This window comes from Chiloscyllium punctatum, chromosome 26 (assembly GCF_047496795.1).
Source record: "Chiloscyllium punctatum isolate Juve2018m chromosome 26, sChiPun1.3, whole genome shotgun sequence".
NCBI lineage: Eukaryota > Metazoa > Chordata > Chondrichthyes > Orectolobiformes > Hemiscylliidae > Chiloscyllium > Chiloscyllium punctatum.
The window spans coordinates 82,931,874-82,992,821 of NC_092764.1; the positions used below are offsets into that span (position 1 = coordinate 82,931,874).

The 60,948-nt window shown below is 44.6% G+C and overlaps 1 long non-coding RNA gene across 3 annotated transcripts; it reads right to left on the reverse strand.

Annotated features, from left to right (window-relative positions):
• Window positions 1-5,628: 5,628 nt before the first annotated feature.
• LOC140496204 (uncharacterized) lies at window positions 5,629-59,790 on the reverse strand. Of its 3 annotated transcripts, none has more exons than XR_011964216.1 (5): window positions 59,697-59,790; window positions 47,024-47,130; window positions 35,602-35,684; window positions 33,765-33,862; window positions 5,629-6,333 (listed from the first exon to the last, which is right to left on the reverse strand). It is a non-coding gene; the product is annotated as an uncharacterized lncRNA (long non-coding RNA). The 3 variants fall into 3 exon arrangements; XR_011964215.1 differs by lacking the exon at window positions 59,697-59,790 and adding an exon at window positions 48,648-48,756; XR_011964214.1 differs by lacking the exon at window positions 59,697-59,790 and adding an exon at window positions 48,641-48,753.
• Between the last annotated feature and the right edge of the window lie 1,158 nt (window positions 59,791-60,948).

Consider the following 60,948-nt stretch of genomic DNA (forward strand, 5'->3'; position numbering starts at 1 on the left):
ATCAAGATGCTGCCTGGACTGGAAGGCATGTCTTATGAAGGAAGGTTGAGGGAGCTGGGGCTTTGGTCATTGCAGTGACAAAGGATGAGAGCTTACTTGATAGATTTGTATAAAATGTTGAGAGGCATAGATAGAGTGGATAATGAAAGACTTTTCCCACAAAGTGGCATAATTTTAAGGTGAATGGGTGAAGTTGTGGGGAGATGTCAGAGATAGTTAGTTTATAGATAGTGGTGGGTGTGTGGAATGCACTGCCAGTGGTCGTAGTAGATTCAGATCCATCAGGGACATCTAAGCAACTCTTGGATAGGCACATGGATGATAGTAAATGAAGGGCATGTTGGTTAGTTTGATCTTAAAGTAGGATAAAAGGTCGGAACAACATTGTGGCCAAAAGGCCTGTACTGTGCTGTACTGCTCTATATTCTATGGACTGAAATGAACAATTATTACATATTAGCAACATATAAATTTTCAAAACTCTATGAGCATATTTAAGAATAATGATAAATTTGATCTTGCTATTTGACTGTGCTATCTACAAAAATGAACAGGAATTGTTGCAGGGAAAAGTAATTAGGTTTTTCTAAATTTAGAAGGCTAGGATTACACAGATCATTCAAATGAATAAAACTCACATTTTTAACAGTGCGTGTTGCATTAGAAATAATTGATTCTTTTGTACATGTGTTGATTGGAAATAAAATGGATTTTTGTATTACTGTAAAGATGCTAGGGAAGATTGGATTAAATTCAAATATAATCTTCACTGTAGTTGTTAGCAAGTCTAAGCTAAAGCATACTATAATTATTGTCATGCAAATGCCTTAACAATTACTGTTAGAATCCTGAATAAAAGATATATTGTACCATTTTTCAAACAGTCAATAAATTAAATTGTGAACCTCAGTATACTTGTTACCCAGACCAATTATTATGCAATTATTGTAATGGTAATGATTTGATAACTAATGTTAAAACCTAAATAGATAAATTGGTTCAATACTTTGTCAGCATGTTGCTCTGAAATTGATTGGATATTTATTAAGATTGGTAAACTGAGGGACAAAATATAATAGCTCGCTTGATAGAATTGAAGGAAAAAATGAGACAGTGTTTATTGAACAGGATTGTTTTTGTTTAAAAATGCAGTTGATGCAAGAATAATATATTTTCCTCCATTGGTTTTCTTGTAGAGACATGTTTTTTCAAAATTTGGTCATGATTCAATGTTGAGAAACTTGTGTCAGAGTCTGCAAAGGGGAGAGTGAGAGAGAAAGAAATTTTAAAAAAGCAGAAAGGAAAGGAACTGGCGAGCAGAGGAGCTCCAACTGTAGTGTCTCACCCTGCTAACATCTTATAGGGTGAGCTGGAATGCAGACTAGTCAAGCAACAAGCTGACACAGTCATACGCACAGAATCATAGCTTACAATGTCCTCGACACCACCGTCACCATCCCTGTATGTCCTGTCCCTCCGGCAGGACATGGATGTAACTGAAATGCTGGAACATGCAGGTTTATGGACTAAGGTCTGCAGAATGTGATCAATGTGATTTATTTGACATTTGTCCAGAATAATAAACTCCAGTTCAATTTGAAAAGTTATTAGCATCATCAGACTTGAACTACAAATGTCAGAAAAGTAATTATCAGAAAGTTACAGCACACATGGAGGCCACTTGGCCCATCCTGTATGTGTTGGCTGTAATAGAACTCCCCAGGCTTTAAAGCTTTTTGTACTCTCCATTGTAAGCAACAATTTCAGACTGTGAACTCTGCCCAATATGCTTTTATAATCTGTTTTTAAAATGTATTTCTTGTTTCCTTGTTTCTTTCCCAGCCCTAACTCCATTCCCCGTGGCCTTGAGGAAGTACCATTTCTGCTGTTTAATCTCTCCTGCCTTCCCCCGTGTGACATACTGTCTTTTTGTCCTTATCTCACCCCCACCTTGCTCACAACCTGTTACATTTCTGATGGTTCTCAGACTTCTGAAACATTCACTGCGCCCCCTTGGTCAATGGCGCGAGTTTTCAATTCTCTTCCTCCTCAGATAATCAGAAATCTTTCTGGTTGCAGTTTTCCCCAGATTTTATTTTGAAAAGCAGCGCATTTGTGTCAGAGTCAAGTATTTGTGAGCCTTCATCCACAATCACGAGCATTTGGATGTAATTTGTGACCCTCCCAAAGATGTGTGACGTTACTGTATTGGCCATGCTAACATGGCCTGCAGTGTGCAATTTAGGTGGGTTGGACTAGCCATGATTAATGTGGGGTTATGGGGATAGGGTGGGAGACCAGGTCATTGCAGACTCGATGGGCCGAATAGACTCTTTCTGCACCCACTGGATTCTGTGATTCTAACTAGTTGTGATTGTTGTCATGTTTTCTTCATACCAGGTTCATTCAACGCAGATACATATGATTCTGTGGGGGCTCACTCACTCCTTTCCTTAAGTTTTACATCAATTTCACACTGAATGTGAGGGTGGGAATGGATTTGTAAATATAAATACTCCAAACGAAACGCCTCACAGGTCAGGAACTGTTTCTGCTACTTTCATCACTCACAAGGAACAGGAAAATAAAGGTTCAGTCACAAATCTTACAGGAACATAGCAGTTATAATCACCAGGAAAGGCTGAACAGCTCAAAGTGCTTTTCTCAAGAAAAGAGGAGGCTCAGAGACAACCTGGAACAAGTAGAAAACTTTGTGATGGTATTTTCAGAGATTTGTGGTTGAAATCATTGGGTTGGAAGCATGTTTCATTGCCCCAGATCATCAAAGGTGCGATCTAAATGTGCATCTTTCTTTCTATCTGTCTGAGTTAACAATCAGATGGACAGGTCAATGTCTGAGTGTCTTACCAAATCCCCGATTGAATCTGCCTCCTCCCACAAACTCAGGTGCCTCACCACTCACTGGGTCACGGAGAAACTCTGCTGTTACCATGAGAGCTTTCTTTGTTGTCACCTCTCCTCATACTTCTGCCTAATCCCCACTTCCCTTCATTAAATCCCAGCTGCCTCTAGTCCACCCACATGGACAAGTTGAAGAGCATGACAGGAGAATGGATTGAAACTGAGAGTTCAATAGCCAGAATGAATGAGGAAGAAGGAAACAAATGGGTTTTTTTGGATCCCAGGGGATACAGACTCCAGGATGAGTCCTTGTGGGCATTCCCGCAGTTATTAGGAGACAGCATTCCATGTTGAGAGTTAAACCCGGGTGGCAGGAGAGGGAGCCACTGAACATTAGCAGGTTTAGTTCAAACACAGGAGGTTTGTTCAGTCAGTGACAGTGTGTTAGACATGGAGGTGAAGTGAGCAGTGAGGGGAAATGTTGCCACAAGCTGCAGATGGATAACTTTCATTGGAACAGGAGGAGGCCATTGAATCCCTCAGCTCTGCTCTGCCATTCATGATGATCATAGCTGATGTGTGACCGAACGTACAACTTTCAAACCTCTCTAATTTCATCAATTAACTCCTCTGCAACAGACAAGATGAGTATTGAAAAGCTAAACATCTGCAAATGCTGGGAAATCTGAAATAAAAACAGAAATTGCTTGAAAAATTCAGCAGATCTGGCAGCATCTGTGGAGAGTGAACCGTTCGTGTCCAGTGACCAGTCAGGTGACCAGCTGCAGCTGACCATTTTGCCTTTTCTGGAACACTCTCTGGAACAGATTCTGGTGCGAGGGGAATGAGATTGTCAATACCAGCTGAGAAAACAGGAGGACGTGTTCAATTAGAATTAAGAATTAACTTACCCCTTCCAGCGGGACACTTAACCGACACAGTCTCACTGTAGAGAGGCCATTCACCTGCCTCACATATGGGAAGGGATCAACTCAATCTTACAATCTGCTGAGGCACCAGAGATGGCACAGTGGATTTAGACCCTTCACCTGCTCCATGTGTGAGAAAGGATTCAATCAAATCTCTCACAAGCGGAGACATTGGTGCATTCCCATCGGGGAGAGGCCATTCACCTGCTCAGTGTGTGGGAAAGGATTCACTCAGTCCTCTGACCTGCTGAAACACCAGCGAGCTCACTCTGGGGAAAGGTCATCCACTTGTTCCCAATGTGGGGGGGAGATTCACTCAAGTGCAGCACCTGCTGAGACCCTAGTGAGCCCACACAGGGGAGAGGCCATTCAGATGCTCAGTGTGGGAGAAGGGATTCAGTGATTCAGCCCGCCCCCGAGACCCCAACGGGTTCACACTGGGTAGAAGCTATTCACCCCTCTGTGTGACAAGGGATTTGCTGCGTCCTTAACACGATTGAGAGCCCAGTGAGTGCTCACAGGGAAGTGGTCATCCCCCTGCTCCATGTGGACTGCAGGACTATGATTCTGATGTTACTGTCCATCAGAGTCAGGAGTGGACCTTGTACATGATGACACTGTTGGAGTATTGATGTTGTTGTTAACCACATTAACTGGGCTGGAGGTGACTGAACTTACATTGCCACTTTCTGAACCTCAGGATGTCTCTCTGGGCAGTAAGTCTCCACAAACAGCAATGTGACAAGGAGCAGGGATCATCTTTTTTGATTTAAATTGTGATGGTAGCACTGCTGCTTCACAGCACCAGGTACGAGATTAGTGTCCATCCTTGGTCAACAGCTTGTGTGGAGTTCCCACATTCTCCCCATGATAGTGTGGGTCCCCTCCAGGTGCTCTGGTTTCCTCCCACAGTCCAAGGATGTGCAGGTTAGGTGGATCAGTTGTGCTAAATTGTCCACAGTATCCAGGATTGTGCAGACTAGGTGGATCAGCCATGGGAAATGCAGTGTTACAGGGATAGAGTGTTCTTCAGATGGTCGGTGGGGTTTGATGGGCCAATGCTCTCCTTCCACACTGTATGGATTCTAGTCTATGATTGAGGATAAAGGCTACACAGCAGGGTGTCCTTGGAGAAGGAGCATGTGGTGTGTATCAATGCTCTCGGTGCCTTTTGATAGAGGTGGGCACCGCAGGGGAGAAAGTGCTTTATCTCCACTGCTGCCCACCTCCCCAGAACTCTACTTTGATTTAGTCCCTTCGCACTCTGTCACTTGTAATGGTTTGCTTGGCCCATAATGGTCTTTGTTTGGAAATATTCAATTGGCTACACAAATGGTTTACTGCTGGTGATTATATGTCCAGATTAGAGTGGTGCTGGAAAAGCACAGCAGGTCAGGCAGGATCCGAGGAGCCAGAAAATCAAAGCCCTTTTCCAGCACCACTCTAATCTAGGCTCTGGTTTCCAGCATCTTTGGTCCTCACTTTTGTACTGCTGGTGATTGTATGTTAACCAAAAGCAAAATGATGTAATGATGATTTTGTGGGTGGGAAGGTTGCTGTGATAACACTTCTGGGTCAGAGAAATAGGGAAAAAGAATGCTTCACAGCTCACAGAACGAGAACTGAAAAGCAGTTAAATCAAATCAAAGGTTCGGAGAGGGAGGGAATATTTCCCTGGAATTTGATTAGCTGGAAAGTGATGGTGTCTGGGAATAGACAGGATTTTGTTTTACAGGAGGTTGAAAGTTTTAAAACTGTTATATTCAGACAGTTTAATTTATTTTCTTTAATTTTATTTGCTGTGCAAAAAGCTTTTACAACATTTTAAAACCAAAATATACAAACCTTGCATTAAAGATAAATGTTAAATAAAATCCATCAAACCATCCCTCACTGAAAACTGTTGTGGAAGTGCAATCTCCTGGAGAATCCCTGCTCACTTCTTCCTACCCGGGCTCCATGGCTATATTCATACCTGGGAGATAGCAGCAGGAGGAGCCCATTCAGCTTTTTGATCTTGCTCCACCATTCAAAGGGAAACAGCTGACCATCCAGCTCAGTCTCCTGTTCCTGCTGTGTTCAAATCCCCTTTCATGACTTTACCACGAAGAACTATATCTAAGTCCTCCTTTAGCTTCTCTGCCTTTTGTTCCAGTGGCGTTGCGGTGTTACTGTGTGGGTGTAGGCGGGGGTAATGTGATGGTGCTGCATCCTGGAGGATGCACTCAGCGTCCCTCATCATCCTGCAGTAACATCAATTGGGTTTCAGCAACTAGAGATAGAACCCGTTTCCAGGATATGGGCATCACTGGCTCAGCCAGCATTTATTCCCCATCTCTAGTTACCCTTGAGAAGATGGTAGTGAGCTGCTTGAACCATTCACAGTCCATTTGGCACAGACAGACCGACAATGCTGGGAGGAGTGTGTTGCAGGATTTTGGCTGATTGATTCTCTATCTTTGCTTCTTCAAATGCTGGTTAACTTTATCACAATCTGCACATGATTGAGATTTCAGTCTGCAAATCTTCACCATCTAGCACTCTGTATAAAGGAATATGTACAGATTAGAAATTCAGAACAGACAATTCTAGTTTCTCGAATATGTTTTTCTCCTTTCTTCCCCCAGAGCTGTAACCCTCCAGCCCACTTACTGTCTCCCACCATTCTGACTCTGCTGCCCCTAATGTACACCCTCCCCATTCTCATGGAGTTACTGATAAACAGATTCATGCCACCACTTCCCGTCCCTGGTTAGACTCTGCACCCTTTCTGGGTTCACTTCCTTTCCCTTCAGTTGCTGCAAGTCAATAATGTAACAGCAGAATGAAACAAAAGGAAACAAAGGGAGGTGGCAGATCCTGGACAGAAGAGGAACCTTCAGTCTGGGAGAATGGGTCAGATCCTTCTTTGTTTCCCATTAGTTGATTCCCAGCATTACAATGAATTGGGGACAGAGAGTGGTCCTACATGGGTGTGGTGACACTTTGACCCCCCAACTGATCAATACTATAAGCAGATGCATTCCTCCTCTGGCCAATCACAGTGTGAAATACTTTCCGCAAAGTATACTTACCCAAAGCACATGCTCCAAAACCCGCCCACATTCTGTACATGTACAGTGCCAGGTTTCCCCACACACGTGTGGGCCCTGCCTCAGGGATTGTGGGAGTCCCCATGAAGCCACTGGAGCCCCGTCTCTGGAAACTGAATGAAAAGTATAGGCTGGAGGGCGTTGTGTATAGGATCCCCATTCAGACTATCAGAACATATGGACTGTCACTGGGTTTTACTGAAACACCTGCTTCCACAACCTGATTTTCTGATGTAAGGAATATATATTGAGCCAACCGGGGCATGGGGTGGTTAATAGGAGGAGCAGATTTTAAGCAGAGGTGGCTCAATGGTTAGCATTGTTGACTCACAGCGTCAGGGACCTGGATTTGATTCTAGCCTTCGGCGACTGTGTGGAGTTTACACGTTCTCCCAGTGTCTGTGCGGGTTTCCTCTGGGTGCTCCAGTTTCATCCCAACAGTCCAAAGATATGCAGGTTAAGTGGATTGGCTATGCTACATTGCCCAGTGTCCATGCATGTGCAGGTTAAGCCATTAACTATGGGAAATACAGGGAATGGGCGAGTCTGAATGGGACGTTCATTGTAGGGTTGGTGTGGACTCCATGGACGAATACCCTGTTTCTGCACTGTAGGGATTCTATTCTATTCTCATGAAGAAGAATGTACTTATCTCGATGTGTTGTGGATCTGTGGAATTCCCTATTCAAAATGCAGTGGATGCCAGGACAATGAGCAAATTTAGTGAAGAGATAGAGATGTTGAATTTGCAATGAGATGAAGGGTGAGAGAGAGCAGGCAGGAAAATCCAGCTGAGACCGAAGTGAGCTCAATCATCTCTGTATTAAATGGTGGAGCTGGTTCGAAGAGCTGCATTGCATCTCCTGTGCCCAGGGCTTATCTTCTTACAGTAATAACTGGAAAGCTGAATCCAAAACTCACCACCTACACCAAAGGAGGTTTTTGGAAACAGGATAGTCAGGTGGATTAGCGTTCCAAACCTAGATAGCGAGGAAGTGTGTGGGAGATATTGATTTTGCAATTTTAAACAGAGGTGAGTTAAAAATCACACAACAACAGGTTATAGTCCAACAGGTTTAATTGGATCATGATGAAGGAGCAACGCTCCGAAATCTAGCGTGTTTCCAATTAAACCTGTTGGACTATAACCTGGTGTTGTGTGATTTTTAACTTTGTACACCCAGTCCAACATCGGATTCTCCAAATCATGTAAACTGAGGGGAGACAGTGATTTATGGTTTTAGACTGTGTAGTACATTCACATCATCCAGAATACTCTGTTGTGAATATCCATCCTGTACTTTATTACAAAGCCATGATCTCTGACAATGTAAAACAAAAAACCCAAGTAACATCGCCTCACCTCGTAATCTGATAAAAGACTTGTGATAAGTATGGTTGAATTTAGAATACAGTTGGAAAGCGGGAAGATTGAATCCAATCCAGATCCTGTGCTTAGATAAAGGAGATAACAATACGATGAGGAAGAGTTGGCTAATGTAGACTGGAAACAAAGACTTTAGGGTGGGACAGTTGACAGACAGTGGAGGAATAACAAAGGCTTTTTCAAACTGCTCAGCAAAAGTATATGTCAGGGAAAAGGAAGGCATGACAGAAAAGGAGTAATCTGCCTTGGGTGGCTAAGGAAATAAGGGAGTCTATCAAATTGAAATCGAAAACATACAAATTGACAAAGACCAAGGAGAAATTAGAAGATTATAAAAAAAGCTAGATGGGATTGGGGGAGAAAAGTGATGAGTAGCTATCCTGAGGGCCAGAACAGCAGTTTACACTGCTTGAGGGGAACCTATTGTGTGGGGAACATATGGCCTCTGTAATTGTTGAAGCACTTAACTGTTACCATAGAGACAATCCTGGTCAAGTAAAAATCACAGCACACTCCAAAAGCTTGTACTTTCAAATGAACCTGTTGGACTAGATCACCTGGTGATGTGTGGTTTTTAACTTTGCCCACCCCACTCCAACACCAGTTCTTCCACATCAGAATCCTGACAGACAGCCCCACGGAAACTGAAAGCGCGCAGCTGAAGTTTTTTGTTTAAAATAAAGGTTAGCTTTAGAGGGATGGCAGTGAAGGCAGTGCAATGTTCCTCCTGCAACATGTATGAGGTGAGGGATGCCATGGACGTCCCTGCTGATTACACTTGCAGGAAGTGCACCCATCTCCAGCTCCTCCAAGACCGTGTTAGGGAACTGGAGCTGGAGTTGGATGAACTTCGGATCATTCGGGAGGCAGAGGGGGTCATAGATCGGAGTTATAGGGAAGTAATAACTCCAAAGATGGCAGATAGATGGGTGACAGTGAGGGGGACTGGGAGGAAGCAGCCAGTGCAGGGACCCCCTGTGGTCGTTCCCCTCAAGAACAAGTATACCGTTTTGGATACTTGTGGGGGGGACGACTTACCAGGGGTAAGTAACGGGGCTCAGGCCTCTGGCACGGAGCCTGTCCCCGCTACTCAGAAGGGAAGGGTGGAGAAGAGCAGAGCAATAATAATTGGGGACTCGATAGTTCGGGGCACAGATTGGCGGTTTTGTGGGAACGAGAGAGACTCACGTTTGGTATGTTGCCTCCCAGGTGCAAGGGTACGTGATGTCTCTGATCGTGTTTTCCGTGTCCTTAAGGGGGAGGGGGAGCAGCCTGAAGTCGTGGTCCATATTGGCACCAATGACATAGGTAGGAGGAGTGCTGAGGATGTTAGACAGGCTTTTAGGGAGCTAGGTTGGAAGCTCAGAGTTAGAACGAACAGAGTTGTTGTCTCTGGTTTGTTACCCGTGCCACGTGATAGAGAGTCGAGGAATAGGGAGAGAGAAGAGTTAAATGCGTGGCTACAGGGATGGTGCAGAAGGGAGGGATTTCGGTACTTGGATAACTGGGGTTCTTTCTGGGGAAGGTGGGACCTCTATAAACAGGATGGTCTGCACCTGAACCTGAGGGGCACCAGTATCCTTGGGGGGAGGTTTGCTAGTGCTCTTGGGGGGGGTTTAAACTAACTCTGCAGGGGCATGGGAACCCAGACTGTAGCTTTAGGGTGCAGGACCTGGAGTGTAGGGAGGTTAGGAATATGGCATCAATCTTAAAGGAGGGTGCCTGTAAACAGAAGAGTGGCTTGAAGTGTGTGTACTTTAATGCCAGAAGTATACGAAATAAGGTAGGTGAACTCGCAGCGTGGGTTGGTACCTGGGACTTCGATGTTGTGGCTATTACGGAGACATGGCTAGATCAGGGACAGGATTGGCTGTTGCAGGTTCCAGGGTTTAAATGTTTTAGTAGGGTCAGAGGTGGGGGCAAAAGAGGGGGGGGTGTGGCTTTGCTTGTCAAAGATAGTATTACAGCGGTGGAAAGGAAGATGGACGAAGATTTGCCATCTGAGGTAGTTTGGGTGGAGGTTAGGAATAGGAGAGGTGAGGTCACCCTGTTAGGAGTCTTTTACAGGCCTCCTAATAGTCCTAGAATCGTTGAAGAAAGGATTGTGAAGATGATTCAGGAGAAGAGCGACAGTAATAGGGTGATTGTTATGGGAGACTTTAACTTTCCTGATATTGATTGGGAAAGCTATAGCTCAAGTTCGTTAGATGGGTCAGTGTTTGTGCAATGTGTGCAGGAGAGTTTCCTGACACAATATGTAGATAAGCCTACAAGAGGTGAGGCCATACTGGATTTGGTTCTGGGTAATGAACCAGGCCAGGTATTAGAACTAGAGGTAGGTGAGCACTTTGGGGACAGTGACCACAATTCGGTGATTTTTACTCTCGTGATGGAGAGGGATAAGTGTGTACTACAGGGCAAGAGTTATAGCTGGGGGCAGGGAAATTATGATGCGTTGAGGCATGACTTAGGATGTGTGGATTGGAAAAGTAGATTCCAAGGCAAGAGCGTAATTGATATGTGGAACTTGTTCAAGGAGCGACTATTGAGTGTCCTTGATAAGTACGTACCTATCAGGCAGGGAGGAAAGGGTCGTGTGAGGGAGCCGTGGTTTAATAAGGAGTTGGAATCCCTTGTTAAACGGAAGAGGGCGGCCTTTGTAAAGATGAGGCGTGAAGGTTCAATAGGGGCAATTGAGAGTTATAAGGTAGCCCGGAAGGACCTGAAGAGAGAGCTAAGAGCAGCAAGGAGGGGACATGAAAGGTCCTTAGTTGGTAGGATTAGGGAAAACCCTAAGGCTTTCTATAGGTATGTTAGGAATAAAAGAATGACTAGGGAAGGAATAGGTCCAATCAAGGATAGTAATGGGAAGTTGCGTGTGGAGGCTGAAGAGATTGGGGAGGCGCTGAATGAATACTTTTCGTCAGTATTCACTCAGGAACAGGACATTGTTGTCAATATAAATACTGAGGCACGAATAAGTAGAATGGATGGCTTTGAGATATGTAGAGAAGAGGTGTTGGAAATTCTGGCAAGGGTGAAAATAGATAAGTCCCCTGGGCCTGATGGTATTTATCCTAGGATTCTCTGGGAAGCAAGGGAGGAGATTGCAGAGCCATTGGCCTTGATTTTTGTGTCCTCTTTGTCGACAGGAGTAGTGCCAGAGGACTGGAGGCTAGCAAACGTGGTTCCCTTGTTCAAGAAGGGGAGTAGGGATAATCCTAGTAACTATAGGCCAGTGAGTCTCACTTCTGTTGTGGGCAAAGTCTTAGAGAGAATTGTAAGGGATAGGATTTATGCACATCTGGATAAGAGTGATGTGATCAAGGATAGTCAGCATGGTTTTGTGAAGGGCAGGTCGTGCCTCACAAACCTTATTGAATTCTTTGAGAAGGTGACTAAGGAGGTAGATGAGGGGAAAGCGGTAGATGTGGTATATATGGATTTTAGTAAGGCGTTTGATAAGGTCCCCCATGGTAGGCTACTGCAGAAAATACAGAGATATGGCATTGAAGGTGAGTTGGAGGTTTGGATTAGGAATTGGCTCTCTGGAAGAAGACAGAGGGTAGTAGTTGATGGCAAAGGTTCATCTTGGAGTGCCGTCACTAGCGGTGTTCCGCAAGGATCTGTTTTGGGACCATTGCTGTTTGTCATTTTTATAAATGACCTGGAGGAAGGGTTAGAAGGTTGGGTGAGCAAGTTTGCGGATGATACGAAAGTCGGAGGAGTTGTAGACAGTGAGGAAGGATATGACAGGTTACAGCGGGATATAGAGAAGCTGCAGAGCTGGGCAGAAAGGTGGCAAATGGAGTTCAATGTAGCTAAGTGTGAAGTGATTCACTTTGGTAAGAGTAATAAAAAGATGGATTACTGGGCTAATGGTAGACTACTTGGTAGTGTGGAAGAGCAGAGGGATCTTGGTGTCCATGTACACAGATCTCTGAAAGTTGCCACCCAGGTAAATAGTGCAGTGAAGAAGGCATATGGCGTACTGGCTTTTATTGGTAGAGGAATTGAGTTCCGGAGTCCTGAGGTCATGCTGCAGTTGTATAAGACTCTGGTGCGGCCGCATCTGGAATATTGTGTGCAGTTTTGGTCGCCATACTATAGGAAGGATGTGGAGGCACTGGAACGGGTGCAGAGGAAGTTTACCAGGATGTTGCCTGGTATGGTAGGAAAATCCTATGAGGAAAGGCTGAGGCACTTGGGGTTGTTTTCATTGGAGAAAAGAAGGTTTAGGGGTGATTTGATAGAGGTGTACAAGATGATTAGGGGGTTAGATCGGGTTGACAGTGAGAACCTTTTTCCACGTATGGAGTCAGCTATTACAAGGGGGCATAGCTTTAAATTAAGGGGGGGTAGATATAGGACTGATGTTAGGGGTAGGTTCTTCACTCAGCGAGTTGTAAGTTCATGGAATGCCCTGCCAGTAGCAGTAGTGGACTCTCCCTCTTTATGGGTATTTAAGCGGGCATTGGATAGGTGTATGCAGGATAGTGGCTTAGTGTAGGTTAGGGGTGCTTTGATCGGCGCAACATCGAGGGCCGAAGGGCCTGTACTGCGCTGTAATGTTCTATGTTCTATGTTCTATGAAGTGCCTGTCAGATACCTGACTGAGCCACAGGGGCGTGGGGGAGGGGTATGTGGTTAAACCACAAAGTGCTGAGCTGAACTCGACTTTTTAACTGCCATTGCTATGGAGATGATATTGACAGACAGCATCCATTCAAAACCACAAACCACAAAGGTATAAGAATGGGAGCCATACATCGGACAGGTGGGGAGTTACCTGGTGCTGCCTGGAGGTGTTCTGCATGTACACTATCCAGGTAACTGCCATGTCTCATCAATAAAGACTCAAAGAAGACCTCTCTGAGTTCTGTGCCTGGTTATTCCTATCCAGCAGGGTTTAGGAATATGAGTACACAGCAGTGGAGGATACGAAGAACATGCCAGTAATTGATTAGGAGACTGAGGAAGGTGAGGACCAAGAAACTACCATTATCACGAGAGAGTTGGAGCTGAGCAAACTCATGGAGCTAAAGGTAGACAAGTCTCTTTGCCCTGATGGAATACATCCCAGGGTGCTACCAGAGATAGCGGGAGAAATAGTAAATATACTTGGAGTCAGAGTCCTACAGCAGAGACAGGACCTTTGGCCCAAACTGGCCCATGTCGGCCAAAATGTCCATCACGCGAACCCCAGTTCCCTGCACTTGGCCCATCTGCTTCTGACCCTTTGCTATCCATGTATTTGTCCAAATGTCTTTTACATGTTGTTAATGTACCCACCTCAACCACTTCCACTGGCAGCTCAGTCCATATACATACCACCCTCTGTGTAAAACAGGTGCCACTCAGGTTCCCTTTTCATAATTTCTCCTCTAACCTTAAACTGATGCACTCCACTTCTTGATTCCTGGGAAAAAACTGAATGGATTCACCTTACCCAAGCCTCTCATGATCTTATATACTTCCAAAAAAGTTTCCCCCTCTGTTTACTCTGCTCTAAACAAAAAAAAAAATCCTCGCTTGTCCAACTTCTCCCTATAACTCAGACCCCGAGCCCTGGCAAAAATTCTTCTAAATTTCTTCTGCACTTTTTACAGTTTAATAACTGAAACCTCCATTACATTCATCATATTTCCAGTGTTTCCCCACGGCGCTGGAACCGACGGGACAATGCTAATGGATTACAATCCATGATCGAGAATGAACTCCTTTACAACAATCCCGTTTTCATAGTGTTCCCCATGGTGCAGGTATCCTTGTGTCTTTCTGGTTGAATGGTTAATTAAAAACCTGTCCTCATACAAAACAAACCTGTAACTTAATTGTTCCTAGGAAATGTGCCATGTTTTTTCAGACTTTTAAAAACAAATGAACTCTTTCTCCACAGTCACCACACTAACATGGACTTGGCTGTGTCTCAGTATTTTTTTTCCAGTCACACTGATATTTGAAATATTCGCCCATGGACAGAATACACACCTTTCCTTCCACATGAAAAGGCCAATGATATTCAGATCGGCACGGATCAATTAACTATCAGATCTGAATATGAAGTTCAATTAGAATTTCTCATCCGCAAATCTGCCCTTTCAGTACTCTACAACAGAGAAAACAAGTCACCACCGTTAACACAGGATGGAAATTCATAACACAATTATAGTATTAAATTGTAGTTTCTTTGTTCCCCCAAAGTTTTAAATCTCAGTCTCACAATTTCACTCTTGTTAACTGAAATCCAAACCAATCTTCTCACTCTTTTCCTCCACTCCCAGTTCTCTCTCTTCTCTTTGAATTCAGCTTCCTAGCTCCTGCCTGCAGACTAAGAACCAAAAAAAGGGGTGGCACGAAGGCACTGCTGCCCCACAGCACTAGGGTCCTAGGTTCGGTTCCAGCCTTGGGTGACTGTCTGTGTGGAGTTTGCACATTCTCCCCGTGTCTGCGTGGGCTTCCTCCGCGAGTTCCGGTTTCCTTCCACAATCCAAAGTTGCACAGGTCAGGTGAATTGGCCATGCTAAATTGCCCATATTGTTAGGTGCATTAGTCAGAGGGAAATGGGTCTGGGTGGGTTACTCTTCCGACGGTCGGTGTAGACTGGTTGGGCCGAAGGGCCTGTTTCCACACTGTAGGAAATCTAATCTAATCAAATCAAATCAATGAGTCTGACTCGGAGCCTCCTGGGTGTTGGTGAATCCTCCCCGCACCTCCCAGGGTTTCCTTCTGGGTCAGACCTGCACGGATTTTTTTCCCCCAATCTGGAACCTCAGATTTATTTCCCCCACTCCGATCCTCTGATGAGAACCATCCTGCACACACTGGCCAAATCATATCTGGTTGAACTAAAATGAATCAAATTAGAACTTTAATTGCAGGCCCACCTTTGTTCCTTTCCATAACATTCCTGAATCTTCACCCGAGTTCTGATAACTTTTTGCAAAATGCTCCCCCACAGATACGCTGACCACTTGTCACAATATCAGGGCAGGGGCCATTTCCCTGGGTTCTGTTCCCAGAGGGAGGAAGCTGCCAATAACAGATTAATCCCACAGCCTCCCTCCCTGGCACTGGCCCACCCTGCACATATGCCAACAATTGCCCAGCACTGCGCCTGTGCACTGGTCTCCCCTCTTACAGCACATCTCCACATCACACAGGAGCCTAGGTGATTGACGGCAGCTGCTGCCCAATAGAGTGGTGGGAGTCGGGCTGGTGGACTGGGACAATGGGATTGTAAACAACGAATGAATGTGGAGGACACTGGGGGATGGACAGGTTCAGTGCAGCACGAAGAGGGGATCCTGGACAAACTGAGCAATGGGAGAGTCTGACAGGAGAGAAACGACAGATTGGTTCTGTTTGGAGGCTCAGGCTGGGACAGCTGGGAGACAGTATGGCCTGGTGGCTTGGGCAGGTTTTCTAATCAGTCTCTTCAAAGATGCTGTTACTCAACTCTGAACCCGATCCTCCTGGTTCAGAGGTAAGGACACTACCACCATTTCCTGGTGGGCTAGTGGAAAGAAGGGAAGATTTTCTCAATCTCACTCACATGGAAACTCCATGAGCTCCTCCCACTTACTATCTACAGTGGGATGGAGGAGATAGAGCAGGTGGGAGGGGGTTAGGGATATAGGGACTGCCTTTCTAAAGGAACTTACCTGTGTTGGTGATATTAACAAGACTCAATACACAGTCACTAACACAAAGCTGGTGTACGTGAACTTTATCCAGAATATTAACACCCATAACTGGGTGACACAGACCCCAATGTACAGAGTTAAGTCCTGGATATTAATAACGGTTTTGTATGTGAGAAATCACGTCTCATGAATTTGAGTCAATTTTTTTGAATAAGTAACAACAAAGAGGATTGATGAGGGCAAAGGAGTGGAAACGATCTACATGGACTTCAGTAAGGTTCAAAGTTTGGGAGAAGATTTGTAGCTCAGGTGCTCGTTGTTGTGGTTCTGTTCGCCGAGCTGGGAATTTGTCTTGCATGTGAAGTGTGTTGTGAGGCACAGGTCCAGTAGTTTGAGTATGCCGTCTTTGTTGATAGGTTCGACGTCCTGTTGTCTGTTACGTCTGTCTAGCAGGTTGGCTATTGTTTCTCTGGTTAGGGTTTTGTCGATAGAGGTGAACAGTGCCGTTACATCGAATGAGACCATAGTTTCTTCCTTGTCTATGTGTATATTTCTGATGATGTCCAAGAATTCCTGTGTTGATTGTATAGATTGTCTGGATCCGCTGATCAGGTGTTTCAGTTTCTGCTGTAGTTCTTTGGCCAGTTTGTGTGATGGTGTCCCTGGTAGTGATACTATGGGTCTGAGTGGGATGTCTGGTTTGTGCACTTTGGGTGGTCCATAGAATCTGGGGGTGTTGTTGGTTTCAGGTTTCATTCTTTGTAGGTCAGACCTGGTTATCTGTCCGTTTTTTTGTAGATTCCTCAGTGTGTTGTTTATCCTATTGGTGAGCTGTGGGGTGGGGTCAAACTCCTTCTTTTGGTAGGTGTTGGTATCTGCAAGTAGTTGTTGTGCTTTTTGGATGTACTCTGCTTTGTCTAGGATGACCATCATTCTGACTTTGTCTGCTGGTAGTATGATTATCGTTTCTTAGTGATTTTAGTGCTTCCCTCTCCTTGGTGTTGAGGTTATGTGTGTGTCTTTTTCTTGTTATCAGAGGTACGATACTTTGTCTCACTGTTTGTTGTGTCTCTTCTGTCAGTCCATTGTTCCTGAGTGTGCATTCTAGTGCTGCTAGGAAGTCTGCTGTCTTGGCGTCCCTGTGGTTGTAGTTGAGACCCTTGGCCAGTATTGTTCTTTCCGTGTCTGTGAGCTGTCTGTGGGAGAGGTTTTTAACCCAGGTGTGTGTTGTGGTGTCCTCTTCATTGTGTGTTAGTTTGGCCATTTTTTCTTTTAGTGCCGTTTTTTTGCGGTGTGTTGTCCTGTTCTGTCCTATGGTGACGCCCTGTTCTATGGTCTGGGTCCATTCCTGATTGGTGGTTTTTGAAATTAACGATTTTTGGCGCGCAATTTCTTGTCTGTATTTGTGTAGTCTGTTGTAAGCGTCTGTAATCATTACCTGGATCATCCTGAATCCGTTCTGTCTGGCTGTGTCCCTGGCTTGTGGATTGTTGACTGGTGGTCTGTATCTGACACATGGTGGAAGGATTCGATTCTTTCGGCCTTCATGCAGGAACCGGAGTTGTTCGTATGTGGCGCTTAGGCGGTTGGCACAGGATTCCCATTTCCTGGCTTGTCTTAGCGTCTCTCGCCCATAGGTGTTCAAAGTTTGGGAGAAGATTTGTAGCTCGGATGCTCGTTGTTGTGGTTCCATTCGCCGAGCTGGGAATTTGTCTTGCAAGACAAATTCCCAGCTCGGCGAACAGAACCACAACAACTTCAACAAGGTGCCCCATGGGAGACTGGTTAGCAAGGTTAGATCTCATGGAATACAGAGAACACTAGCCATTTGGATACAGAACTGGCTCAAAGGTAGAAGACAGAGGGTGGTGGTGGAAGGTTGCTTTTCAGATTGGAGACCTGTGACCAGTGGGGTATCACAAAGGATCGGTGCTGGATCCACTCATTTTCATAATTTATATAAATGATTTGGATGTGAATATAGAAAGTATTGTTAGTAAGATGACATCAAAATTGGAGGTGTAGTGGACAGTGTAGAGAATTATCTCAGATTACAACAGGATCTTGATCAGATGGTTGAGGACTGGCAGATGGAGTTTAATTTAGATAAATGGGAGGTGCTACATTTTGGAAAACCAAACATCAGCAGGATATATACACTTAATGGTAAGGTCCTCGGGAGTGCTGCTGAACAAAGAGACCTTGGAGTGCAGGTTCATAGCTCCTTGAAAGCAGAATCGCAGGTAGATAGGATAGTGATGAAGGTGTTTAGTATGCTTTCCTTTATTGGTCAGAGCACTGAGTATAGGAGTTGGGAGGTCATGTTGCGGCTGTACAGGACAATGGTTAGGTCACGCTTGGAATATTGCGTGCAGTTCTGGTCTCCTTCCTATCAAAAAAATATTGTGAAACTTGAAAGGGGTCAGAAAATTATTACAAGCATGTTGCCAGGGTTGGAGGATTTGAGCTATAGGGAGAGGATGAATACACCGTTTTCCCTGGAGCGTCAGAAGCTGATGGGTGACCTTATAGAGGTTTATAAAATCAGTAGGGGCATGGATAGGGTAAATACACAAGGTCTTTTCCCTGTGGTGGGGAGGAGGCACGATGGGGGGTAAGAGACAGAGGGGGGAGGGTGACCATTATTTTGTAGATCTACAACACAACCCTGTTCCTGTTTTCTCTCCATCCCCTTCAATCCCTCTGAAGGGCTCAGAACAAGTGCACAGACCCTGGAAGGTAGAGCTTCAGGGTGATCAAGTGCTGAAGGTTGCATTTGGGACATTGACCTTTATTGGTCTGTGCACTTATCAATAAATGGACCTGGGTTCAATTCCACTGTCCTGGATTCATGTTTGTGGCCACAGACACGCCTGTCTCTGACCTTGACTTCTGGATCCCCTGTCACTATAACTCTGCCATTCTCCTTCCTCCAGTTCTGTGCAGCGGAGCTATCTGTGGTGTCATGAACCTGGCTGTTGCTGATTTCCCGAGAGTCCACTCCACCTGTTCCCCCCCTTATAGAATCCTAAGCGGTGCACAATATCTGTTTGAGAAGGGGAATGATCACTGGGGAGTCCTGCACTTCCTTCCTGAGCCTTTTACTTGATCTTATGGTCACCCATTCCCTTTCTGCCTGTGTAACCCTCACCTACAGTATGGCTAACTCACTAAACGTGCTGTCCATAACATTCTCAGTATTGCTCCACAGTGAGTCCACTCTCAGCTCCAGGTCTGAAAAGCAGTTTCCCAGTAGCTGCAGATGGACACACTTCCTGCACACATAGCCGTAGCGGACACTGGAAGTGTCCCTTATTTCCCACATTGTGCAAGAGGAGCACACCACGGGTCTGAGGTCTCCTGTCACAACGTCTCTCTAGTTTCAGCTAGTTACTCCCATTAGGAGAATTTAAATGAGCTAGCAACCTTTCTTCACTTCAAACATTTCCATTATAATCAAAAGCCCCAATCTTTACTTAAGCTGACATTTTATACTTTAAAAACTGTTTAAAAAAAACTCAGCAGGTATCGCGTACAACTTGGCTGTTCCCATTGGGACCATGTGAATTTCTGAATGGCCTGAAGTAAAACTGAAGCTGAGGTTCACCTTCTCCCTGTCTCCCCTCGCTCTGTTTACACCCAACTCCAAAACACTCTCATTGAGCCAAGCAGCACCCACAGTGCAGCCCTGTCATTTTCGTTGTCTGCTTACACCTACACTGCCCTCAGCCTCCTGTACTGTTCCAATGCATCTCAATGGGAGTTCAGGAACTGCATCTCATCTTTCAATTCAGCCCTTTGTAACCCCAGAGTCAACATGGACTTCAGCAGTTTCTGAATGAACAGACAGTTGTCAGAACCTGGAACATTCCACCTGAAATGGTGCTGGAATTTGAGTCCATAAGGAATTTTAATGAGAAGTTTGCAGGGAATTGAAAATGAGGAGTTTACAGGTTAACATCATGAAGTGGGTGATTGGGTCTATATCCGACAGCTCCTATAAAGAAACGAGGTGTAATTTGGATAAATGTGTGCTCCCTCTCAGGCCAATACCTCCTTCCACAGCTGCAGGGCCCAGAATTGGGCACAAACCCCAAGGGTGATCCAACCACAAATTTGAACATCTTTCTGCCTTTTGCTTGAAAAAAAAGATACTTTCCCACAGACAGTACAGACACATGTTTCTCCTTCCACAGTTAAATGTCAATGGTATTCAGATCCTGATGACCCTGCTGACGATAGAAAGTTGATTTTGAGATCCCTGTCTCAATTATTGACAATTAAAATCCTATAAAATGAATTCAGTCAGTGTAGGCTGAACAGTAAAGACAAATATTTCTCTTGGTAAGTGTTTGATGTGTAAATGCTCCTCTTCAAATCGCCCCGCTTCCCCCACCCAGGAAGAGGACATGTCCATGTGCCTCATTGTACATTGTCCCCAATAAAGTTGGCGGCCATAACTCAGGACCTATCACTGCCTGAGGGCCACAGCCATTTTCCCATTTGCTGTAAACGTGGGACGAAGAGTTTCTAATTCAGGCCGAACTACTTGTACAGATTGTAATTAAACCCTCCCAGTCTAAACTGGATCCAACTCCCCTTTCCCATTTCCTCCTCCTGCACACACCAAGGGTCATTCTAGGTCCAGTGACTCTTCCTCAGAACCGACAGCAGCTGGAAAAATTAGAATCCCTACAGTGTGGAAACAGGCCATTCGGCCCAACAAGTTCACACCCACCCTCTGAAGAGTTTCTCAACCAAACCCATTCCCCGACCCTATTATTCTACATTTGTCCTGACTAATGCACCTAACCTATACATCCCTGAACACTATGGGAAATTTAGCTTGGCCAATTCACCGAACCTGCATATCTTTGGACTGCAGGAGATAGGGGTTAAAGCGTAAATAATAGGTGGGGACAGAGCCCAAAAGAGACAGTAACATTTGGAAAGACAAAGGAGTGGATAACAATCTAGCTGGGGGGGTGCATAGCTGTTAATGGAGGGGACAGGAACCTTTGTCTGGCAGCATCTCAGTGGAGGTGCTGCAAATGGCAGCTGACTTCTGCTGCAAAACAGATCCTGAGCTTCCAGTTGCCTGTTACTTGTCACTTTAACACAAGAGTCTGTTCCCTGGCCAACATCTCTGTCTCATGCTTACTGCAGTATTCCAATGAAGCTTGATGCAAGCTGGCAGAACACTCAAGAACATATCAAAATGCCCCGTATTTCAAGGACGGCAATTTCCCCTCCTACGTGGTCAACAACACTCTCCAGTGTATCTCCACCACTTCCCACACCTCTGACATTGAACCACACCTCTCCAACTGCAACAAGGATAGAATCCCCCACCCGCCCCCCAGTTCTCACCTTCCACCTGGATACAACACATCATCCTCCGCCGCTTCCCCCACCTACAATCAGATCCCACCAGAGATATATTTCCCTCTCCATTCCTTTCAGCATTCCGCAGAGACCATTCCCTGTGAATTCCTAGTCAGATCCATGCTTCCCACCAACCCACCCTCCACTCCCAGCACCTTCACTTGCCAATGCAAGAGGTGTAAAACCTGTGCCCACACCTCGCCCCTCACCTCCAAAGGACCCTTCCACATCCAGCAGAAATTTTCCTGCACATCCAAACACCTCACCTATTGTGGCCTTTGCTTTTGATGCGGTCTCCTCTCCACTGGGGAGTCAGGACACCAACTTGTGGAATGTTTCAGGGAACATTTCTGGGACACATGCACCAACCAACCCCACCATCCTGTGGCCGACCACTTCAACTTCCCCACCCACTCCGCCAAGGACATGCAAGTCCTGGACCACCTCCACCACCAAATCCCAGCCACCCAACGCCTGGAGGAAGAAAATCTCACCTTCCACATTGGGACCCTTTAACCACAGAATCAAGGTTTCCTCATCTCCCCTTCCCTGCCTTATCCTAGATCCCCAACCCTCCAACTCGACACCATCCTCTTGAACCGTCCCACCTGTCCACCTTCCTTTCCAATTATCCACTCCACCCTCTCTCCATTACCCTCCACCTACATCTATCTATTGCCTTTCTTGCTCCCTTCCCACCAACTCCACACATCCCTCTTATTTATTTCTCAGCCCTTTTACTGTCCCCCACCACCCCCTTCCCAATCCTGGCATTCCTGATGAATGGAATATGCCCAAAACGTCGATTCTCTTGCCCCTGAGATGTTGCCTGACCTGCTATGCTTTTCCAGCGCCACACGTTAACGCAAGCTGGAAGAACAACACCTCACCTTCTACTTGGGGACCCTGCAACCCTCTAGCCCCAGTATCAAATTCAATAATTTTAGGTCCTGAATTCTCCAATTTCCTGGCGTCCTAGCCTCTTAACCCACACACCAGGCCTTGTTATCACATAGCCCACCATTACACACTACCTATGCTTAGCCACTAACAGTCCCCAGAAACAGCTATTCACCTTCCCCCAGCCAGATCGTTATCCACTTCTTTGTCCAACTACTCCCATCTCTTTGGAATCTATCACCACCTATCATTTACTCCTTAACCCCTACCTTCTGCATATAAATCAACATTTCTTTTCAGTAACATCAGTTCTGAGGAAGGGTCAGCGGATCCAAAATGTTAACTCTGATTTCTCTTCACAGATGCTGCCAGACCTGCTGAGCTTTTCCAGTCCCTTTTGGTTGTTGTGGGAAATTTACAGCATCCGCAGTTCTTTTGGTTCTAATTTACCAGGAATTTCTAATTCAGGTCTAGCAGCCTAAAACCGTGCTTTTATAAACCCTCCCAGTCCACAATAACTCCATTTCTTCCCCAGACTTTGCAGTGTCTCCCACTCCCTTCACACTCACTAGGTCCCCCCTCACCGTGACACTGCGCCTGCACAGCTCATGGCCACGTGTTGGCCTGCTGGACCCACCCCAATTCACTTCCATTGGCTGGAGGATCACGCCAATTCTCCTATTGGTCTGAAGCTGCTGTCAATCACCCGGGCCCCATTGTGACATGGTGGGCTCCTCCCAAGAGCATCGGAAGCTGAGGGGTGACCTCATAGAGCTTTATAAAATCATGAGTATGGATGGGAAAAATAGACAAGGTCTTTTCCCTGGGGTGGGGGAGTCTAGAACGAGAGGGTGTAGGTTTAAGGTGAGAGGGGAAAGATTTCAAATGGACCCAACAGGCAACTTTTTTCACACTGAGATTGGTGCGTGTATGGAATCTTCTGTTCAGGAAAATGGTTGAGGCTCGTACAATTACACCATTTGGCATCTGGATGGGTATGTGAATAGGAAGGATGTAGAGGCATATTTGTCAAGTGTTGGCAAATGGAACTAGATTAAGTTGGGATATCTGGTTGGCATGGACCAATTCGACCAAAGTATCTAATTCCATGCTGTAGGTCTCTATGACTCTGCCCTGGGATGAGCTTCATCATTCATAGTGAATGGGGCAGTAACAGAGCACAGGTGTTTGGGGCTATTCAGCCCATTGGGGCTGTACTCTCCCCCTCTGGAGATGGTGCCAGTCCATCCCAACTCACCTCCCATTTGTCTGTAGCCCTCCAAATCCTTCCTTAAAAAAGTTAAATTCCAAATTTGTTTTGACAATAACTACTGAATCTGCATCCAGCTGTCGGTCAAACTGTTCCAGATACTCAGAACTTAGTGAGTAAAATAATCTTCACATTTTCAACCTGCATTATTTGTCAGTTACCTGAAGGTAGTTGCTAAAAATTGTGACGTTAATAATTTCTCCCTCTGTGTCTCTCTAAATTAAATACCCTGGAAACAAATCTGCTCCTGGTCGAAATCACTGCCTAACCTTCTCAGCTCCAAGGAGAATTATCTGATCTTCTGCTAACTCTCCATAAAAGAGAAACCGATCTTAATTTTAGTAGTGCCATAAAGATATACAGCAGAGAAACAGACCCCTCGATCCAACTTGTCCATGCTGACCAGATATCCTAAATTAATCTCATCCCGTATGCCAGCTCTTAGCCTATATCCTTCTAAACTTTTGCTTATCATGTACAACATCTCAAAGACATAATTGGGTAACTGTACCAGCATCCACACTTCCTCTGGCAGCTCATTCCATACACGTACCATGTTCAGCTGGAAACATTGGCCCTTAGATCCCTTTTACATCTTTTCCCTCACACCTGAAGCCTGTGCCCCCAAGCTTTAGACTCACATATTCTGGGAATAAGACCCTGGGATTTCACCCTATCCATGCCCCTCACAATTGTATCCGATGCTCCAGGGAAAACAGCCCTAGCCTATTCACGCTCTACCTATATAGCTCAAACCCTCAACCCTGGCAACATCTTTGCCGATCTTTTCCGAAACCTTTCAAGTTTCACAATATCATTCCAATAGCAGGGAGACCAGGACTGAAAGCAGAATTCCAGAAGTGGCTGAATCAATGTGCTGTGCAGCCGCAAAATGACGTTCCAACTCCACTGCTCCATGCACTGACCAGTAAAGGCAAGTACACCAAACACCTTCTTCAATACCCTGACTATGATTCCACTTTCAAGGAACTATGAACCTGCAATCCAAGGTCTCTTTGTTCAGCAACATTCCCCAGGACCTTCCCATTAAGTGTATAATTCCTGCCCTCATTTGCTTTTCCAAAATGGAGCACCTCACATTTATCTGAAATAAACTCGATCCGATAATCCTCAGCCCATTTAATTGAAGTCCCATTGTACTCTGAGGTAACCTTCTTCGCTGTCCAATGCACCTCCAATTTTGATGTCTACTGTAAACCTACTAACTATACCTCATATTCACATAGAAATCATTGTTATAAATGATGAAAAGCAGTGGACCCAGCACTGATTCTTACACCATATTGCTCATCACAGGCCTCCAGTCCGAAAAGTACTACCCTCCAGCTCCAATCTTCCGACCAATTTGTAGCCAAATAGCTGGTTCTCTCTGCATCCTATGGTGTCTAACTTGCTAACCAGTCTGTTATGTGGAACCTTTTTGAATGTCTTTCTGAAGTCCAAGTTAGTGATTTATGTACAAAGCCATGCTAACTATCTCTAATCACTTCTTGCCTTTCCAATTACATATAAACCTGTCCTTCAGAATTCCTTCCAACACCTTGTCTGCCACTAACCTCAGGCTCACTAGAGTATTGTTCCCTGGCCTTTCCTCATCACCTTTCTCAAATAATGGCGCCTGTCTTGCAGCACCTCACCTGTGGCTATTGGTGATAGAAATATCTCAGCGAGGGGCCCGGCAATCACTTCCCTAAGTTCCCACAAATATTTGGGATACACCTGATCAGGTCCCACAGATTTACTCAGCTTTATGTATAAAACATCCAGTACAACCTCCTCTGTAATATGGATGGTTGTCAAGTCATCACTATTTATTTCCCCAAAGTCTCTAGCTTCCATATTCTCTTTCAGTAAAACCTGACATGAAATCCTCGGATAGTATCTCTCCCACCTTCTGTGGTTCCACAGACAGCCTTGTTGATTTTTGATGGCCCCTATTCTCTGCCTGGTTACTCTTTTGTCCTTAGTGTTTTGTAGAATCTCTTTGGATTGTCCTTCAACCTCTTTCCCCCCAAAGATATCTCATGTATCGTTTTTGCCCTCCTGTTTTCCCTCAAGTGTATTCCTACTGCCCCTATACTCCGAGGGATTCACTCAAACCCAGCTGTCTGTACCTGCCATATCCCTCCTTCATCTTTTTGACCAGACCCTCAATTTTTCTAGACACACAGCATTCTCTACACCGACCAGACTTGGCCTTAACAGGAACATTCTGTCTATGTTCTCTTGTTGTCTCATTTTCACAGGCCTATGGAGGCAATGGCAGATGAGGACATGGAAACAGTCATTCTCAGTAAAGAGGTAGTGTTGGGAAAGGTAACAGCCCAAAGGTACATGGGTCTCCTGGCTGTGATGGAATGCATCCCAGGGACTAAAAGAGATGGTGAAGGGTCTATTGTCCTTTCTTGCTAGAGGGAAGGTTATGCTGCAGCTGTACAGGGTGCTGGTGAGGCCACACCTGGAGTACTGTGTACAAGTTTGATCTCCTTACTTCAGCAAGGATGGACTGACACTGGAGGGGGTGCAGAGGAGGGTCACTAGTTTGAGTCAGGAGTTGAGAGGAGGGAGTTGGTGTATGTGGAGAGACTGAATAGACTGGGACTATGCTTGCTGGAATTTAGATGAATGGGAGGTTGTATTGGAAAAAATAAAATTAAGTAGGGAATAGATAAGATAGAAGCAGAGAGGTTATTTCCATTGGGGGGGGGGGGGGGGAGGGGGTGGGGTGGGTCAAACTAGAGAGCATAGTGTCAAAATAAGGGGGCATCTGATTTAGGACAGAGTTGAGGAGGAACTTCTTCAGCTAAAAGGTTATGAATCTGTGGAATTCCCTGCTGAGTGTAGCAGATGACGTTATCAACTTGATGTCTTCAAGGCAAAATGTAGATTTGCAAACAGGAAAGGAATTAAGGGTTATGGTGAGAGAGCAGGAAAGTGGAGCTGAGGCCATGAAAAGATCATCCCTGATCTTATTGAATGGCAGTGCAGGCTTGAGGGACCAGATGGCCTAATCCTGCTCCTATTCCTTCTGTTCTTATGTTCCCACTTTCCAGCCGTCCCTTTACCTGGGGGTTGCAAAGAAATATTGAAAGTTCTCGCCTTGTACCATCAAAATTCACCTTTGTCCAATTTTGAACACCAACTTTTAGATCTGGTCTATTATTCTCTGCAACTATATTAAATCTAGTAGAATTATCATCAGAGAATCCCAAGTGTGAAGGCAGGCCATTCGGCCCATCACTTCCACACTGACCTTCACAGCCTCCTATCTAACCCCTGTAACGCTGCATTTCTCATGGCCAATCCACCCAACCTGCACATCCCTGAACAATATGGGCAATTTAGCCTGGATTATCCACCCAACCTGCGCATCCTTGGACTATGGGAGGAAACCAGAGCACCCAGACAACCTCAATAAGGTGATCATCTTGTTCTTATTTCCCAGTTCCACCCAAGTAATTTCAACGGGCAAACCCCCATGAATATCCTCCCTAAGCACAACAATAATGTTATCCCTAATCAAAAACACCATTCCACCTTCTCTCTTATCCCCCTTTCTATCCTTTCTCTTACATCTATTCTCTGGAACATTAAGCTACCTGTCCTTTCCAACCTAAGCCACGTTTCTGTAATACCCACTATATCACAGTCCCATGTTCAAAACCATTCCTTAAGCTCATCTGCTTTCCCTGCAAAACCTCTTGCATTGAAACAAATGCAGTGCAGTGTTATCAAAAGGACAGACTGATGGGCAGAGGTGGGTGGCCCTGTTGGTGAGGGATGATGTTCAGCCCCTTGCGAAGGGGAAGACACAGAATCAGGAAATGTAGAGTCAGATTGGAGGGTGGCTAATGTTGTCCGACTTTTCAAGAAAGGTGGGAGAGAGAAAACAAGGAATTATAGACCGGTTAGCCTGATGTCAGTGGTGAGAAAGATGCTGGAGTCAATTATAAAAGATGAAATTATGGCTCATTTGGATAGCTGTAATAGGATTCGTCACAGTCAGCATGGATTTACAAAGGGGAATATACTGACTTGGATTGAAAATTGGCTGGCTGACAGGAAGCAAAGAGTAGTGATAAATGCTTTCTTTCCGAATGGCAGGCAGTGACTAGTGGGGTACCACAAGGTTCGGTGCTGGGACCGCAGCTGTTTACAATATACATTAATAATATAGACGAACATATTAAAAGTATTATTAGCAAATTTGCTGATGACACAAAGCTGGGTGGCAGGGTGAAATGTGAGGATGATGTTATGAGAATACAGGTTAACTTGGACAGGCTAGGTGAGTGGATGGATACATAGCAGATGCAGTTTAATGTGGATAAATGTGTGGTTATCCACTTTGGAGGCAACAACAGGAAGGCAGATTACTATCTAAAAGGAGTCAAGTTTGGTAAAGGGGAAGTACAACGAGATCTAGGTATTCTTGTACATCAGTCAATGAAGGCAAGCATGCAGTACAGCAGGTAGTGAAGAAAGCTTACTGCATGCTGGCCCTCATAACAAGAGGAGCAAAGAGGTCCTTCTGCAGCTGTACAGGGCCCTGGTAAGACCGCACCTGGAGTACTGTGTGCAGTTTTGGTCTCCACATTTGAGGAAGAGCATTGTGGCTATTGAGGGAGTGTTGGGTAGGTTCACGAGGTCAATTTCCGGAATGGCGGAATGATCATATGTTGAAAGATTGGAGTGACTGAGCTTGTATACACTTGAGTTTAGAAGAATGAGAGGGGATCTGATTGAGACCTACAAGATTATTAAAAGGTTGGACACTCTGGAGGCAGGAAGCATGTTTCCACGGATGGGTGAGTCCAGAACCAGAGGACACAGTTTAAAAATAAGGGAGAGGCCATTTAGAACAGAGTTGAGGAGTTTGGGATATAGAGAAACTGCAGAGCTGGGCAGAAAGGTGGCAAATGGAGTTCAATGTAGCTAAGTGTGAAGTGATTCACTTTGGTAAGAGTAATAAAAAGATGGATTACTGGGCTAATGGTAGATTACTTGGTAGTGTGGAAGAGCAGAGGGATCTTGGTGTCCATGTACACAGATCTCTGAAAGTTGCCACCCAGGTAAATAGTGCAGTGAAGAAGGCATATGGCGTACTGGCTTTTATTGGTAGAGGAATTGAGTTCCGGAGTCCTGAGGTCATGCTGCAGTTGTATAAGACTCTGGTGCGGCCGCATCTGGAATATTGTGTGCAGTTTTGGTCGCCATACTATAGGAAGGATGTGGAGGCACTGGAACGGGTGCAGAGGAAGTTTACCAGGATGTTGCCTGGTATGGTAGGAAGATCCTATGAGGAAAGGCTGAGGCACTTGGGGTTGTTTTCTTTGGAGAAAAGAAGGTTTAGGGGTGATTTGATAGAGGTGTACAAGATGATTAGAGGGTTAGATAGGGTTGACAGTGAGAACCTTTTTCCACGTATGGAGTCAGCTATTACAAGGGGGCATAGCTTTAAATTAAGGGGGGATAGATATAGGACTGATGTTAGGGGTAGGTTCTTCACTCAGCGAGTCGTAAGTTCATGGAATGCCCTGCCAGTAGCAGTAGTGGACTCTCCCTCTTTATGGGTATTTAAGCAGGCATTGGATAGGTATATGGAGGATAGTGGGTTAGTGTAGGTTAGGTGGGCTTTGATCGGCGCAACATCGAGGGCCGAAGGGCCTGTACTGCGCTGTATTCTTCTATGTTCTATGTTCTAAACGTCTTCACCCAGAGAGTAGTGGACACATGGAAGGCAGAAGGCAGTGGAGGCCAAGTCTATGGATACTTTCAAGAAAGAGATGGATAGAGCTGTTAAAGATAATGGAATCAAGTGTTACGGAGATAAGACAGGAACAGGATACTGATTGTGGATGATCAGCCATGATCATAATGAATGATGGTGCTGACTCAAAGGGCAGAATGTCCTATTCCTGCACCAATTGTCTATTGTACCTTGTCAGTCCTACCTCATTCTGTGCCTTGCTCTTGCCTGTCTAACTTCTCAACTGTATTAGCCTCAGACTTACCTCCTTTCTCACTATCTCTTTAGGTTTACCCCCATGCCGTCACTGGTTTAATGCCTCCTGAGTAGCACTAGCAAATCTCCCTGCTTGGATATTAGACACCTTCCAATTCAGGTGTAATCCATCCTTCTTATGCAAGTCAATTCTACCCCAGCAGAGATTCTAATGATCCAAAAATGTGAATCCTTCTCCCCTGTATCAGATCCTTGGCCACACATTCATCTGCTCCACCCTGCTATTCCTACTCTCACTAGCATGTGGCACCGGGAATAATCCAGATATTACTACCCACAAGGACCTGCTTATTATCCTCCAGGTTAATTTGCTATATTCTCTCATCAGGACTTCATCCTTTTCTCTTATGTCATTGGTACCAATGTACAGCGACCTTGCACTGATCATTCTCCCCTTTCAGAATATTCTGCACCCTCGGAGCCATCCTTCACTCAGACAGTAAGGAGGCACCACCCCATTCTGATGTCTCACTGTTAGCTACAGAAACTGCAGTCTGTGCTGCAGACTAGAGAGCCCCCTATCACCATCGATCGCGTGGAACCTGATCTATCTCACATTACATAGATACATTCCACTAGGAACTTGGCTGTCAGTGCGATATTCCCCTGAGAGTTTGACCCCCGACACTTTCCAAAACAGTATACTTGCTTGAGATGGAAATAACCACAGGTGACTCCTGCACTACTTGCCCTCCACTCCTCCCTTTCCAAGAGGAAATCCATCTACCTGACTGGATCGGCAGTTTTCCTACCTTTCTGAAACTGCCAAGTATCACACCCCCTGGCTCCTGTAAATTCTTCATTACTTTTAACCATCGCTCCATCTGATCCATGAAATCCTATAGGATTTGCATCCTCACTTCCTGCAGACAATCAGGATCATTGAAACTTTCCTTAATCTCCTACGTCCAACAGGAAGAGCACATCACTGTACGAATGGCCATCTCTGCACCTTAACAGTCCACAGACCCAGAAAAAGGCGCACAGTCTTACAGCTTTACAAAACACTACTTTTGAATAAATTAGTACCAATATTTTATATTAAAAAACTTAATCAAAGTATCATAAGATGTGTATTTAAAGAAATAAACCATCGCCCTACTGAATGTTGTAGCTTTACTAAAATAAAACAGATTAAGATTTATCTTTGAAGAGACCAAAACCCACTGAGCTGTGAGTCACAGATGAACAGCACTAAACAGAACCTTCGGGCAAATTTGTCCATGCCAACCAGATATCCGAACCTAATCTTATCCCTCTTGCCAGCACCTGGGCCATATCCCTCTAAATCTTTCCTATTCATGTCCTTAGTTGCTCCTAAAGTTGCTCCTTAGTTCCCTTTTATATCTTTCCCCTCTCACCCTCAACCTCTGCTCTCTATTTCTGGACTCTCCTACTCAGGGAAAAGACCTTGTCTGTTTACCCTATCCATGCTACTAATGATTTTATAAACCTCTACGGAGGTCACTCCTCAGTCTCTGATGCTCCAGGGAAAGAAAGCCCCAGCCTTTTTGCTCTCTTCCTGCAGCTCAAACCCTGGCAATATCCTTGTTAATCTTTGTTGAACCCTTTCAAGTTTCACAACATCCTTCCGATTGATGGAGAACATAACTGCACACAATATTCCAAAAGATGCCTAACCAATGTCCTGTACATGACCTTCCAACTTCTATACTCAATGTCTGGTCAATAAAAGAATGTATTCCAAACACTTTCTTCAATATCCTATCTACCTGCAACTCTACATTCAAAGAAACATGAACCTGCACTGCAAGATATCTTTGTTCCTCAACACTATCTAGGAATTTGCCACTAAGTGTATCAGTCCTGTTAAGATTTGCTTTTCCAAAATGCAGCATGTCACATTTATCTGAATTAAACTCCATCTGCCACTTCTCACCCATCTGAACAACATCCTGTTGTAATATGAGGTAACCCTTTTCGCTGTCCACTATACCTCCAATTTTGGTGTCATCTGCAAACTTACTAACTATACCTCCTATGTTCATATCTAAATCATATATATAAACGACGAAAAGTAGTGGACCCAGCACTGATTCTTGTGGCATTCCACCTGTCACATGCCTCCAATCTGAAAAACAACCCTCCACCACCACCTTGCATTCTACATTTCAGCCAGTTCTGTATCCAAACGGCTAGTTCTCCCTGTATTCCATGATATCTAAACTTGCTAACCAGTCTTCCATGGGGAACCTTGTCGAGCGCCTTACTGAATTCCATAGATCATGTCCACCTCTCTGCCCTCATCAATCCTCTTTGATACATCTTCAAATAACTCAATCAAGTTTATGAGACATGATTTCCCACGCACATAGTCATGCTGACTATCACTAATCAGTCCTTGCTTTTCAGAATACATGCGCATCTTGTTCCTCAGGATTCCCTCCAACAACTTGCCCAGCATCAATGTCAGGCTCACTGGTCAATAGTTCCCTGGCTTGTCCTTACCACCTTTCTTAAATAGCGGCAGCACGTTAACCAACCTCTAGTCTTTCGGCATCTCACCTGTGAAAATCGATGATACAAATATCTCACCAAGAGGCTCAGCAATCACATTCCCAGCTTCCCAGAGTTCTTGGGTTCACCTGATCAGGTGCTGGGGATTAACCAAGCTTTACGGGTTACAAGACACCCAGCACGTTATCCTCTGTAAGACGGACATATTCAATATGTTGACATCTATTTCCCCACATTCTATATTGCCCATGTCCTCCTCCACAGTAAACACTGATGCAAAATATTTAGTTAGTATCTCTCCCATCTCCTGCAGCTCCACGCATAGGCTACCTTACTGATCTTTGAGGAACCCTAGTCTCTCTCGAGTTACCCTTTTGTTCTTAATGTATTTATAAATACCCTTGGGATTATTCATAACCCTATTTGCCAAAGCTATCTCATGTCCCCTTTTTGCCCTCCTGATTTCCCTCTTAAGTATACTCCTACTGTCTTTAATGCTCAGGGATTTTTGGGATTTTTGGATTGGAATAAATGCAAAATATTACATCTTGATAAACGAGGGCAGACTTACACTAATTAAAAACAGGGCCTCGAGTAGTGATATGGAACAAAGAGGCCGAGGGGTTTGGGCCTTTCAAATCTGTGTCACATGTAGACAGGGTGGTTAAGAAGGTGCTTAGCACACTTGCCTTCATTGCTCAGACCTTTGATTACAAGAGTTGGGACATTATTTTGGATGTTGGGGAGGCCTTTTCTGGAATTCTGCCTCCAGTTCTGGTCATGCCGATAACGGAAGGCCATTATGTAGTTGGAGCGGATTCAGAAGAGATTTACCAGGATGTTGATGGGAATGGATAGTTTGAATTATAAGCAGAGGCTGGATAGGCTGCGACTTCTTTCACTGGTGCGCAGGAGGCTGAGGAGTGACCTTATTAGACGTTTCTCAAATCACGGAGGGTTGGTATCATTAATGTGAACAGCAGGTGTCCTTTCCAGGAAGGGACGCGATTCAAGACTGGGTACATACCTTTTAAGGTGACAGCAGAACAGCTTTAAAAAGGCGTTCGGGAATTTTTTTTTATTTTTGTTCAGACAATGGTTTATGTATGGAATGAACTATGAGAGGAAGTGGGAGTTGTGAATCAAATTACAATTTGAGGGTGGCACAGTGGCTCAGTGATTAGCACTGCTGCCAGGGCCCCAGGTTCGATTCCAGCTTTGAACAACTGTCTCTGTGGGACTTGCACATTCTCCCAGTGTCTGCATGGGTTTCTTCCAGGGGCTCCAGTTTCCTCCCTAATGAGAGAGCAGCCCTATGGTCTGGTAGGACAATGCTGCCTTTACCTCTTACACAGTGATGCCACTGTGTCTCTGGGGCGGGGAGAGGGAATGCTGATGGTCGTGGATGGGACACCACTCAGGCACAGTGCTTTGTCCTGGAGCATGTTCACTTTCTTTAATATTGTTGGGGGCTGCACTGATGCAGGCAAGTGGAGAATGTTCCAACACAATCCTAATGTGTACCTTATAGAGAGCAAACAGACGTTGGGGAATCAGGGGTTTGGGGAAACTGAGGTGTTCTCCTTGTAGCAAAGGCAATTGATGGGAGCTGTGACGGAGGGGTTTAGAAAAGTTACACGTTATAATAATAAACCTTATACCCATCAGCTCACTATACAAGGATTACAGGGCACACATTAAAGGTTTGGGAAGATTCAAAGGAGAACTTTTATGCAGCAAATGGAATTCAGATGGAATACAATACTCACACAGTGCAAATATCCAGGTCCTGATGAATTGACTAATTCAATCAGAGTTCAGTGTTACAATGACTGAGATTACCATCTGAATGTCCACCTGTAGTATCCTGTAATACAAGTTTATAAAATCCATTACTGTCAGTTCAGATTAGAAACTCGCACCATCCCCTCCTCCTGGCCCAGGATGACTGGACACATTACCCCTTGCGGAGGTCAGCAGTCAGTTCAGGTGGAAATCTCTGTGGGTTTCTAGGAGTTTCCACCTTGGAATTTCATGTGACTGAACAGGGCAGATCTTTGACACATGGGACAGAATATTCCAAGAATCAGTGAGATGTGGAGAGCAGGATTTGCTTCTTTTTTTACCTTCCGTGTTGCCGCTGTGCCTCATCAATAAGACATGGGGGGTGAAAGGCTCATGCAGGTTGATGGGCAAGTTGCCTCCACTCTGACCAATGGGCAGCAAGCGCCTCCCACAGAGTATCTCTAAAGACAGAGCAACTCTGCATGCTTCACACTGCCCAGTGCTCCCAATAAATGTTTAGAAGAATGGTGGGGAGGTGGGAGGTGGGGAGGTGGGGAGAACTCCTGGAAAAGACATAACTGTAAAGTTCTAAGAGGATTGTGAAGAGAGAGATATGCACAGGAGAAGGGGGCAACAAGTTGTCAAATGGAGTATAACTTGGGAAAAAGTGAAGTTGGTCATTTTGGAGAGGATAATAAGAGAACAGAGTGCTATTTACATGGTGGAAATTGTAGAAAGCTGCACCACAAAGGGATCGGGGGGTAATTGTGCAGGAAACACCGAAAGCTAGCAGATTCTATGTCAGTCACGAAATCAAGGGTTCATTTCAGATTCATCAAGTTTAAGGTAACACCGACACGGGTAAGGGGTTTCAGTAGCAATGGAGCTGGGGTGAGGTGGAGACAAGCAACATTTTAGAGATTGGAATTCCCAGTGTTTGTGATTGTGTAGATGTCTGATCAGAAGGTCACCTTGGGGTTACAGATATGACAGCAATGTTGTGAAGAGTCTAGTTCTATCTCAGACTGCACCCAGTGAGAGGGAGGGGCTCAGCAGTAAGGGAAAGGAATTTGTGATAGCAACTGAAGGTAATGGGTTTAACCGTAACAATGTTTCATTGGAGGAAATTGCAGTTAATCGAGTAGTGGGAGTGTGATAAGCAGTTTGGTAACTGAGTAACAGTGGAGCAATGGAGAGGGATGATGGGGAGGGAGAGCTGGGCAATTGTCAGTGTACATGTGAAACCTCACACTGTGCTTTTGGACGATGTCACCTCCTGGCAGTGCGTAGATGAGAAACAGGAGGGACCAAGGATAGATCCTTGAGGGACACCAAATACAAGGAATTCAGAAAGGAAAGGGAGATGGAGGAGGATTTACAAATGAGGGTGAGGTCAAATGTTAGTTTTTTTTGCAGAATGGATGAGAAGGACATAACCAGAAAAGAAAGACAGACAGAACAAGGAACAATACCTGTGAATTGGCGAGGGGAAGTGATGAGGAAGAAACAGAGTTGGAATGTCTGTAGTTTAGTGAGACTAGTAAAAGATCAAGATGAGCTCTGATAAGGCTTGACAAGAGACTGGAGAAAGATGTAAGTTTGGGACAAAAATCAGGAACACCATGTGAGGCAGTTTGTCTCGGTGGGCTAGTGGGAGGGAGGGAAGCAGCAGATCGGATTGTCTCAGTCTTAGTAACAGAGATACTCAATGTGCTCCTTGCTCTTGTTATTGGAGGGAAGGATGAAGGACACAGGATTATGGACAGTGTTTTACAAAGAAACAAAACCAGGGTTAGTGATATTTAAAATGAATGAACAAACCTAATGTATTTAACTTTTATCCAGAATATTAAAACATACAACTGAAGTCCTCGTTCGAATCCCAGCTTGGCAGATGGTAGAATCTGAATTCAAGAAAAAATAACGAATTAGGAATCTCCTGATCGCCATGGAACCATTGTCAATGGCGAAAAAAATCCTGCCAACCTGACAGTCGCCCAACAAGTTACTCACTGTATTAATCACTGCAAAGTCTCAACAAAGGAATGAAACTGGATGGATCACTTGGTATCTAACAAGGCATACAACCACAGTATCAGCCCTCTCGACTCTGCAACATGCTGCTCACTGACATCTGTTTTTATTGTGCCAAAATGTGGCGAGCTGTCTCACAGACTAGTCAAGGAACAGCCTGACATAGTCATACTCACAGAGTAACCCCTTACAGATAATGGCCAGACACCACCATCACCATCCCTAGATAGACAGTGTGATGATGGAAAAGCACAACAAGTCAGGCAGCATCCGAGGAGCAGGAGAATCGATGTTTCGAGCCTAAGCCCTTCATCAGCCTGACCTGCTGTGCTTTTCCAGCACTACACTCTCGACTCTGATCTCCAGCATCTGCAGTGTTCACTTTCTCCTGAAATCTCTCGATATGTCCTGTCCCACCAGCAGGACAGACCAGGCAGGGGTGATGGCACAGTAGTGTACACACAGGAATTTGATCTGAGCAGTTCTGCCACACCTAGTCAGGAATGGTGATGGATAATTAAACAACTCACTGCAGGAAACATCACAGATATCCCACCCTCACTGATGGAGGGGTTTCACACATCCATGCAACAGACAAGACAACAGCATTTGCAGCAATTTTCAGCCAGCAGTGCCAAGTGGATGAGCCTTCTACATTGGTACCTGACATCACAGACATGAATCAACTTGGGAGTACTCAGCATTGACTTTGGACACCAGGAAGTCTCATGGCTCCTGCTGATTACCACGTACCGTGCTCCCACAGCTGATGAATCAGTGCTCCTCCATGTTGAATAACACTTGGAGGAAGCACTGAGGCAATAAAATGGTGACAAGCCTACTCTGGGTACAGGATTTCAATGTCCTCTACCAAGAGCAGCTCAGCAGCAGGATTACTGACTGAGCTGGTCGGGTCCTCAAGGACATAGCTGCTCAACTGGGTTTGCAGCAGGCGGTAACGGAACCAGCAAGAGGGAAAAACATACTAGATCTTATCAGTATGAATTTGCCAGCTGCAAATGCATCTGTCCATGACAGTATCGGTAAGAGCGACCATCCCACAGTCTTTTTGGAGACAAAGCCTCACCTTAAAGTTGAGAAAAACCTCCATTGTGATGAGTGGTACTATCACCGTACTAAATGGGACCGATGTAGGAACTCAAACTAGATCTCTCTGAGGCACTGTGGGATAACAACAGCAGCAGAACTGTCACTCCAGCACAATCTGTAATCTCATGGGTCTGTAAATCCCGCACTCACCCATCACAATGGACAGGAATGGAGGGCATGCCATTAGACCAGACAGACAGACCTAAAAATGAAGTGCCAACCTAGTTAAGCTACCAAACAGGAGTATCTGCATATCAAACAGCATCAGCAGCAAGCAACAGAGCTAAGTGATCCCACAATCAATGGATCAGATCAGCGTTCTGCCACACCCAGTTGTGAATGGTAATGGACAATTAAACAACTCGTTGCAGGAAGCACCACAGATATCCCCACCCTTACTGATGGAAGGGTTTCATACATCCATGCAAAAGATAATATGACAGCATTTGCAGTAATTTTCAGCCAGATGCAAAGTGAGATGATCCATCTCAGCCTTCTCCAGTGGTTCCTAATGTCACAGATGTGAGCTTTAAGCCAGTTCAATTTAGTTCAAACAATATCGAAAATGGTTAAGTAATTAAAGGCTATGGGTCCTGCTAACATTCTGGCAATAATACTGATAGCTTGTGCTCCAGAACTTGCCACCCACCAAGTCACGTACCGCTCCTGCACTGGCATCTACCAACAATGTGGAACATTGCCCAGGGATGTTCAACACAAAAACACAGGGCAATCCAACCCAGGCAACTTCCCTCCATCAGTCCACACTCGATCAGCAGTAAAGTGATGGAAGTATTCATCAACAGGGCTATCAAGCAGCAGCTACTCAGCAACAGCCAGCTGAGCGACACTCATTTTAGGCTCCACCAGGACCACTCAGCTCCCGATTGTGTTACCGCCTGATTCACAACCTGACAACTAGCTGAATCCCAGAGGTGAGGTGAGAGTGACAGCCCAGTCCCACTCCAACACCACTGATTCCAGCTGATTCCACCCTCAGCTCAGCTCATATACTGAAACTCGCATCCATCGTGTGTTATCTCCAGACTTAATTATCCAAACACATTCCTGGCCAGTCTCCCAAATTCAACCTCCCTGTAATCTCAAGAAAAAAATGAAAGCTCTATCGCCCACGTGCTCACTTCTCCCCAAACATGTCAAAAGGCTCCTATTCATAAGCAACAACAATTTAAAATGCCCATTCTTGATTTGATTCCTGGCTGTTATCATCCCTAGCTCTCTGCACCACACATCCTTTGTCGAGGTCTCAACCCATTTTCTTCAAGACTCCCAACGATTTGTTAATTCATTACTTCAACCGTGTGGCTGATTCTACAGTTGCTCAAGCAACATGGTCTGGAATTTGTAGCGAAAACCTCAAAGGTCTGCTTTCCAACTATAAGACATCCCTCAAAACCTGCTTTTTGGCAATGCTTTTGGTCACCTGACCTAAAATCTCCATCTCTGGCCTTATATCTAAAGTTCTCAATAGTATTTTTGCGAAATTATAAGCATGATAATAAAACTACAAACTGTTCTTGATTTGGACATTATTTTCAAATAATCACTGTTGCTGTAATGAATAATCTGTAATGTCTCTTTCCCAACCACATTGTGGAAGCACCTTCATCACACAAACTGCAGCTGTACAAGAAAGTTAAACATCACACTCTCCACAGGCAACGGGGCTTTGGCATTAATCACTGGTATCAGTGGAAGGAGAAACACAGTTGATGTTTCAGGGAGTGCAAAATGGATTACAGGGAATGAAAAAGAAAAAAAGCAATCTGATAATAGAGCAGCACATGGTCAGGGGCTGGGCTGCAGTGAAAAACTAATTTACAAAGGGTCTATAAAAGTAATAATACAGTACTAAACAGACCAAAAATACACCCACGGTTCGAGACTGGGGAAGCTAGATATTGACAAAGTGGTCATGAGGAAGCCCAGAGGTGAATCAGAGCAGTATTGGCTGCGATGATTCCAAAGACTCTAAACTAGAGAAAGGCTGCACATGCGCCTGGCTGCACCTTGCCCCCTACAAAGATGGCGGCGGTGCACATGTCCAGTGAATCGTTGCCCCGAATAAAGATGGCGGCGCTCACTCAGGTCTGCAGCCACGCTGAGGCCATTCCCCATTTACTGCAAACACGGGACTGGGACGTTCAAATTTATGTTTTCCGACGTGCACAATTTGTTTGTAAAACCTCTCCGCTCATAGCATCACAGTTTTTCTCCCGTTTCCCTGTTTATTTCTTTCCTGACCGTATCCTTTCTCTCCATAACGTCCCGAACACCTGGTTGTTTAAGCTCTGCCCTTCATTCACTTTGATTGATTGGAGGACCAACCTCCGGCTAGGTCCTCCAGCTCCCCCCACCGTCCTTTCCGGTGCTGACATCAATCACCCGGGGTCGACTTGTTGACTAGAGCATGCGCAGTGTGTCCTGCTTTAGCTGATATGTTGGGTAATGTGATGGGAGAGTTTACTAAGGGTAAGAGTTCCCTTTGTGTGAGCTCTGCAGTAGATTTCTTTTATTCATGGAGGGAATTGCCTTCCTACTCATGACTGTATCGCTGTGATTGATGAATCAATGCCATCTGAACCAGTACATAAACACCACATTTTCACAACATCTGAGATCTTTAGCACATTGTATCACGCTCTTCTTTGGAAACAAAAAAGTATGAAATGGAGCCTCAAGGAATCAGAGTAGGAGTTGGGCATTCATCCCCTCCAGCTTGTTTCCCCCCATTCTATCAGATCATGGCTTGGCCAACCCAGACCTCAACACCTCTTTTATGCTTGATCCGCATAGCCCTCAACTGCTCAATGTTTCCAAAATCTATCTGCCCTCTTTTAAAATAATTTGAGATAGAATCATAGATTCCCTACTGTGTAGAAACAGGCCCTTCAGCCCAACAAGCCAGAAGAACCCTCTGAAGAGAAACCCAACCATTCCCCTCCCGCATTTAACTTTCACAACTGTTTGAGTGAGAAAATTCTAGCCATTCACTGAGAGAAAAAAATTCTTTACTTTTTCTAAAATTAATGTTCCCTTATGTAATATCCCCTGGTTTGAGACTTCACTGGTGCTAGAAGATCTAGTCAACATCTACTCTGTCAAGCTCCTCAGAATCTTGTTTCCACAAGATCACCCCTGCTTATCTATTCTTGATAGATCAACCCTTTCTTCCTCGAAGCAGCTAAGTGAATCTTGTTTGAATGGTCTCCGATGTTGGTTTATCCTTTATTAAATATGGGAGCTAACATTGTATACAGCACTGCAAGTTAGGATTCAGCAACAGCCAGTGTGGTTAACCAATCCTTCATCCATGCTAATATATTACGCTGATACCATGAGCTCCTAAATTGTGCAATTAACTTTTATGTGGCACCTTTTCATTTGCATTTTTAAAATCCAATTACAGAACATCATTGGATTGCCCTTTATCAGCCCTGCTTGTTATCTCCTCAATGAACTGTTGCAAATTTGTCAAATATAGTTTCTCTTTCACAAAACCCAGTCTACCATGTTAATAATAAGCTTTTCTAAATGTCCTGCAATTTCTTAATTTAATATTCGACTCTGTAGATTCTTTCAGTAGATTTGCTAAGTATGATTCCCCTCTCTTAAATCCATGCAGACTCTGTCCAATCCTATCACTGTGGACTCGATGGGCCAAATGGCCTTACTTCCGTTTCTATGTCTTATGTTCAGTAAGAAACTTGACTGTACTCCAATGTAGTTAGTAAATGTATCTGTATTTATTTTTAAAAATCGATTACTTATCAATGCTGGACCCATGCAATATCAATAAATTAGTGACTCTGAATTTGGGTTATAATGTTTTTTCTGTTAATTCCTTTTCATACTGTGTTATGCAGACAGCACCAAGTGATCACTCTTAATTGTGAGTAACTTTGAAAATAATATATTTTAAAAATGACATCCCAAAATGCTGCCTCATTTTTATGCACAGAGGATTTTGCATTCAATAGTTTGCAGATAAAATTGAACAGATTTTTGCTGTAATTTGGCCAGCTGCAGGTTACACCAAAGTGGCAACTCTGCTCTCAAATTCTTACTTGACACTGCCCAAGGCGATACTGATGGGACTCCACTTTGCCATTCTTGTTCAGCAGCTTTATTTCCAGGTTTAATCGTATAATCATCCTAAAGCTTTTAATTTTAGACAACTTCTCTTTTAGGTACATATGTAAATATCATACTGAAATGTTGCACTGAATGGTACTAAATCTGAAATTAGTCTCTAATCTGATAGTAACGTGCTTTGACCCTTCTACGTTTGTACTGGCATAAGTCTATGCCAGTTACTTTTCTGAAGCCTGTGATTCCTGACGAAGGGCTTATGCCCAAACCATCAACTCTCCTGCTTCTCGGATGCTGCCTGACTTGCTGTGCTTTTCCAGCATGACACTTTTCGACTCTGATGTCCAGCTTCTTTGGTCGTCACTTTCTCCTTTGAGTAGATTAAACCAAGAATAATTTTTGTTGATCAAAGTGCAATAGGAACCAATTCATGAAATTCAGATATCTCACATTTACCTTAACTATGTGAAGGCTAAGACATTACTAAATTATTGTCAGTAATTGAAACCGTGCTGACAAACTTGTGCAGTATCAGTGCCTCAGCTTTACAGTGTTCCCAGATATCGCGCAGCTGCAGTATTTTGTTTTGCACTCAGCTATATGTTGTTCTCACTTGTTTCTTTGTGAAAGATTACAAAACTAACTTAGATGAATGAACCTATGATTTCTTTAACCAATGTTGGGAGAAAAGAAATGTCAGTATTTCAACTGCTGATAAAGTAAAATAAACTGATAATCAGTAGAAAGGGTTTAAGATGGATATGGAACAAATGCTGGCAAATGGGATTAGATTAATTTTTGATATCTGGTCAGCATGGGCAAGTTGGACTGAAGGGTCTGATTTTGTGTTGTACAACTGTGACTTCATTCTCTCAATTATTCAAAAAGTTAAATACTTCGAGGAGGAAAAGGAGAATTTATGCAGAGAATGCACTTGAAATGATGATTGAGGTATATCAAACTCACATTGTTTCATGACGTTTTCCTCTGGGTTCTTCAATGAACAAACTTGTTTTGTTATAGAACATAGAACATAGAACAATACAGCACAGAACAGGCCCTTCGGCCCATGATGTTGTGCCGAACTTCTATCCTAGATTAAGCACCCATCCATGTACCTATCCAAATGCCGCTTAAAGGTCGCCAATGAATCTGACTCTACCACTCCCTCGGGCAGCGCATTCCATGCCCCCACCACTCTCTGGGTAAAGAACCCACCCCTGACATCTCCCCTATACCTTCCACCCTTCACCTTAAATTTATGTCCCCTTGTAACACTCTGTTGTACCCGGGGAAAAAGTTTCTGACTGTCTTCTCTATCTATTCCTCTGATCATATTATAAACCTCGATCAAGTCACCCCTCATCCTTCGCCGTTCCAACGAGAAAAGGCCGAGAACTCTCAACCTATCCTCGTACGACCTACTCTCCATTCCAGGCAACATCCTGGTAAATCTTCTCTGCACCCTCTCCAAAGCTTCCACATCTTTCCTAAAGTGAGGCGACCAGAACTGCACACAGTACTCCAAATGTGGCCTAACCAAAGTCCTGTACAGCTGCAACATCACCTCACGACTCTTGAATTCAATCCCTCTGCTAATGAACGATAATACTCCATAGGCCTTCTTACAAACTCTATCCACCTGAGTGGCAACCTTCAAAGATCTATGTACATAGACCCCAAGATCCCTCTGTTCCTCCACCTGACCAAGAACCCTACCATTAACCCTGTAAACTGAATACATAGTTATCTGAATAACTATGTAGCATGTGATTTGTTTTGCACAACATATTTCGTTAGGATCTAGTGAACTATTAAGAAGTGTTCATTTTAAAACTTTAGGCAGCTTGATTGTTAAGTAAGAAAAGGTTAGCGTTTTACTCCCACTGAATCATTGCTCTATAAAAGATAACAAGCTTTTTATCTTTTCTGGGCACTGAATATATGGAAATCAATTCTGAAGGAAAGAATCCTCGTCAGTAATGTTCCCACATATGTGGAGTAATTGCTTCTGGTCACTCTTCAGGTTATAGAGGCTCAGAAAGAAATGAGTTGGCCAAAGTTAGCAACGTCATTTGGATGGACTATGCTCATTGGGGAAACTTGCAAGATCTGTAGAAGGAACACGTGTTTCAGAGTGTATGCAATAAACCTGAACATTGTTATTTTTTCACAGAGCTTGGGACCCGACTGGAGCAGCAATGAAGCTCGTATTGTTTCTTAAATTTCCGAGCTTGCCAAATTATTGTTGGTAAATGCAGGTAACTTTATCAAAGTACATTTCACATGCCCCAGCTAGGAATTTGGTCCCAATTCTGTCAGTCCATCCATTCCTATGGATAAGAGGTAGTTTAAATGTGAGCACTCCATTTAACTATTTGAATTGAATACTTCAGTGGTTACGTCCTCTTGGATTCTTAATTTCAAATTACTCAATGTGATTTTTTGTCCCCCCTGAATTTGCCAAGCACTGGGCAGTTCTGGAATATTCCAAATATTTACAATAGATGCATTTACACTACTGAAGGCAACCTGGCAGATTGGAATACCATTCAGGTAGTCAACAACAATACATAAGTAACTTTATGAATTGCTTACTGTACACCAACAACGTAAGCCAAGTATTAGTGAAACCACAGATGGTCTCCCAAGGATTCCCAAATCTAAACAGTGCATTCCAGATTTCTCACTATCACCATCTGGGAGCAGTCTCCCAAAGTGCTCCCAGAATTTAGAAAGCGTATACACTGCCCTCTAAAGCTAAATCTGCTGTCACAGGCTTCACTCGTATTGTATACAGTGACATTTATTGTCCAGTTCTTTAACGTGACAAATGATTTTACAAATAATTTATAAAATATTTTAAATCCTGAAGAAATGTGATGTCAGCCCTTTGTAGAAGTGAATGGAAAGTGTGATGTTTGCTTGACCTTTGGCTCTATGTATCAGACTGAACTGAACCTTTAGCAAGATGTGGGATGTTTCCCACACACTTTGTTTAAACAGGCAAAGATTATGCTGAGATTCAAATGTTCAATCAGGTTTAATAAAAATCCTTCCAAAAATTGAGTTTGACTTCAGCTCCTTTAAAGAGACATGCTCTTGGCCTTCAATTTTCTGACATGTGATCATTCTTTGGTAAAGGTGGCTGTGTGTAACACTGCAGGATGTTGGGCTGAAGTGCCTCATTGGGTGGATGAGCTTTATTACTGGTGTAACTCGGCTAATTTTGAGATGGAATATTATTTTGAGTTAAATCTTGTTTTTAACTATGCTCATGTTTGCAATGAACCTTTCACTTTTGGAGATTAGTATTTTTCCGATCTGTTTTGTAAATATAGTTCACAATAGAAAGCACAGTGCTGGAGAACTGCAGGTCCAGCAGCATCTCTGAGGGGAATAAAACATTGTAAACTCCAAGTCTCATGACCATTTGTTCGTTCAGACGAAGAGTCATTGAAATTGAAATGTATCATTATTTTTCTCTTCACTGATGCCCTCAGAACTGTTGAGTTTCTCCAGCACTTTGTTTCTGGGGTTCAGATCTCCAGCACCTACAGTTTATTGTTTTGTTATCGATCCTATGATTTGACTTGGGGAGCGACAGGCAGCAACTGTGATCAACGAGGATAAAACTCCCCAACCACGGAAAACAAACCGGTTCTTTATACTTTGCAAAACACGACTGTAACTAAGAAATGCAATTAAGCTAAGTGCAAGGCGGCATACCACCGGCCTTGTCTCAAACTTGCTACTCATCTTTGAGGACTAATCTGTCAGAATTGTGTTTGCTCGCTTCCTTTGAGATCACAGTCCACAAATGTCCCAGTTCCAATTCCTGGGCCGGGCCCAGTTACCACATTGCAGTGGGGTGGGGAGCTTTGTGTCAGCCTGAAGTTTTTGTTAATAACAACATTGCAGGTTGAAGTTGACTGCTTTGACGAATATTGCGTCATTAAACTTGGAGGAAATCCTTCCGAATGTATTGATTAACTGGACTGAGCCTGTTTACATGCTGCCCTGTTAGTAGTGCTGTAATATTCTCAGTTAATAATCACACAACACCAGGTTATAGTCCAACAGGTTTAACTGGAAGCACACTAGCTTTCGGAGCACCGCTCCTTCATCAGGTGATTGTAGAGGGCACAATTCTAAGGCACAGAATTTATAGCAAAATTTTAGTGTGATGTAACTGAAATTATACATTGAAAATTACCTTGATTGTCTGTTGAGTCTTTCATCTGTTCGAATACCATGATAGTTTCACTTCTTTCATGTGTAAATCACAAAACCTTTTTTTAAAAAGTTGCATTCCTGACAGTGGCCCATCAAATCACTCATTGTATTAATCACTGCACAGTCTCAACAAAGGAATGAAACTGGATGGACCACATTACATCTACCAATGCACTGGAAAATACAACAACACAATCAGCCCTCTTGACCCTGCAACTTCTGTCTTACTGTGGTCCAAAACAGCAGCAATCCAGCCCAATCTGAAATCTCATGACCTTGTATATTCCCCATTCAACCATTAACATCAAGCCAGGGGATAAACCCTAGTTCAGTGGAGAGTTCCGCAGGGCATGCCAGGAGCAATACCAGGCATACATAAAAATGAGGTGCCAACCTGGTGAAGCTACCCAACCTGCATGCCAAACAGCGCAAGCAACACCAAATAGAACTCTGTGATCCAACAACCAATGGATCAGATCTGAGCTCTGTAGTTCTGCCACACCTAGTCAGGAATGATAATGGGCAATTAAACAACTTATTGCGGGAAGCATCACAGATATCCCCACCCTTACTGATGGAGGGGTCTCACACATCCATGCAACAGACAAGACAACAGCATTTGCAGCCATCTTCAGCCAGCAGTGCGAAGTGGATGAGCCTTCTACATTGGTCCCTGACATCACAGATGTGAATCAACTTGGTTGAAAACGTATTTCAAATCAAATCAAGAAATGGAGAAGTAGTGTAAAGGCTGTCGGCACTACCAACATTGTGGCAATAATACTGATGGCTGTGCTCTAGAAATTGCTGCCCACCAAGACAAGTCCAGCACTGGCACCTACTGACATTGTGGAACATTTCCCAGGGATGTTCAACACAAACACAGGACAGAGCCAACTCAGCCAATTTCCCTCCATCAGTCGACACTCGCTCAGCAGTGAAGTGATGGAAGGTGTCATCAACAGTGCTGTCACGCAGCTGCTCAGCAATACCCTTCTGTGACACCCAGTTTGGGTTCTGCCAGGGCCACTCAGTTCCTGATCTTGTTACAGACTTGATTCACAAACTGACAAACAGCTGAATTCCAGAGGTGAGGTGAGGGTGATAGCCCAGTCCCACTCCAAGACCACTATTTCGACTTCAGTGATATCACCTGACCTCACCACAGTCTCAGCTCATTTACTGAAACTCTCATTCTTTCATTTTGTTGACTCTAGATATCATTATCTAAACCCACTCCTGGCCAGCATCCCACAAACACCCTCCCTATAATCTCCAGAATATTGAAAACTCTACCGCCCAAGTGCTCACATGTACCAGAACTTGCTGATCCATCAAAAGGCTCCCATTTATAAGCAACAACAATTTATTTTCACACCCTTGACTTAATTCCTGGCTGTAATCATTCCTATCTTCCTCCACCACACACCCTTTCATATCTCAATAACTCATTTTAGTTTAGACTCCCAATGATGTGTTTATTTTTGAGTTCAGCTGTGTGACTGTTTCTATAGATTCCAAGGCAACATGGTCTGGAATTCCCACCCGCTAAGATCTGCTTTCTTCCTTCAAGGCATTCCTGAAAAATTGCTTATTTGGCAATGGTTTTGGTCACTGGACATAATATTCTCCAGCTATGGCCTTATGTCAATAGTTCTCAATATTTTTGTGAAATTAAAAACATGTTGATTTCTACAGATATCTTCTACTTTTCACTATTGCTGAGTGAATAATCTGTAATGTTTCTTACCCAACCACGTTGTGGGAGTGCCTTCACTTTTCAAACTGCAGCTGTACAAGGAAGTCAAACATCACCCTCTCCACAGGCAACAGGGCTTTGGCAATGATCACTGGTATCTGTGGAAGGAGAAATACACATGATGTTTCAGGGAGTGCAATATGAATTATAGGGAATGAAAATGGTGCAGAATTTGACTGTCAGAAATGGAAGAAAAATCCACTCACTATTGGAAAAAAGAATTCTTGACTGTCAAAGATATTGTGGAAAAAATAATCTGATAATGGAGCAGCATACAGTCAGGAGTTGGGCAGCAGTGGACAATCCATTTACAAAAAGGTCTGTGAATGTAGTAGTAAAATACTAAACATGGCAAAAATACACTCATGTGAGACTGAGGAAGCTAGATAACGAACAAGTGGACATCAAGGAACCCAGAGGTGAATCAGAGCAGTGTTCACTTTTATGATCCCACAGTCAGAGATGTCGAGCACAAAAACAGACTCTTCAGTCCAATCCATCTATGCAAACCAGATATTCTAACCTAAACTATTCCCATTTAGCAGCACTTGACCGACATCCCTCTGAACCCTTCCGATTCAAATACCTTTTAAATGTTACAATTTTGGTTGCCCTTTACGTTCCTTTTGAATTTTCCCCTCTCACCCTAAACCTATATCCTCTCGTTCTGGGCTCCACCACCCCAGGGTAAACACCTTGTCTATTTACGCTATCCATGCCCCTCACGATTTTATAAACCTCTTCAGCATCACGCCTCAGCCTATGACACTCCAGGGAAAATGGCCCCAGCCTATTATGCCTCTCCCTGCAACTCAAATCCTCCAACCCTAGCAACATCCTTAAAAAAATCAATTCTCAAACTTTCCATGTTTCAGTGCCTCTTTCTGATAATAGGGGGACCAGAATTGCACACAATATTCCAAAAGTGGCCTAACCAATGTCCTGTACAGCTCCTTTACTCAATGCTCTGACCAACGAAGGAAAGAATCCCAAACAATTTCTTCACTATCCTATCTACCTGTGACTCTACTTTCAAGGAACTATGAACATGCACTCCAAGGTCTCTTTGTTCAGCAAGACTCTCCAAGACCTTACAATTCAGCGTGTGAGTCTTGCTCTGATTTGCTTTTCTAAAATGCAGCACCTCACATTTATCTAAATTAAACCCTATCTGCCACTCCGCAGCCCATTGGCCCATCTGATCGATATCTCATTGTATTCTGAGACAACCTTTATCACTGTCACAATACCTCCAATTTTGGGGTCATCAGCAAACTAACGAACCGTACCGGCTCTATTCACATCCAAATCATTTAAATGGATGAAGAAACAAATCCAGAAAAAAACCCATCAATTTCTCTGGGTTTGAATGCGCTCTGTGTAAATCCTGCCCTATGACTCTCTACCAGGGAGGGCTGCACATTGACACCTCTGAACTTTGCCCCCGACAAAGCTGGCGGCCGCGCAGGTGTCCAGTGAACCTTTGCCCCGAATAAAGATGGCGGCGATCACACGATGAGGTTATTTTCCAGTTTACTGCAAAAACGGGACTGTAAGTTTCAAATTTGTATTGTCCGATGTGCACCAAATGTTTGTAAAACCTCTCACCCCATACCAACACCATTTTCGTCCAACTTCCTGCTGTTTATTTCTTTCCTTAACAACAGCTCTCCATCCACACATCGCGCCCACCGTGAGGATGATCACGTGGTATAGTCTAGTCCCGTCCCTCATTTACTCTGATAGGCTGGAGGACCAAATGCCCCGCCAGGTCCTCCAGCTGTGCCCCTCCCTTTCCATTGGTCGTCTGCTGACATCAATCACCAGGGGCCCATTGTTGCCTGGAGCATGCGCACTCCTTCATGGCTTTTGTTGCTGTTTATCAGTTACGAGAGTGAGACACAAAGTTAAAAATCACACAACCACCTGATGAAGCAGCAGCAACGCTAGTGCTTCCATATAAACCTGTTGGACTCTAACCTGGTGTTCTGTGAATTATAATTTTGTCCCTCCTAATCCAACACGAACACCTGAAAGTCAAGAGTGCGGGAGGAATGCAAAATATAACAACAAAAGAACTAGGAACAGGAGAAGGCCGTCCTGCCCTTTGAGCTTGCTCTGCCATTCATTAAGATCATAGCTGATAATTTTGTGGACGCAGAACCATTTACCAACGTTCTCACCATATCCCTTAATTAATTAGTTATTTCTTTAAAAAAAGTTACCTTAGCTTTAAAAACGTTTACTGAACTAGCAACAACTACTTCCCTGGGCAATGAATTCCATGGAGGTCATGAAGTTCCTTCTCAATTCAGTCCTAAATTTGCTGCCTCTAATCTTGAGGTGATGCCCTCTTGTCCTGGCTTCATCTGCCAGTGGAAACATTCTCTCTACTTCTGTTTTATCCATTCCATTCGTTATTTTATATGTTTCCCATTCTTCTGATTACCAATGAATATAATCCCAATCTACTCAGTCTCTGTTAAGCCAACTCCCTCAACCCAGAATCAATTTAGTTAACCTCCTCTGCATCCCCTCTAGTGCCAATACATTCTTGAGCACGTAAGGAGACAGAAACCACATGCAGTACTGCAGGTGTGGCCTCACCAGTTGGAACATACGCTCTGATTTTAAACACAATCCCTTCAGCAATGAAGGCCAACATTCCATTTGCTTTCTGAATTGATTGTTGTACCTGGTGACCAACCTTCATGCAGAAGGTTACTCAGGTGCCCCTGCATAGCAAATGATGCAACTTTTTAAAATTCAAGTAATAATCTCTTTTTTAATGTTACTCCAACCAAACAGTAGGACTTTACATTTATGAACATTCTATTCCAAATGCCAGCCCATTGCCCACTCACTCAATGTATCTCTGTTCCTCTGCAAAGTTTCACAGTCCTCCACACACTTTGTTCTGCTACTCATCTTAGTGTCATATGCAAACTTTGACACCCGACATGTTGTCGCCAACTCCAAATCATCTGCATCAATTCTAAATAATCGCAGTCCCAACACTGATCCCTGAGTCACACTATTAGTCACTGATTGCCAGCCAGAATAGTACTCATTTATCCCCACATTTTGCTTCCTGTTAGTCAACCAATCTTCTATCCATGCTAATATTCTACTACTAACGTCATGCACCTTTATATTATGCAACAGCCCCTTGCACAGCACCTTGTTGAAGGCCTTTTGGAAATCCGGGTACACTGCATCCACTGGGTCCCCGTTGTCCACCTTGCTCGAAATATCTTCATAGAATTCCAAAAGATTTGTGAAGCATGATCTGCCTTACATGAACCCATGCTCTGTCTGTCCAATGGGACAATTTCTATTAAGATTCCCTGCTATTTTTTTCCTTGATAATAGACCCAAGCATCTTTCCCACTACAGAGAATAAGCTAACTTGTGTATAATTCCCCACCTTTTGTCCACCTCCTTTTTAAAAATGTGGCATCACTTTTGCTGCTTACAGTCCTTCCTTTTCACTGGAATATATCATTGCTGAGCACTTTGTAAAGTGCCTTTGAAAATCTTCCACTGCTCATAAATTGTCCCACCATAAAATCTTTGTTTCCAGTCTACTTTATCCAGGTTCTCCCTCATTCTATTGTAGTTCCCTGTGTTGAAGCACAGGACCCAGGTATTAGATTTTATCTTCACATTCTCCATATGTATTCTAAATTCAACCATACAGTGATCACTCCTTTCAAGAGGATCCCTTACTCTGAGCTCATTAATTATTCCTGTCTCATTGCACAGGGCCAGATGCTGGATAGATTGCTCTCTTGTCAGTTCCATTTCATACTGTTCAAGAAAACTATCATGGATACACTTAATAAACTCAAGGCTACCCTGACTGAGCTGGTTCGATTTAATCTACATGTAGATTAAAGTCACCCATGATAATAGCCATACCATTTTTACAGGCAATAGTTATTTCTTTGTTTATTGCCCATCCCAATGTGATGTTATTATTTGGTGGCCTGCACACTACACCTGTCAGTGAATTTCTTGTTAGAATTTTGAATGCATCATTCCTGTTTCTCCTAATGTACAGCAATAACAACAACTACTTGCATTGTATGGAATATTTTACAATGGCAAATCTCCTAAGGTGCTTCATGGATGATCAAAACGTTGATTAAAGAGAATGATTTTAAAATACATCTTAAAGGAGGATAGAGAAGTTTAGGGAGGGTATTCCACAGACTTCTGCCCTTGACAGCACTATTCGTGGAGTGATACAGGTGGGGTGGGTTGGAAAGGGAACGTGCAAAGGGGAAAATAGAGGAGCACAGGCAGTGCATAAGGTCTTAAGGACAGAGGAAGTTCCAGACTGAGTCTGTCTGTCAGAGAGTATGGCTGCCTCATGGAGTTTGAAGCTCTGCAATGGGTCCATGCATGTCACATTAGTTGAGGAGAGTATTACGGTGGCTGAGAGAACTTTTGACGAGGACTAGTCTCCTGAGGTAGTGTGGGCTGAGGTTAGAAACAGAAGAGGAGAGGTCACACTGCTTGGAGTTGTTTTTTAATATAGGCCTCCGCAGAGTTCCATGGTGGTGGAAGAGAGGATTAGCAAAATTATTCTGGATAGGAGTGAAAGTAACAGGGTGGTCATTATGGGGGGCTTTAACTTCCCCAAAATTGACTGGAAATGCTATAACTCTAATACGTTGGATGAATCGGTTTTTATCCAATGTGTACAGGAGGGTTTCCTGACACAGTATGTTGAAGGGCCGACAAGAGGGGAGGCCACATTGGATCTGGTACTTGGTAATGAACCAGACTAGGTGTTTGATTTAGTTGTAGGTGAGCACTTTGGAGAGAGTGGCCATAATTCAGTTAAGTTTAGTTTAGCGATGGAAAGGAATAAGTACATGCCACAGGTCAAGAGTTATTGATGGGGCAAGGGCAATTAAAATGCTATTAGGCAAGAATTAGATGCACAGAATGGGGTAGCAAAATGCAGGGGATGCAGACCATGGAAATGTGGAGCTGGTTTAAGGAACAGATATTGCGTATCCTTTATAGGTATGTCCCTGTCAGGCAGGAGGAAGTGATAAGGTAAGGGAACCTTGGTTTACTGCGGAAACTGCATCTCTTGTTATGAAGAAGAAGGAGGCTTAGGTGTTGATGAGGCAAGATGGTTCAGATGAGGCGATGAAGAATTACAGATCAGCTAAGAAGGATTTAAAGAGAGAGTTAAAAAGAGCAAAGAGAGGACACGAGCAGTCTTTAACAAATAGAATAAAGGAGAACCCTAAAGCTTTCCTATAGGTATGTGAGGAATAAAAAGATGATTAGGGTAGGAATAGGGCCAGTCACAGACAGAATGGGAATATGAGTGTTGACCCTGTGGAGATCGGAGAGATGCTAAATGAACATTTCTCATTGGTTTTCACTCAGGAAAAGGAGAATATTGTAGAGGAGGAGAATGAGGTATAAGATATTAGACTAGAAATTATCAAGGTTAGTTACAAACAGGTGTTATCAATGCTGGAAGGAGTGAAAATAGACAAGAACCCTGGGCTGGATGGGATATATCCGAGGATTCTCTGGGGAGCTAGGGAGAAGGTGCATAGCCTTTGGCTTGGATATTTGAGTTGTCATTGTCTGCAGATTTGGTACCAGTGCACTGGAAGATTGCAAATGTTGTGCCCTTGTTCAAGAAGGGCAGTAGAGATGACCCAGGTAATTATAGACCAGTGAGCCTTACTTCTGTTGTAGGAAAGGTTTAGGAAAGGATTAAGAGAGAAGATTTATAATCATCTGGCAAACATCAATTTGATTTCAGATAGTCAACTTGGTTTTGTCAAGAGCAGGACATGTCTCACAAATCTCTGAGTTTTTTGAGAAGGTCACCAAGCTTGTAGATGAGGGTAGGGCATTTGACGTGGTACACATCGACAAAAGCAAAGTCTTTGACAAGGTTCCACATGGTGGGCTGTTGGAGAAAATGCAGAGGCATAGAATTGAGGGTGATTTAGCAGTTTGGATTAGAAACTGGCTTTCTGAAAGAAGGCAGCGAGTGGTGGTTGATGGAAAATATTCGGCCTGGAGTCCAGTTCCTAGTCCATAAGACCATAAGACATAGGAGTGGAAGTAAGGCCATTCGGCCCATCGAGTCCACTCCGCCATTCAATCATGGCTGATGCGCATTTCAGCTCCACTTGCCAGCGTTCTCCCCGTAGCCCTTAATTCCTCTAGACAACAAGAACCTATCAATCTCGGCCTTGAAGACATTTAGCGTCCCGGCTTCCACTGCACTCCGTGGCAATGAATTCCACAGGCCCACCACTCTCTGGATGAAGAAATGTCTCCGCATTTCCGTTCTGAAATGACCCCCTCTAATTCTAAGGCTGTGTCCACGGGTCCTAGTCTCCTCGCCTAACAGAAACAATTTTCTAGCATCCACCTTTTCAAAGCCATGTATTATTTTGTACGTCTCTATTAGATCTCCCCTTAATCTTCTAAACTCCAATGAATACAATCCCAGTATCCTCAGCCGTTCCTCATATGCTAGACCTGTCATTCCAGGGATCATCCGTGTGAATCTCCGCTGGACATGTTCCAGTGCCAGTATGTCCTTCCTGAGGTGTGGGGACCAAAACTGGACACAGTACTCCAAATGGGGCCTAACCAGAGCTTTATAAAGTCTTAGTAGTACATCTCTGCTTTTATATTCCAACCCTCTTGAGATAAGAGACAACATTGCATTCGCTTTCTTAATCACAGACTCAACCTGCATGTTTACCTTGAGAGAATCCTCGACTAGCACTCCCAGATCCCTTTGTGCTTTGGCTTTATTAAGTTTCTCACCATTTAGAAAGTAGTCCATGCTTTTATTCTTTTTGCCAAAGTGCAAGACCTCGCACTTGCTCACGTTAAATTCCATCAGCCATTTCCTGGACCACTCTCCCAACCTGTCTAGATCCTTCTGTAGCCTCCCTACTTCCTCAGTACTACCTGCCTGTCCACCTAACTTCGTATCATCGGCAAACTTCGCTAGAATGCCCCCGGTTCCCTCATCCAAATCATTAATATATAATGCGAACAGCTGTGGCCCCAGCACCGAACCCTGCGGGACACCGCTCGTCACCGGCTGCCATTCTGAAAAAGAACCTTTTATCCCAACTCTCTGCCTTCTGTTAGATAGCCAATCCTCAATCCATCCCAGCAGCTCACCTCGAACACCATGGGCCCTCACCTTGCTCAGCAGCCTCCCGTGTGGCACCTTATCAAAGGCCTTTTGAAAGTCCAGATAGACCACATCCACTGGGTTTCCCTGGTCTAACCTACTTGTTACCTCTTCAAAAAATTCCAACAGGTTTGTCAGGCATGACCTCCCTTAACTAAATCCATGTTGACTTGTTCTAATCAGACTCTGCTCTTCCAAGAATTTAGAAACCTCATCCTTAATGATGGATTCTAGAATTTTACCAACAACCGAGGTTAAGCTGATTGGCCTATAATTTTCCATCTTTTGCCTTGATCCTTTCTTGAACAAGGGGGTTACTACAGCCATCTTCCAATCATCCGGGACCTTTCCTGACTCCAGTGACTCTTGAAAGATCTCAACCAATGCCTCTGCTATTTCCTCAGCAACCTCTCTCAGAACTCTAGGGTGTATCCCATCGGGGCCAGGAGATTTATCAATTTTAAGACTTTTTAACTTTTCTAGCACTATCTCTTTCGTAATGGCAACCATACTCAACTCAGCCCCGTGACACCCTTTAATTTTTGGGATATTACTCATGTCTTCCACTGTGAAAACTGACGCAAAGTACTTGTTAAGTTCTCCTGCTATTTCCTTATCTCCCATCACTAGGCTCCCTGCATCAGTTTGAAGTGGCCCAATGTCTACTTTTGCCTGTCGTTTGTTTCTTATGTACTGAAAGAAACTTTTACTATTATTTCTAATATTACTGGCTAGCCTACCTTCATATTTGATCCTCTCATTTCTTATTACACTCTTTGTTATCCTCTGTTGGCTTTTGTATCCTTCCCAATCTTCTGATTTCCCACTGTTCTTAGCCACTTTATAGGATCTCTCTTTTTCTTTAATACATTTCCTGACTTCCTTTGTCAGCCAAGGTTGTCTAATCCCTCCCCGGTTAATCTTTCTTTTCTTGGGAATGAACCTCTGTACAGTGTCCTCAATTATACCTACAAACTCCTGCCATTTTTGCTCTAGTGTCTTCCCGGTTAGCCTCTGCTTCCAGTCTATTTTAGTCAGTTCCTCTCTCATGCCCTCATAATTACCTTTATTCAACTGTAACACCATTACATCAGATTTTGCCTTCTCCCTTTCAAACTCCAGACTGAACTCTACCATATTATGGTCGCTACTTCCTAAGGGTTCCCTTACTTTAAAGATCTTTTATAGAGTCTGGTTCATTGCAAAGCACTAGGTCCAGAATAGCCTGCTCCCTTGTGGGCTCCATGACAAGCTGTTCCAAAAAGCCATCCTGTAAGGATTCCATGAATTCCCTTTCTTTAGATCCACTAGCAACATTATTTACCCCGTCCACCTGCATATTGAAGTCACCCATGATCAATGTAACCTTGCCTTTCTGACATGCCTTCTCTATTTCCCGGTACATGTTGCGTCCCTGGTCCTGACCACTGTTAGGAGGTCTGTACACAACTCCAATTATGGTTTTTTTGCCTTTGTGGTTCCTCAATTCCACCCACACAGACTCCACATCATCCGACGCTATGTCATTCAATACCATAGATTTAATTTTGTTCTTAACTAACAAGGCAACCCCACCCCCTCTGCCCACCTCTCTGTCTTTTCGATAAGTTGAAAAACCATGGAGGTTTAACTGCCAGTCCTGACCCCCCTGTAACCAAGTCTCTGTGATGCCTACTACATCATAATCATTCACTATTATCTGTGCCATTAATTCATCGGCTTTGTTATGAATGCTACGAGCATTCAGGTAAAGTGCCTTAATGCTAACTTCCTTATTAGAGATGTTGTAAGTCATAGGTCCTAAGTTATCCTTGCTTTTTTCTGCATTCTCAGTCTGCCTCAATTTTAAATCCGCCTGGAAACATGCTATCCTGCTGCTTATCTTTCCATTTACCTCCATACTCCCTGTCGCTTTCACTTTCCCTTCCCCCCAACTCAGAAGTTTAAAGTCACGTGCTACCAGGATCTGTTTTGGGACCACTGCAGGTATAGGTGAATGGATTAAGAAATTTACAGACGACACTAAAGTCAGTGTAGTAGTGGACAATGTGGAAGAATGTTACAGGTTGCAAGGGGACTTGGATAAACTGCAGAATTGGGCTGAGAGGTGGCAAATAGAGTTCAATGCAACTAAATGTGAGGTGATGCACTTTGAGAAGAATAACAGGAAGGCTGAATACTGGGTCAATGGAAAAAATCTTGGTAGTGTGGTGTGCAGAGGGATCTTTGAGTCCATGTACATAGATCCCTGAAAGTTGCCACCCAGGTTGATAGTGCTGTTAAGAAGGCAAACGGTGTGTTAGGTTTCATTCATGGAGGGATTGAGTTCCGAAGTTGAAATACCATACTGCAACTATACAAAACGCTGGTGCAGCCACACTTGGAATATTGTGTTCAGTTCTGGTGCCATATTTCCAGAAGGATCTGGAAACATTGGAAAAGGTGCAGAGGAGATTTTCCAGAACGTTGCCTGGTCTGGAGAGATGGTCTTGTGAGGAAAGGCTGAGAGAATTGAAACTCTTCTCATCGGCAAGAATAAGGCTAGAGGGGATTTGATAGAGACATACAAGATGATCAGAGGATTAGAAAGGTAGACAATGGAAGTATTTTTCCAAGGATGATGACGTCAGCGTGGGGGAGGAACCCTGCTCATGACTCCACCTCCATTCTCCCCACTCCAGTTACAGGCTCCGCCCCCACTCCCAGCTCCACACCCACACCAGATCCCAGCTCCCAGCCCTGCCGAGTTTTCACCATCCCTCCAGACCTTCCCCTCACTGAGGACGAATGATCAGTTCTCAGCAAAGGCCTCACCTTCATCCCCCTCCGTCCACGCATCAATGAATTTAATACACACCGTGACGTCGAACAATTCTTCCGCCGCCTCCACCTCCGAGCTTACCTTCACAATCAGGATTCCCACCAACTTCCGAGGACCCCTTCGCCCACCTCCAACACACTGCATCCACCTGGACACCCCGCGCTGGCCTATTACCTGCCCTCGACCTCTTCATTTCCAACTGCCGCCGGGACATTAACCGCCTCAACCTGTCTACCTCCCTCCCCCACTCCAACCTCTCACCCTCACAATGCGCAGCCCTCCAATCCCTCTGCTCCAATCCCAACCTCACCATCAAGCCAGCGGATAAAGGGGGTGCAGTGGTAGTCTGGCGCACTGACCTCTACACCGCTGAAGCCAAATGTCAACTCAAGGACATCTCTTCCTACTGCCCCCTCGACCATGACCCCACCCCCCATCACCAAACCATCATCTCCCAGACCATACAGAACCTCATCACCTCAGGAGATCTCCCACCCACAGCTTCCAACCTCATAGTTCAGGAACCCCGCACTGCCCGGTTCTACCTCCTTCTCAAGATCCACAATCCTGACCACCCTGGCCGACCCATTGTCTCAGCATGCTCCTGCCCCACTGAACTCATCTCTACCTACCATGGCACTGTCCTATCCCCCCAGTCCACGAACTCCCCACATACGTTCGAGACTCCACCTCCTCCAAGACTTCCGTTTCCCCGGCCCCCAACGCCTCATCTTCACCATGGATATCCAATCCCTCTACACCTCCATCCGCCATGACCAGGGCATCCAAGCCCTCTGTTTTTGTCCTCTCCTGATGTCCCCAACTGTACCCTTCCACTGACACTCTCATTCGTTTGGCCGAACTGGTCCTCACCCTTAACAATTTCTCCTTCGAATCCTCCCACTTCCTCCAGACCAAAGGGGTAGCCATGGGAACACGTATGGGCCCCAGCTATGCCTGTCTCTTTGTTGGCTACGTAGAACAGTTGATCTTCCGTAATTACACCGGCACCACTCCCCACCTCTTCCTCCGCTACATTGACGACTGCATTGGTGCCACCTCGTGCTCCCGCGAGGAGGTTGAGCAATTCATCAACTTCACCAACACATTCCACCCTGACCTTAAATTTACCTGGACCATCTCTGACACCACCCTCCCCTTCCTGGACCTCTCCATCTCCATTAATGATGACCAACTTGACACTGACATTTTTACAAACCCACCGACTCCCACAGCTACCTGGATTACACCTCTTCTCACCCTACCTCTTGCAAAAATGCCATCCCGTATTCCTAATTCCTCCGCCTCCACCATATCTGCTCCCAGGAGGATCAGTTCCACCACAGAACACACCAGGAGGCCTCCTTCTTTAGAGACCGCAATTTCCCTTCCCACGTGGTTAAAGATGCCCTCCAACACATCTCGTCCACATCCCGCACCTCCGCCCTCAGACCCCACCCCTCCAACCATAACAAGGACAGAACGCCCCTGGTGCTCACCTTCCACCCCACTAACCTTCGCATAAACCAAATCATTCGCTGACATTTCTGCCACCTCTAAACAAACCCCACCACCAGGGATATATTTCCTTCCCCACCCCTTTCTGCCTTCTGCAAAGACCATTCCCTCCGTGACTACCTGGTCAGGTCCACGCCTCCCACAACCCAGCCTCCCAACCTGGCACCTACCCCTGCCACCGCAGGAATTGCAAAACCTGCGCCCACACCTCCTCCTTCACCTCTATCCAAGGCCCTAAAGGAGCCTTCCACATCCAAAGTTTTACCTGCACATCCACTAATATCATTTATTGTATCCGTTGCTCCCGATGCGGTCTCCTCGACATTGGGGAGATTGGACACCTCCGAGCAGAGCGCTTTAGGGAATATCTCCGGGACACCCGCATCAATCAACCCCACCGCCCTGTGGCCCAACATTTCAACTCTCCCTCCCACTCTGCCGAGGACATGGAAGTCTTGGGCCTCCTTCACCGCCATTCCCTCACCACCAGATGCCTGGAGGAAGAACGCCTCATCGTCCGCCTCACAACCCTTCAACCTCAGGGCATCAATGTGGATTTCAACAATTTCGTCATTTCCCCTTCCCCCACCTCATCGCAGTTCCAAACTTCCAGCTCAGTACTGTCCCCGTGACTTGTCTTACCTGCCTATCTTCTTTTCCACCTATCCACTCCATCCTCCGACCGCCCCCGACCTATCACCTTCATCCCCTCCCCTACTCACCTATTGTACTCTATGCTACTTTCTCCCCACCCCCACCCTCCTCTACCTTATCTCTCCACGCTTCAGGCTCTCTGCCTTTATTCCTGAGGAAGGGCTTTTGCCCGAAACATCGATTTTACTGCTCCTCGGATGCTGCCTGAACTGCTGTGCTCTTCCAGCACCACTAATCCAGAATCTGTACCCCACCACATCACTTTGCCCCACAATCGTGGTATCTGGCTGTGCACAAGGAGGAGTGGCACAGTCTGTACTGGGATGCGCTGGGGCCCTGAAACACATGGTAAAGACTAAAATCACCAGAGCATTGAGAGCCCCATCACATTGTTTGCATGTTCTATTGTTTTGACTCTGTTCCTGCCTTCCCTTGTTTTTTTTTAATAAAGTTGTTATTACACACACCTGCACAAGCTGTGAAATGAACTCAGGCTTCTCGATGCAAGATTCGGGATATTTTCACCACATCACAAGGCATCGACTCTAACTTCCCTTGTCCCTTAGCCTGCTGAGTCACGCCTGAAATCAACTCCGCAATTGGGAGGAAGGGGCGGAACAGGAGGACCGAGCAGCGGCCAGTCGTCTAACCAGAGTGAAGGGGGAGCGGGGCCAAAGCATTCTCGGGGAGTGAACGCTTCAGGATTGGTCAGAAAGCAAACTATTTTGCAGGATTGATCATTCTCACTACATAGTGGAGCATTAAACCTCTCCCATGAATCAATGTGAGATTTTTAAGAAATAGTTGAAATGTAAATCTGATAACGTACATTAGGGAGATATAAACAATCCTTCGAAAAACACGTGGGTGATTTTGCAATAATGTAGGGGGACGAGCTGAGAATAACTCACAGGTTGGTGTGAATAATTCACAGGTCGGTTTACACAACTCGAGTAAGAAACTTATTTTCAAACTCCCCGAACGATTAGTAATTTACATACCTGGCTAGTATGGTTAAATTGGACTGAACAATCTATTTGCACACTAATCATCTCAATGACTGTAACTCGACAGAGGAATTGTTAATGACTAATATTTCACCCATGATCCTGTGCAGTTATGAATATTCTCTATAAACTCACCGATAATCTCAGACGCACGCGCATGTTGGTTTCTATGTGGAGCATGCGCAGTGTCACATTGATCATTACAGAGAGAGAGACATGGAGCTGCTTTCTCTGGCAGTGGTTGCGATCGGCTTCAGAGCCAATGTGCTGGAGCCTCGCTGGGGGAAAGGAGCGGAAAGATTTCACAAGTCCTGGATACAGGTTAAAAATAACTCGAAAAAGGCCCTCCAGGCCCGGGTAAGGAGATGGCGGTCTCTGATCAGGGAAGGGGCCCCAGGGTCACGGCCGCCATTTGTTTGAGGGAAGAGGGAGCGCGGGCCTGACGGCCGCCATTTTGAGAAGGTCAAGGGGCAGGAGGGCGGGGCTCTCTGGGTCTGTAGAACAATCAGAGGAAAGGGAAGACCCATTGTTATTGATTAATTCCACGAACACAGCTTCACTGGGCTGTCCTGCAGGAATATCCTCTCTCAGTCCTGCTGGGATGTTTCACCCAATCTCCTCCTCTCACAGCTCCCCTTCTGTCCTTCCTGCAGCATCTGTCCCCTGGAACATTGAGCTGCCTGTCCTGTCCCTCCCTCAGCTGTTGTTTCTG